The 72,089-nt window shown below is 44.3% G+C and overlaps 1 pseudogene; it reads left to right on the top strand.

The window, feature by feature from the left end:
• Window positions 1–24,934: 24,934 nt before the first annotated feature.
• Window positions 24,935–26,623, top strand: LOC127483129 (BOS complex subunit TMEM147 pseudogene; annotated as a pseudogene).
• The last annotated feature ends 45,466 nt before the right edge of the window (window positions 26,624–72,089 follow it).

A 72,089-nucleotide genomic window follows, 5' to 3' on the forward strand; every position in this document is an offset into this window, starting at 1 on the left:
CAACCATGCTAGCTAACTTTTGTGTGTGTGGTCTGCGTTCTCTGGTGTTGGGAGGAGGAGCAGGTAGCATGCATGAACATCCAACTGTATCAGCACCACTTGTGGAAAAGATTATCCTTTTGTGGAATGGCCTATGTGTGGGGACTGCTCCTGAGGTCTCTCCAAGTCTGCTGATCCATATGCCTGCTCTTTTCCCAATATCACAGATGCCTCTTCAAGTACAGATGGAAAATAAACACATGGAAGGTACACCAACAATAGGCATTAGGGAATCAGAAATTAAACCTATAAGAGGCCACTGCACTTCCATATTTTAAATATTGAAAATTAATAGTGCCTCCGTTTTCAAAACAAGTTTGAAATCTGACACATGGGAGAGGGGCTTGGGATGTCCACATCCCATGTCAGAGGGCCTGGATTCAAATCCCACCTCCACTTCCAGTACAGCTTCCTGCTAATGTGAACCTGGAAGGCAGCAGGTGATCACTCAAGTAGTTGGTTTACTACCACCCATGTGAGAGACCCAGATTAAGTTACAGGATTCTGGCTTCAGTCTGACACAGCCTCAGCTATTGGGATTCCCTCTCTCTTTTCCTCTCTCCATCTCTCTCTCTCTCTCTCTCTCTCTGTGTGTGTGTGTGTGTGTATGTGTGTGTGTGTGTCTTTCCTTCTCTTTCTCTCCTTCCCTTTCAAAAAAATGAATACAAGTTAAATAAAAATTAAACATAGACTTACCCATATGAACCAGTAGGTCCTCCAGAGAAGTGAACATGTGTCCGCACAAAAATCTGTATACGGATTTTCAGAGAAATTTCCATCACAATCAATAGACCCTGGAAAGAACCAGAGTGTTCATGGTAGGGGAGGATGTGGAATGTAGATGGTGTTGAGTAGGAAAAGCACACACAAAGGGCCACAGCCTGCATGACTTCACATGTGGGACATGAAGGAAAAGGCAAATCCATGATGACAAGGATCAGAGGCTGCCAGGGGCTGAGGTGGAAGTAGGGACGGACTCAAGGGACAGCAGATTCGTGAGACCTGGACCGACTATAAACCCATATGTGCCTGCAGCGCCGGCACACCAGGTTCTAGTCCCAGTTGGGGTGCCAGATTCTGTCCCGGTTGCTCCTCTTCCAGTCCAGCTCTCTGCTGTGACCCGGGAAGGTAGTGGAGGATGGCCCAAGTGCTTGGGCCCTGCACCCACATGGGAGACCAGGAGGAAGCACCTGGCTCCTGGCTTCGGATCAGGACAGTGTGCCAGCCGTAGCAGCCATTGGAGGGTGAACCAATGGAAGGAAGACCTTTTTCTCTGTCTCTTTCACTGTCTAACTCTGCCTGTCAAAAAAATAAATAAATAAACCCCATATGGGCAATAGAACAGTCTCAGTCCTTATTGTGATGCCTGCGCAACTACATATGTTTGTCATAGAACCATGATCCTTAACAGTAAACTTTTACCACATGTAAATTATATCTTGAGGAACACAGCTTGAGAGAAAACACACACTAGCTGGCAGGCACTCACAATATCAGCAACATGGTGGGGTAGCCAAAGGGGAAATGCTACTACCTCTGGCTGGTGCTAGTCACTGAATTAATGTTTTATGTTCATTAAATTAATATAAATCTAAACAAACCCATAACAAGGAAAGAAACTGAATCAGTAATAAAGACACTCCCAAAAAAGGAAAGCCCAGGACTGGATGGCTTCACTGCTGAATTCTACCAGACATCTAAAGAAAAACTAAATCCAATTCTTCTCAAGTAATTCAAAACAACTGAAAAAGAGGGAATCCTCCCAAAGTCTTTCTATGAAGCCAGCATCACCTTAATTCCTAAACCTGAATAAAGATGCAACTGAGAAAGAGAACTATAGACCAATTTCCCTGGTGAACATAGGTGCAAACATCTACAACAAAATTCTAGCCAATCAAATCCAACAATACATCAGAAGAATCATTTACCCAGATCAAATGGGATTCATCCCTGGTATGCAGGGATGGTTCAATATTCATAAATCAATCAATGTGATATGGCACATTAATAAACTGAAGAACAAAAACCATATTATTATCTCAACAGATGCAGAGAAAGCATTTGATAAAATACAACACTCTTTCATGATGAAAACTCTAAGCAAATTGGATATAGAAGGAACATTCCTTAACACAATCAAGGCAATCCATGACAAACACTTGGCCAGCATCCTATTGAATGGGGAAAAGTTGGAAGCATTCCCACTGAGATCTGGTACCAGACAGGGATGCCTACTCTCACCATTGCTATTCAACATAGTCTTGGAAGTTTTGGCCAGAGCCATTAGGCAAGACAAAGATATCAAAGGGATACAAATTGGGAGGGAAAAAATCAAACTATCTCTATTTGCATATGACATGATTCTATATATAGGGGAACCAAAAGACTCCACTAAGAGACTATTGGAACTCTTAGAATAGTTTGGTAAAGTCGAAGAATGTAAAATCAATACACAAAAATCAATAGCCTTTGTTTACACAGACAATGTCATGACTGAAAAAGAACTTCTAAAATCAATCCTATTCACAATAGCTACAAAAAAATCAAATATTTTGGAATACATTTAACCAAGGATGTCAAAGATCTCTACAATGAGAATTATAAAACATTAAAGAAAGAAATAGAAGAAAATACAAAAAAAAATGGAAAAATCTTCCATGTTCATGGATTGGAAAAATCAATATCATCAAAATGTCCATTCTTCCAAAAGCAATTTATAGACTCAATGCAATACCATTCAAAGTACCAAGGACATCCTTCTCAGATATAGAAAAAATGATGTTGAAATTCATATAGAAACACAGGAGACCTTGAATAGCTAAAGCAAACTTATACAACAAAAACAAAGCTGGAGGCATCATAATACCAGATCTCAAGATGTACTACAGGGAGGTTATAATAAAAACAGCCTGTTACTGGTACAAAAACAGATGGCTAGACTAATGGAACAGAAGAGAAATGCCAGAAAAAAATCCAAACATCTACAACCAACTTATATTTGACCAAGGAGCTGAAATCAATCCCTGGAGCAAGGACAGTGTCTTCAACAAATGGTGCTGGGAAAAATGGATTTCCACATGCAAAAGTATGAAGCAAGACCCCTACTTTATAGCTTACATAAAAATCCACTCAAAATGGATTAAAGATCTAAATCTATGAACTGATACCATCAAATTATTAGAGGACATTGGGGAAACCTTGCAAGACATTGGCATAGGCAAAGACTTCTTGGAAAAGACCCCAGAGGCATACACAATCAAAGCCAAAATTCACAAATGGGATTACATCAAATTAAGAAGCTTCTGTACTGCAAAATAAAAACTCAGGAAAACGAAGAGACAACCAACAGAATGCAAGAGATTATTTGCAAACTATTCAATTGATAAAGGATTAATAACCAGAATATATAAAGAGATCAAGAAACTCAACAACAAACACCCAGTGAAGAAATGGGCAAAGAACTTAAACGGACATTTTTCAAAAAAGGAAAGCCAAATGGCCAACAGACACATGAAAACATACTCAGCATCACTAGCCATCAGGGAAATGCAAATCAAAACCACAGTGAGTTTCCACCTCAGCCAAGTTAGAATGGCTTTCATACAGAAATCAACAAATGACAAATGCTGGGGAGGATGTGGGGGAAAAGGTACACTAATGTACTATTGGTGGAAATGGAAACTGGTAAAACCATTATGGAAGACAGTGTAGAGATACCTCAGAAATCTGAATATAGACCTACCATATGACCCACCCATCACAATCCTGAGAATTTACTCAAGGGAAATGAAATCAGCACATGAAAGAGTTATCTGCACCCCCACATTTATTGCAGCTCAATTCACAATAGCGAAGACATGGAATCAACCAAAATGCCCATCATCTGAAGACTGGATAAAGAAATTATGGGATATGTACTCTATGGAATACTACACAACGGTAAAAAAAAATTAAATCCAGTCGATTGCAACAAAATGGATGAATCTGTAAAACATCATACTTAGTGAAATAAGCCAGTCCCAAAGGCACAAATGCCACATGTTCTCCCTGACCTGTGATAAATAATAGAGCACCTAAAAGGTAATCTGTAGAAGTGTAATCGACACTTTGAGAAGCAATGACTTTAACAGTCCTTGTCTTGACTTGTTGAGAAACAGTTTTTTATATACTATTTGCTGAACTCTTTAATTAACAGAGTTAAACATATGTGTATAAAGCCAATTGAAAATATGTATCAGTAAAAAAAATTAGTGGAAATAAAAGAGGGAGGAAGAAGAGGGGTTGGGAGTATGGGTGGGAGGGTGGGCACAGTGGGAAGAATCACCATGCTCCTAAAGTTGTAATTATGAAGTGTTTGAAATTTGTAAGTGTAAAGATGTTCTGCATGCATTCCTACAGACTTACTTCTAAGGGTACATTTTAAAAACTTACCATGGGACCCTAAAGCCCCTTAAGCTGGGTGGTAAAAATACCATCTTAAGTGTTAAAGTGATCATATGGATAGTATTAAGGGTCTGGTAATAATACCAGAATTAAAAAGGAGAGGATGCTCCAACATGGGAAGGAGCCTACACATCAGACGCATAGAATGACAATCGCTTTAAATAGCACTCTTACCTCAGAATCAGCCCTTAAGGCATTCTGGTTTGGCTGAAAAGCCTACAAGAGCATTTCAGGCATTGAAAGCCAAGACACTGAGGCAAAAAAATGTCCTACATTAAGGATCTCTGTGGGTGACTCCCCAGTGTAAAGAAGTGGTCATCAAAGAAGAAACTTTTCTCTGAAGGCAGGAGAGAACTTCCACTTTGCTTATGGCCTTGTCTAAATACTGACAGAGTCTGTGTATTCAAAAGGCTTCTATAATCTAGGCAGCTCAAGAGCCTTGGATGGTTACTGACGTCATACATAAGACTGTTAACTGTTAAATTAACAACAGGAGTCACTGTGCACTAACTTCCCATACAGGATCTTTGCCCTCAGAGGGTTGTATTATAACTATGTCTAAGTGCTCCAAAAAGATGTATCATTCTTGGGTGCTTCATTAAAGTTAATTAAGTTTCTAAAAAAAAAAAAAAAGAAAGAAAGAAGTGAAATTAACTTCAAGTTGCAATGACTTTGAAAAACCTTGTCTAGACTATTGAGAAACAGGGTGTTTTTGTTTTGTTTTCTTTTGTTTTGTTTGTTTTTTTTTTTTTTACTGTACAAATTGTTGAACTCTTCACTTAGTATAGAGTTGGTCTTCTGTGTATAAAGTTAATTGAAAATGGATCTTAGTGGAGAGTGGGACTGGGAATGGGAGAGGGAGGAGGAAGACTGTTGGGAGAGTGGGTGGGTGGGAAAGTGGGTATGGCGGGAAGAATCTCTATATTCCTAAAGTTGAACTTATGAAATGCATGAAGTCTGTATTCCTTAAATAAAAGGTTTCCTTGGGAGAAAAATAAATAAATTTTTAAATGTACTAATATAACTTTATGATGAGAGTATCTGTCTTCTGACTCTGATCTTCCCAGGAGTGATGGGAGTGGGGGAATATGCCAACCTGGCAACATTGAAGGAAACTACCACAGGAATTCGTGTCAAACTTAAATTTATATCATGTATACACAAACAACAAATGAAAAAGACCAGCCTGTGGAGAGATCCTGCAATATGCCCACAAGAGTTGTTGCTTTGCTGAAACCTCATGCACAAGGTAGGTTGTGGTTATTTTGAGTTCTGCTGTGCATTGAAAAACTCCACAGCGACTGCATTTCTCCTGTACCTTCTCTCCGGTTTCTTTTGATCTCTGGCCAGCAGCCGCTGTCCATGGTTCTTAAGCGTTGACTCCACATGTCTCCTTGGCAGAATTGATGACATCTGAAAGAGCGAGTCAGTTTGATCCAACGGAACCCAGCAAAACTATCTCACATTAGCACAGACCTGAGAACCCCACCGCTCCACAGCAGGGCCCAGTGAAAGAATCCAGAGCTCCGAGTCTACATCTTGCCCTAAGTCAGAGCAAAACCAGCATTTTCTGAGTTGAGAGAAAGTCAGACCAGGTGGGCTGTGCTGGTCTTCTTTACACCTTCCAGGACAAAGGTGCCTTTAAATCAGTCCTCGGCTCCAATCCTGTTTCCCAACACTGCCCCTAACTAGCCCTTGTCAAGCTGTCCCCAAACCCAGCCCACATGCACGCTCCAGCAGCATCAGTCTACAGGCACACCTATATAAACCCACTGGGTAGCAACTCATTCCCATGCCCTCGTCCACATTTCTTCAGATTTTCCCATGAAAAATCTCCACCTATAGAGGTCAAAGGCTTCCTTCAAAGCCCAACTCAAAGGCAACCTAACCTCTCTGAGGAAGCCCTCCTGATGCCCCCTAGTCAGGATTTTTCTCATTATCTTTCACCCAGCCCTCTACCACCCAGGCCCCTCTAAACCTCAACATCTCTCAAGTGCTCCACACAGAATGAGGGCACTGTCAACATCACTTAAGTGGGCCGTCACTTTCCACAAAGCATTGCTTTCCAGAATATTCCCTCACATATTTGCAAATAAAACTTCTTCTAAATGACTCAAGTTGGTAATGGCAATGTGGCACAGCAGGTTAAGCCACAGCCTGCCTCACTGGCCTCCTATGGATGTCGGAGCTCAGATTAGTGTCTCAGCTGCTCTGCTTCTGATCTAGGCTCCTGCTAGGGTGCATGGGAAAGTAATGGAGGATGACACAACTGCCTGGGCCCCTGCCACCCACATGGGAAACCTGGATGGAGTTCTTTGCTTTGGCCTGACTCAGCCCCAGTTATTGCAACCATTTTGGGAATGAACCAGCAGGTAAAAGATCTTTCTCTCTGTCACTCTTTCCTTCCCTCTGCCCTTCAAATAAATAAAAAATATACCTTTTTTAAAATGACTCAATTTATACTTCTGGTAATAAAATGTTCACTTTCAAATTAAGACTGTGAACATAAACTTCCAACTAAGAGCAAAGTAAACTCAATCACTCCAAACACTAAATCTTATTGAGCAACACAATAATTGCCTTGCTGCTTTTTAAAATAAACTATAGGGCCCGGCACCGTGGCTCACTTGGCTAACCCTCCACCTGCGGTGCCAGCACCCCATATGGGCACCGGGTTCTAGTCCCGGTTGCTCCTCTTCCAGTCCAGCTCTCTGCTGTGGCCCGGGAGGGCAGTGGAGGATGGCCCAAGTGCTTGGGCCCCTGCACTCGCATGGGAGACCAGGAGGAAGCGCCTGGCTCCTGGCTTTGGATAGGCACAGCGCTGGCCATGGCGGCCATTTTGGGGGTGAACAAATGGAAGGAAGACCTTTCTCTCTCTCTCTCTCTCACTGTCTGTAACTCTACCTGTCAAATAAATAAATAATCTAAAAATAAAAGATAAAAATATACAGAAGATCAGTATATCTAAGCTGATCTTCTGTATATTAAGAGAATTGAAAATGAATCTTGATGTGAATGGAAGGGGAGAGGGAGTGGGAAAGGGGAGGGTTGTGGGTGGGAGGGACGGTATGGGGGGGAAGCCATTGTAATCCATAAGTCGTACTTTGGAAATTTATATTCATTAAATAAAAGTTAAAAAAATAAAAAAAAATAAATAAGTCTTTAAAAATAAAAAAAGATAAAAATAAACTATATCCAGTCATGTTGATCTCTGTGTATGCCCAATACATATTCCAGGGCATGTTTTGTCATCCTTAATCCATCACAGCAATTTTGAGATTATTTCTTACAATTTTTACATGTCCTAGAAAACCAATAGGATATGAAAATGTTAAGAGACAGTTTTTTAAAAAAGAAAATGCAGTGCCTTTATTTTGTCTATAATCTTGTCTTCCTTGGAACTCCTAGCTGCTGGTTAAGAGAAAAATAAATTAACTAAATGTCTAACCTCGTTTAAATTTAGTTTGATCCAATAACTTAAACAGCGGCTGTAGGGAAAACCCAGTCTCTCCTGAGTAAGCTTGCTCCCTCTTTAAAACAGCCTTTCCCTCAACCTACTTCTCTGCCTCTGATGGCAGGGAGTCCAGAGGGGAGTGGGGCACATGGGTAAAGTGGCCCTGGCAACTGCAGCAGCCATGTGACCCAGCATCCTCTTTAACAGGAAACCTGAGTTTCTCAGAGTTGCAACAAGATCCCCTTCTCTAGCCAACTTCCTCCTTTATTTTGGAAAAGCCCAGTATAGAAGACTCAGCTGCCTAAGACAGAAGGGGCCAACAGACCAAAGAGAGAAGTGGACAGTTCACAAGAGAAGCAGGGCTTGAGGATCCTGGAACCAGTACCTTGAGGTGGCAGGAAAAGGGTCTAAATGGGAAGCTAGACAAAGGTGGCTCCTCATGGCTACCCAGAACACACTGACTTTTGGAGGGAACACTAACATTCCAAGGGCCAGTTAAGAGCCAGCCTGGGCACCAGTGCCCAGCACAAAATGATCAGCAGATGATCTTGATGAGGTTGTTTATCCCACAGCATTTGGGATGACTGCCAGGTCACCTGCCAGAGGACAACCTGGTGCTTACAGCCAAGATGAACTCATGTCCAGCTGGTCCCTACACTCCTTCCTCAACCAGCTGGAGTCCCCTCATGCTGGTAACTGTCAACCCCTCCCAGAATCTCAGAACAAAGCCAATTATCCTTCCTGGGGGCCTGGTATACCTGCCCACTCCCAGAGAAAAGCAAAAGAGGGGAAACACAGCACTGTCCACTTCACCTCTCTCTCTCTCGCTCTCGCTCTCTCTGTCTCTCTCTCTCTCTCTCTCTACTTTGCCCTAGCTCCTCTCACTTGACCTTGGCACAGGCAGCTCAGCTTAATGGTGATGCTAGCATCCCTTCCCCAGCTGCCACACCTCTGCTAGTTCAATTCCTCCTCCTATGCTTATATCCACTGTGTTGTGGCCCTGTGGAAATCCAGGTCTTCAAGACCCCTAGGAGCCTGTGGCCCACGTTTGATTCTTGGATGAAAAGCAGCTCTTTGAAAACGCATACTCCTGCTGTGTTTCATCCATCATTGATTGAGGCTTATGGTGGGCAAATATCTGAGTCGTGTCTACTGAATATGAATGCTCCAAGCCACAGGACAATTCCAGTAGCTAGTGACAAACTCAGTTTTCCTGTGAGAGGCATCAGGGTTGCACAGACACTTTGGGAAAATGCATTTGAGCCAAATGCATATCTAACCTTTGGTCTCCTCTCTAACACAAATTCTACTGCAACCACCCCTTGTCTGGGCTATGCGCCCAGCTGACATGACCCTTCTCTGCCTTCAGTTCTACCATCCGTACTGTAGCACTGACAGCCCTAGCTTTAAAAATCTCATTTCCTATATTAATTTTTATCCAAATGGAAAAAAAGAAATTCTCTTATACTACTTTTTGAAGAGAGAGAGAGAGAGAGATTTGTTTGATTTATTTGAAAGACAGAGTTACAGAGAGAGACAGAGGGAGAGACAGACATCTTCTATCCACTGGTTCCCTCCCCAAGGGATAACGACAGCTGAGGTTGGGCCAGGCCAAAGCCAGGAACCAGGAACTCCATCCTGGTCACCCATGTGGGTGGTAGGGGCCCAAGTACTTGGGACATCTGCTGCTGTTTCCCCAGGTACATTAGCAGGGAGCTGGATCAGAAGTGGATCAGCTACAACTTGACCCAGAGCCCATTTGGATGTCAGTGTCACAGGTGGTGGCTTATCTGTCTACACCACAAGCCACCTCTTATACTATCTTGAGGCTGTCTCCAACAACAGCGTGAGTTCTAAACTCGGAAGGCCGTTTCCTCCTTCCCTGTCTTCCTCTGTCTCTCCTTCTCAGATGAGCCAGGAAGAGCCCACTCACCCTCCTGGAACCTGGAAGGCCCATTCCAACAGCACTTTGCAAAAGCTTGTGAAATTAAACTCTGCGACCCAGAAAGGGTCCGCAGCTTCCATAGATTCCAGAATGAGTCCTCGGTCTACTGCAACATCTACTGAAATGCAGTTCTTGATGGAGTCATACTTTTCTTTCCAATGTTCAAAATTCCACCTTGCTTATTCATCTGTGACACAACACAGGGATTGATCCCTGGCTTGAAGGTCAGAAAATGTGGAATCACGTCTGCCCCTAGCACCAATGTACCACATGACCTTGACCCATCTCACCCTTCCGAGTCTTGGCAGACTCAGATGCAAATTCAGAGGAGGTGTAGGAAGTGATCACCAAGGGTTACTCCTCCTCTGCTGGATGAACTGTTTCCATAAATTTCTATCCTTTTTAAACATGATTCTTTACATTCCATTGAGGCAAATAATAATGAGAACTTTCTTTTCCTCTTTGCACACCTGCCTTCACCTTCAAATTAGGATGAATAAAAAGCAAAGCTTACAACAATATAGCTTGCTTGCTTTCCTTTCCAAATGTTAATTGACTCTTTAACAGGTGCGCTTTAACCTGCTCTCCACTCCAACATTTCAAAGAATAACATTTTTCAACACATTAGCCAAAGTCTGCCAGGATTTTTTAAAATAAAGCAATCAAAGTTAACAGAGATAAATGAATACAAGCAACCATTTTTATTCAGAGTGTTCAATTATATTAGGACAGTGTGCATATCTGTATTTTAGACAAGAAGACACTTTTTTTTATCTTGAATCTCTTTTACTTCCAACACCTGTTTACAAGATTCGACCCTGACCATTCTAGCACTAAGAATGTGCTTCCAATTTCTTAAATTTCCCATTAGATTCATTTTCTTCTGAAACATCATTCAGTCTTTGTGGGATTTTTGTTGGGTATTTGTTGTTCCTGTCACCATTGTTGCTGGTTTTCCTAATGTTTTTCTCTCTGACATGCCTACTCTGGATAATTTTATTCTGGTTGATTTCAGATCCCCTTGACTCTGAATTTTTCCCAAAAAAAAAAAATTAAATCAGTCTGTGAAAGAGGCGTTTGCACTCCCACATGCATTGTAGCAACGTGCACAATAGCCAAGCAGAGAAACCAACTTCAATGTCCATCAATAAATGGATGAATAATGGAAGCATGATACCAACACAGTGGAATACTAGTGAGTCCTAAATGACAATCTGGACAGAACCGGAGGTCATTACGTTAAGTGAAATAAACCAGGCACAGAAAGGCAAATACTGTGTGATCTCCTTGGCATGTGGAGTCTGATAAAGTGGATCTCATAGAGGTGGGGATTAGAATGGTGGTGTAGAAAATACACTGGGGAGGCGCAGGAACAGGAGGGCTGGATCCTAACTTATAATAATGGGAGGGAGAAGTTCTGATGTTCTAGTGCACAGTAGAGTAACTACTGATAATAATGCTCTGTATCTGTGTGTGTGTGTATACACACTGGGAGCTGGAAAAAAAAAAGATTGTTCAAGGAGATATAAATGCTTATCCTAACCTGACCATTACACAATGTGTGTGTGTGTGTGTGTGTGTGTGTGTCTGTGTGTACACACTGGGAGCTGGAAAAAAAAGATTGCTCAAGGAGATATAAATGCTTATCCTTACCTGACCATTACACAATGTGTGTGTGTGTGTGTGTGTGTATATATATATATATAGAGAGAGAGAGAGAAGCATCACATGGCATCCTATACATATGTATATTTTTATGGATCTGTTAAAATTTCTAATGAAATAAAGAGATCCTTTGCATCACTTGTCATTATTTTAAGAGAACTAGCTACACCCTCAGAAAATTCAATTGTTTACCCACCATAGCCAAAGAATGGAATAATTCTAATTGCCTTACCTAGGTATCACATGCTGAATCTTTGCTGATATGTATTTTTAGGGATGGTAGAAAGGTCTGTACAGTATAGAGATGTTTTATTCAATTATAAATAAATATAATTTTTTTAAAAATAAGAATGTTTTGAGGTGGGCGTTGTGGCACAAGTCACAGCTTGGTTTGCCTACATCCCATATCATGGCTCCACTTAAAGTTCCTGTTTCCCCACTGTCAATCCAGCTTCCTGCTAATGCACCTGGGAGTCAACAAATGATGTTCAGGTACTTGGGTTCCTGCCACCCACATGGGAGCCCCAGGTGGAGTGTCTGACTCCTGGCTTCAGCCTGGCCTGGCCCTGTGCGGCATTTGGGGAGTGAACCAGCAGATGGAAGAGCACTCTTGTCTCTCTCTCTCCCTCTCTCTTTCTCTCTGTTACTCTGCCTTTCCCATAAATGAACAGGTAAATCTTCTTAAGTAAAAGTTGGTTTTACAACACTCACAGAAGAAGTCAATCCGCACTCTGGGCATATCGAACAATTTGGTTAATTCAATGAAGTTGCCAAAAAAAATAGCAATCAATTCAGTGCAAAGAAAATCAATCACTAAAGTTGTTTGGTTGTTTTGTAGACAAAACAGTCAGTGGCATGATTGAATTTTTCACTTTTCAATGACTTGTTTTGGCCTTGTGTGGATGCAGCTATTAACTCATTAATCACCCAGAACTCCTCCGTGGCTGCAGGAGGGAAATCATTACTTTCCAAGTATAGATCGCATATTAACAACGTGCACGAGGCCTGCCAGTGTGAATGTGCTCAATGACCCCATTTGAGAAAAATGAGTTTCCTGAATATTTTATAGCATGAGAAGGTAAACTGTACCTGATTTGTCATTTTGCCTTCCGATTGTACAACTTATGTCCTTTTCCTGTTAAGTTGACAGAGAATCTCACACATAAGAAACGCATTCATTCTGCCCTTAAATTGGAGTGGATTTTAGTTTGTAGAGTCTTAAAATATCCTTGCAACAAACCTTGTTTCCCCACATTGATTTTGTGCAATTTCAAAATGCAGGAGTTCCACACATCCCAAGTGCCCGCCTGTGCAGCGCACATATATACCATTCTGATAAATATGTATATTTTCCCATATGGTATTGAATGTTAGTTTCTAATTTACCTCTTAATTTTTAATTAATTTTAAATTACATTCTAAACGAAGCCGACAGGAGTCTAATTTGCATGCTTATTTGCATATCTGTAAACATACTGCTTGCATGTTTATCTAGTCCCTGTCCCCATGACACACAGAGGTTTTTCTCACCCCGTGTGGCAAAGAAGGACTAGGACCTCCAAAGCATCAAGGTGACTCACAGAGCTGATTCCACTGGACCATGGATGCACTCACTCTCGTCTCTGCTGTGTCCATGGACGTGTCTGGAAGGCCAAGGTCAGTGAGAGGGGGCAAGCTCTCTGGGTCCTCAGAGGGACCAGTACCTGTGCTACATCTTCAAAAGGAAAACTGCATGCTTTTTTGCACACTGTGGACTTTTAAAACATACAGTGCCCTAAACTCCTGAATTATTAACACCGAATCAGAAAAAAAAGCCACAGCCTTTCTGTTCTCTGGATTGACGGGTTCTAAACCAGTCACAAGCTGGTAGCACAGAGCAAAGGCAGTTTCCTCTGCGACCAGCAACAGCTAATGATCTCCTTTGTCTGCGAGGGCTGTCCTCTGGCAGCACTGATGGCAGCTGCGGGCCGCCGGTGCTTTGTCTTTTGATCACAACCCGCCAGGCACACCACTGCCGCCCAACAGCGCACACGAGCCACGTCAAAGACCCTTCAGTTCGGATCCAGACAGATCTGCTGCCTCCTCCCTGTACACGGGCTGCACCGCCAGGTGGGACGACAGGCGTATTTCTTCTCCCGGGAAGTCCTGTGATGTCCCCCTTTCTTAGTGACTTCAATCGGGTACCGAGTGAATGACCTCGGCAAGCAATCAGAAAGGCAAGCGCCATAGTGCAGGCTAGCAGGAGGGTGGTGAGTGTGTCTGTGTCCCTGCCTTCCTGATTCCTGCTCCAGCTTCTCTGTGAATGTGAGAAGTTCTTTTGCCTCCCCAAGGCTTTACTGACTCCATGTTACGGGTCATCATATTGGAAATGATGACCTTTGAAGGTTGTGGTCAAGATTGATCAAGCAAGGTGGAAATCTCCTAGAATTTTTTTGCACATTTTCCTCTCTTCAGCGGAAATCGACAGCCCCACACTGGGCAGATGTTAAATGCGGTACTGCATGGCACAGAAAGGGAACAGACTAGACCGTTCTCTTGATCTTTACTCAGATACGGCCATCTGCTGTCTGGTTTCGAGAAACGTCCAGGCAGGGCTGCCCCATCGAAGGAGGGGACTTTCCCTTTCGGCTAAGGGTTTATCAAAATCAAGCTGGCCCTCAGGAGACCAAATGTAATACTAAGTGTGTCTAGGTGATGGTCTTTACAGACAGGCTATCACCATAGAATCGGTCAGCCAGCCACTGGAACTACACTCCTCCTACAAAGAGCAGAAAAACCACCTTCTTTCTCAAATAGCCAAGAAACACTGGCATTAAACCTTGACTGGTGCACAATTGGCTGCACCTGCCCCTCTGTACATTGAACAAGGATTACACGGGGGCCTGCTCAGTGCCCTTCTTAGGGGGTCTAACTCCTAAGTCATTCACTCTACCCCACTACCAAGGATTGCAATCAACCAGCATGAATAAATTTAAAATGCAAACAGATCAGAGAAACCACATCAAAGATACAAGAAAAGGAGGCTAGTGGAAAATCGGCCCACAAAGAGATGCACACAATTACAAAAATATAGGAGCCCCCATGCTCTTCTGAGTTTCTATGCATCCGAAACCAGAAGACCATTGAAGCTGACAGAGGAGAGCCCCTCTCCATAAAACAGCACCTGTCGCCCAAAGTAGCAATGTTTCCAGGCACTAAACTCTCAGAGACCAGTCTCCCACCAGTGCCTATAAAGGAAAAATCCATGAATCTAAAACTCTGTCCCTATACTTTATCCCCTTCTTTTGTGCTTTTTAGATAGATAAAAGGCTCAAAATTAATCTCTCCTCACTCTATGTTATTACAGAATTATTCACTCTCTGAATGGCACTTTCATGGATGGCCTTGTTCCAAGGAAAGAGCACATCTTAGAATACCCAGGGTTGCTGTGGACAGCTGTCCAAGTTGTGCACTACACTCACCTGGACTATGGTGAGCGGAGCTCTAAAGTTGAGTAATGCAGCCTTTCTTGTAGGTGCCTCTCCTCAATCAACATTTGTTTTGTTACCTGAATACACCAGAGCCAGAGAAGCAGCGCACGCAGAGGGGAAGCATACGGCTCTGCCTGGGTATGAATCCCGGCTCTGCCTGGGTATGAATCCCAGCTCTGCCACTTGCTGTGTGATCTTGGAAAATTTCCCCAGGCTTTTGGCATCTCCACTCCTATTTATAAAATGGAAACAGCAAAAGAACACACCTAACAGGATTAAACACTTTATGCATATTAAAGAAACCTCAGAACAGCCCCTGGCACAAGCATCCTGCATTCATATTATTATGGATTATTCCAGTGTGGATTTTGATTTCAATGTTCTTAACACAATATTCCACCGATTAATGTTCCTCCTACAAAGCACCTGCTAGAGAGGCAGCATGCTTGCTGGCGGTCTGTGTTTCCAGGAGAACACAGGAAGGCAGGGGGACAGAGGACCCTCCCAGAACCTGCTATAAGCCAGGGCAAAATCAGGAGCCAGGAACTCCATCCAGGTCTCCCACGTGGGTGGCAAGGGCCCAAGCACTTTGGGCCATCTTCTGCTGCTTTTCCAGGTGCATTAGCAGGGAACTGGACCAGCAGTGGAGCAGCTGGGACTTGAACCAGTGCTCATTTGGGATGCAGTGGGATAAGCCACTACACCAACACCTGCCAGCTCCAGCACCTGCTCTTAGAGCCTGCATCCTAGGTGTGAAGACATGGACAAGGTGTGAAGACATAGAGAAGTGAGTGTCAGATTGCATCCGCTGCTGTCACGGATGCTGGGAACAGAGGAGAGGGACTCCACACAGAGCTTTACGCAGAGGAGTAAAATTACCTGATTTCTGTGTCCAAGAGTTCATCCACAGTCTCGGGAGCATGGGCAAGGGGGTTGCAAGTGTGGCCGGGAGCGGTGGAAGTCTCTCTGGTCTGCTCCCGGCAGACCACAGTAGCCAGCCTTTGACTTCAAAACAGTCTGCAAAATGATAGATCCGCCATCTCTGCGTGTCAGAGGCGTGCTCAGCTTCTGCAGAGACAGAATCTCCACTGTGAGGATGGGTAAGTCGATGAAACAGTGTTCACCTCCAAGTTGGGTCATAAGCAAGACCACACAGCCGACTCCAAAGTCAAGGTCAGGGAAAAAAGAAGGCCACCCCAGGCTTGGAACGAAGAGATTTAGGAAGCTGCCGGCAGGTTCGGGGCACAGATTTGGGATAGCATAGGAGGAGGAGGGTGGTGCCAGCGAGGTCTTTCTGCAAGGCAAGAGACAAGATCAGCCCTCCCCAGAAAGCTGAGCCTGGCAGTTTGGTTTCCACATGTGCCATGTTAGTGTGCCTCCACCCTGGGAAGACGACACAGTCTGTGAAGACCCTCACGGTCTGTGAGTGGGGCTTTTGTGGGAGACGAGGCAGAGAGAAAAACCATGTTTATAAGTGTGAGTGCACGCACATACACTTAGATTGCTCTAAGTTCATTGTTTTAAGCTCATTCATTTTACAAAGTATTTGCCTACAACACAAATTTCTAGCAAAAAAAAAAAATGAATATTATGGCCCATTAGAAGAGTTAATAGATGAGAGTCTTTGTACAGTAAGTCTCCGCCCTCAATCATCAGTACTTTGAATAAAATTTAAATGAGCTGCTTTGTCAGGCTAATATTTCTGCACAATAATCTGCTAGGAGACCAGATTCTTTAACCAGATGTGTTTCAGTAAATCAGGGACGTCTCTAGGGGCTGACGGAATGAGGCTCTGATGAGAGAGCAGGGAAGAAACAAGCAAAAGCGGTGAGGATGAGACACCACCACTGGCCACCTGGGGAGCAGGCGCAGACAGAAGCTGATGGGGCTGGGGTTCCTGCAGACAAAATTCCCTCCTTGATACTTTGTGCCAAGCCCATGCCACCCACCCTCCATCTCCCAGTATTTGTTTGCTTGTCTGTCTGTCTGTCTCACTAAGGGCATCTCTCCAAGGAGGCAAGAGACAACATCTGCCTCAATGTCCTTTCTCCTGCCTTCCTTCCTCCCATACTGAACTGTGTCCTTGGAAGGTCAGATTTCAACTAGAATAGAAAAGCCAAGAAAAAATCAAAAGCCCAAGTGTTTGGAGTTTTTGTGTGGTTCCTAGCAAATCACAGGCAGAACCAACAGTGTGTGCTTGACGGAAGGCAGGGTGTGAGCTCTGTGCTCTCTGCAGGGAGACAGGAGGGGACTCTGGATGCTGACCAGAGCTCCCTCCTCCCTCAGCAGCTGGGCAGTGGGACGGCAGGAGCACTGTGCCATCTCGAGGGTGGACCCCCGGTCTCAGTACTCACCAGCAGAGGCTTACACACACACCCATGTGCACGCACAAACATATGTGCACACACACCCATGTGCACGCACAAACATACGTGCACACACACCTGCTGTTTTCAAGGAAGTCTTAAGAACATAACCCAAAGCTAAGCTGACAACTGCAAAACCACTAACCTTCAGGTTTGCTGGGTAAGTGGCAAAGGACTGAACTGTGACACCACTCTGACTCTCATTTCCCACTAAGATACAGGATAATAAATGAGAGTCACTGGATGGATAGTGTGTGCCAGGTAGACACGGATCTGCATGCTTTACCTGTATGCACATACAACATTCTCAAGTCAACTCTAGGGGACAACTCTAGGGTGTGAACTCTGTTCACACCCCACTGCTCAGGTAAGGAAGCAGGAAGAGTTCATCACTTGCCCAAAATCACACAGCTGCCAGTGGCACAGCAGGAACAGAACCATGGTCTTGAGCTCTTGGGTACCCTGCCAAGCCCCTTCTCTAAAGGCAGCTCAGAGGACTGGACGTCACTAAAGAGGAGGCTGGGGACATGAGACTTTCTTGTTGCTATAGCAGAAGACCCTGCTTCCCAGAGGCTCCCCCAAGCCCAGGCGTGGATCACCCAGAGCTGCCGATAAGGCAAGGCCTCTGCAGAAAGTACGTTTCTGAAAATCAGCTTTACAATGAGACACCCTTCTGAGAATCACACAAGTTGGAACCAAGGGCCAAGAGCCTTGCTGAAGACCATGACCATGATGGTTAACTTGGTAGCAACTGGACCAGGCCAGGAAGAGCCCAGATGAAACACCCTTCAGGGCATGTCTGGAAGGTGCTTCTGGCGAGAGCAACGTTGGAACTGGTGGACCAGCACGATGGGCTCCACCCCATCTGCTGAAACACTGAGTGGAACAAAAAGGCTGGCCCTCGCTTGAGGAAGCGGGAGCTCCCCCTGCCCAGCTGCCTCTCGGTGGACCTGTGTCTTCCCTCCATCAGACCTGAGCTGAAAGAGCAGCTTTCTCAGGTCTCCAGCCTGCCACCTGTCGACCTGAGGCCATTTCAGCCTTCATAACTTCACCAGCCAATTCCTTATAGTAAATACCGCTCTACATGCTCAGTCACACACAGGTATACACACTCACATACACAAAGGTATTCACAAAGTTCGTGGAAAGTGCAAGGTATCTTCTAGTTCCATGTTTCTATGAACTTCTCAAAGCACCCTTGTATAACCCATGCACACACACACACACACACACATACATACACAAAGGTATTCCTGTATAGAGAATATCTACACACTCTTCTATATCCTATTAGTTCAGCCTCCCTGGAAACGCCTAATATTCTGGTCATTATACCACCATCATGTCATCATCATCGGCACTGTCGTCAGTGTGGTCATCCTCAACACCATCATCTGCATTTCACTAGCTATTGAGGGTGCACCTCATGTCAGCACTGTGTGAGTAGCAGTCCCCGTTTCACAGATGAGTACACTGAGGCCCAGTGAGCTGGAGAGACTGGGTATAGCTGAGACTGTGGCCCTGCACAGCCCAGTGCATTTTCCCTGTGCCAATTCACATCTCACAATAGATGAACAGTCATCAGCAACTAACATTTGGAAGAATGATGGAATGTTTTCCATCTCCAGATATCTTATTAACTCTAATTTTCTCCAAAAGTGCTTTGTCACTGCTTTGAAAACCATTACTCCTTTCTTTTCCAGGATGACATGTTGTCATCTCAGCTCTGTTCCTTTTGATGCAATCAAAATCTGATTTTTAATCTGATTTTGCTAGGAACCAGTCATTCTTCTTACATCTGTTTGATCATTCAGCAACTAACAGGCATTTTCCACAACTGCTGATACAAAAGGGATGGGGAAAAGCACAGCTCACCTTAGATACCCTGACTTGCTGGGCTGGGCAGGCTTCACAAGGCTTGAGCTTGGAGAACATAAACCCCCAGACCTCTCCCCCTCTCTTTGTGGGAGAGGGGCTGCAGTCCCAGGTCCCAGGAAGCCACGCTCAGGCACAAGACTGTTGCAGCCTGAATAGGCGATGCAGGCAGACCCGGATGCAAACGACAAGGGTGCAGGGGAGATCAGCCCAGCACACACGCCTGAGATGACTTCCAAAGGGAACAGAGTGAACTCTCGGAAACCCAACTGCCCAGGGGCATTTGGTGCAGCACGTACGACACTGCTTGAGATGCTTCGATGTAGGAGCATGCGGGTTCAAGTCTCAACTCCACTTCCAACTCCAGCTTCCTGCTAATGCACATCCGGGGAGGCAGCAGGTGATGGCCAAGTACTCGGGTCACTGCCACCCATGTGGGAGACCCAGACGGAGCTGCGAACTCCTGACTTCAGCCTGCACCCACCTTAGTGACTGCTCCCAGCACTTGGGTACTGAATTAGTAGATAGAAGCCCTCTCTCTCTCTCTCTCTCTCTCTCTCTCTCTCTCTCTCTGCCTTTCAAATAAATAAAAGTAAAAAACTTCTTTTAATTTTGAAAAAAAGCCTTAAAACAAAGAAACCCAGCTCTCCTGTTAAAATATGTGAAATGACCATATAATTTGTGGCCCAGAAATCATGGTTTTCTTTGCACAGAAGTAAAAGACTCTTTATCCAGAAAGAAAATTAAAATCTACCAAGATGTATCCCAGGGTTCTGTGTACTTCTCACCCCTGAGTTCCAACAGCTTTGAGGTCCCAGCGTCAGGCCCACATGGTCCTTGGTGAGGTCACCTGGGGCACACTCCTTGGAGGAGATAAGCTACCTGGGAAGAGAAGCAAACGTGATGGAAATAGCCCAATAAACAGAAGTAGATTGAAGTCTGGATGCCAGGAAGCACACTTTTCCCCAGACATTTGCAGAGGAGCTGCCGAAGCAGGTTGCTCTGCCATTATGAGCCATTTTCTCTCCCGCGCCACGCCACCCCGGGCTCCTTTTTCATTCCAACTGCTGTGTTTCTGGAGAATCATACTGCCATTTTTCTCTTCCCTGCCTAACAACAATCCCATTTCTGGACTGTTGTCCCCACTGTTGATGGTGTTAATCTCCATGGGAACCGATGTGACTCAGAGGGTCAGTGTGTGCTTGGCAAGCCCCGCGACAATCCCTGCCAGCGTGCGTCCAGCGATGGCAGCATAATCCTCAGTGATCACATTTGTATTTTGTGAATTCTGCCGGTGAGTCTTGCAGCCCCAACGCAATAGCCTCAAAGGAAATCTCAGCTTAGCATGCTGGAGTAAATGCCATCACAGCCAGCTCCTCTGCAAGCTGTGTCCCAGCCTCCCCTGTTTCAGAATTGTGGAGTCTGCAGCTTGCTAAGGACAAGGTTTCTTTGGGCTTTTTCCTGCATCCACCTTCCTGATGCAGGGTCCCGCATTCTGTCCATCAACAGTAAGAGCATTAAAACGTTCTCCTTTTTCTGTTGTGGCGGGGATGGTGCGTGTGATGGTCTTCATTTAACAGCAGTGTTTCTGCTCCGTAGGGAGAAGGAAAGCTGTTGCATGGGCAGGACGATGTCTCGCCAGGTCTGAGCGGCCGCAGGCAAGCTGGAGATCACCTAGTCCAAACTCCCACAGGGTGCAGATCCCAAGGGATGTGCCCAGCGCCTTTGTGACCAATGCAAAACAGAGTCCCCCTCCTTGCCAAGAGCCCTATCTAACAGTGCATCCAAATATTAGGACATCATTCCTGACACTGAGCAAAAATCTGACCCTGTAACTTTTATCCATATATTACTGTTCTGCTCTCTGGGCAAACACGGAAGACTACTCTCCCCTGTACTGGTAGAATCTCTCTGCCAGGTTCATCTCATGCCCAGCCCTCCCTGCCTCAGCATTTGGAATCATCACAGTTTTTTGTGTGTCTGTCTTCACCTCCAAGCAGAGCTTCTTAAAGACAAAAATCACAACACACTCTTCTTTGTATTGGGACTGCCTGTGTTTGATAGCACACCTTCAGCCACTCCACACTGACTTTTCTCTCTCCTCTGGCCATGTTTTCTAGGCTAAACATTGCTGACTCCTCCAGCCATTCCTCAAATGAGCAAGCAGAAAGAGGCCTCCTCTTGCCTCCCACGTTCAATAGAAGCACTAATGGGGTGAGAGAAGGCAGATGGGAGCCTGTAATGTCTCTGTCACAAAAACTATACTTTCGCATATCATGCTGTGTGGTGAGGGTAATGAAGTAGTTCAGAAAGTCTATAAAGGAAGCTCTGGGTCCTTCAAACAGCCTTGAAATTCTACAATAAATGCGAATTTTACAACGGGAAGAGATCATGGACAGCACCTCGTTCAAACAGTGCCAAGGAGCACAGGATATTCAAGCGCCCCTGTGAGTTGTTCAAGGTCACAGAGCTTCTTCCTGGCAGAACTAAGACTGGGAACAGCACCTTCTTCTCTGGGCTGTGTTCCTCACAACACCCCACTAACAAAGAGAACAGTATGCCCGGCCACCTGATACCGCCGTGAGGAGTTAACTGGTGGTTTCAGAAACGGAAGGTGCATGCTTAAATCTTTTTTTTTTTTTTTTTTGACAGGCAGAGTTAGTGAGAGAGAGAGAGAGAGAGAAAGGTCTTCCTTCCATTGGTTCACCCCCAAAATGGCCGCTACGGCCAGCGCGCTGCACCGATCCAAAGCCAGGAGCCAGGTGCTTCCTCCTGGTCTCCCATGCGGGTGCAGGGCCCAAGCACTTGGGCCATCCTCCACTGCCTTCCTGGGCCACAGCAGAGAGCTGGACTGGAAGAAGGGCAACCGGAACAGAATCCGGCGCCCCAACCAGGACTAGAACCCAGAGTGCTGGTGCCGCAGGCAGAGAATTAGCCTAGTGAGCCACTGCACTAGCCTACACGCTTAAATCTTGAGACCTAAACTTTAACACTGGCTTCACCAAGAGCATCTAAATGGTACTAAATATTCCAACAGATTTAAAAAATGAGAAATGGGAGGTGATTATGAGGACTCTTGGGACACTAGGAATGCTTTCTTCTTAATGTGGGTGTTGGTTCTGAGTGTAATCAGATGGCAAAAAAAAAAAAAAGCCCTCATTTATCTGTACACTTACACACATTTCTTGGTATGTATACTGTATTTTCATAAATGTTAAAAAATAAACAGATAAATGAATATTTCAACAGAGGTTTAAGACTTATAACTGTCATCCCTGGCCGTCTTGCTTTTGATCTCAGAACATAGAGATCCCAATATAAACTCTGCAAAATCTTAGGGAGTCTTCTTTGTTCACGTTATCACATGCCGGCATTTGGTGCTGCACCTGGTATATGATATTCTTTTAAATACTATTTTCTGACTGATTAATCATTTTGTAATTCTTCATTAATAGCCTATCCAGGAAAACACTTCAAACTCAGAATAAATTCTCCTACCAGTTGGCCCATTTCCTATTTCTAGGCCACATCCCCAATAATCTATTGACTTATATTTAGAGGACTTGAACAAATACTAACATTTATCCAAACAGTCTATAATTGGAAAGCCAAATATGCTAAAGCTAGATCTACAGACTGTTCCAGCCTGCAAATGGATGAGTTCTGAAAGATCATGTGTAAGCTAGGGATTAGAACTTGAGACATATAATCTCAAGAAGAAATAAGAGGAGGGAAAGATGATGAGAAGAATAAAAAAAGAAACACAGAGGAGGGCATGAAATTCCCTTGGACTTGGTGAGACACGTGGTAAAGAACATGGGAGACAGTAAATGAAGAACGTGTTTCTGGTTCTGGCTCTGCCTTGTGACCTTGAGTTACACAGATCCCCCGGCCGAGAAATCAGATACCACTTGTGACACGGTCCACATGGCAGCGTGGGTGCCACCTCGGAATGCAGAGCTCCAGGAACCCAAATCTCAGGTCTCAGAGCTAAGCAGTCACTTGCCAGGTGGGAAGGAAGTTGTCCACTCATGCTCACTGTCACAGCGAGAAAGCTCTCATCAGCCTTAGAGGAGCACTTGTTAACATCCTCATCCACATCATTTACTAATGCAGAACCTTCCTTATCCTGTGCAGTGAGAAAAACTAAGTGTGAAAGAAATCAGTTCAGGGAGATATTTTAAAAATATCTATCTACAATATTTTATTTAAATGTCAAAAATGCAAGCATACACTTACGTGACCATCTCTGATATATAATCAGGCAGCAATTGCCTGCATTCCCTCTAAGTTCCTTTTGTATAAAGCACTCAGAATGCCTCCTTTACAATTGGTGGTTTCAGTTTCTTCTACAGCAAACCACTAAGGCATTTGAAAAGCAATCTGACTGCATAAGCCTTCTTGATTTTTATAATTTTTTAATCACGCACCAGTCTTTCCCCAAGACTTTGCTGTTTTTCAAAGAAATAATTCTCCTTCCACACTTATAATTTATTAATTAAGTATTCATTATAATAATACTGTATGATTCTAAGTACCTCAGACAGAAACAGATTTGGGAAAAAACACAACAGATTTTTGGGAAGCATATGGCTCAACTCCTGAAAGTACAGGGCTTTGATGAACTTTAGAGCAACCCAATAACAACAAGTGTTCAGTCAATAGTGGGAACCCCTCCGTGTCCTATACAGAAGGCACAGGAAGCATCATTCCATCTGGCAAATCCATTTTAAAGCCCTTACTTTATTTATACCAACAGGGGCACCATGAGCTTCCCAGGACACTGTGACCGATGGCTGACCCCTCTCTCCAACCCTCCGCTGACTGCCCTGTGTAAGTGTCCAAGGACTTTTGTAACAAATCTCCACACACTGGGACTCCTGAGACAACAGAAGATTTCCCCTCACCATTCTAGAGGCTGGAATTCCAGAGTCAAGAGGTCACTGGGCTCTGCTCCCTCCACAGCTCTAGGACAGAATCCTTCCCTGCCTCTTCTTGTCCTGGATTCCATGCGGTCACATCTGCTAAGACCCTGCTCCTAGACACTCACACTCTTAAGTTACTGGTGGACATGAGATTTTGGCAAACATTAATTAACTGGCACACCGCACTTTGATAAGCCCTCACCTGTAGGCCTCTTCCAGCAGTCCCCTTCCCTCATTCTCTGACGTGGGGCATTGTCACATCCTTTAATACCCAGCTAAACTGTCATCTCCTCTTACTACCTTCATTGCCTCATTAACGTAATCCATTACCTGATTCCAACAGTGCCTGTTTTCCACATGGGTTTCTACCATCAAACCCATTGCAACAATGCTTTACTGAGGAGCTGTGAATACCCACACTGGGTCAGTGGCTGAGAACACAATTGTAGCTACAATGAAGGTCTCTGTCTACCAGGTCTACAGTAAGCACTCAACAAACACATTTTAATGGATTAAAGAGCACAAACATTTCAGACAGCAAAGCAAATAATGGGCAGGTTGAGGCAGATGGAGATCCAAAGATAGGGATTTTTACCTAGAAAAACATTTAAGTCCAGTGGGTGCCAGGCCCAAGATCCCAGGACAGCACCAACAAAGACAAAACCTGCACCTGGAGGCACAGCCTTGTGTGCAGCAGCTTTCTGGAAATGCATTCAGGCTGGGGTCACCCCCTCTTTGTGCAGCTATGCAAAATGCTGTTCTTGGACACTCTCTTTCCCACCTGAGAAGGCAGCATCTGTGACTTCACAGGGGCTCATGTAGGCCAGCCCAGGTGTAGACCTGATAGACCATAACCTTGTTGTGTCCATGTCCAGGAACGACAATCAGGGAAAATATAAGTGCCCTGGAGTGGGCCACTGCTGAGCTCATATGCCCGGCTGCATCCCTATCTGAACCCCAGGAATTGAGTTTGATCAGAAACACATCCACATGGGCCTTGACTGTGGCATCAGCCTGGTCTATTACATCACCACACCTGCCCAGATCTGGATGATAACATGTCTGACCTGTACAGTATCTTCTGGCCAACCTTCCTCCTATGCTCCTTAGTGTCTACAAGGCCTGTGTCATGTCCACCTCTGTCCACTGGGCAGCTGACAGCACTGCTGGCCTGAGCAGTGTTGACAGGGCTGCTGACCCTCCGTACCTTGTCCTTGTGTGTAATTATTGTCAGTGTGCACTCCCAGGCTTGGTGTCCTGGACTTTGAGATATCTTCTCCCTGTTTCCAGTCTTAGTGAAGTAAACAGTACTTGGGAGAGGAAGAGAAATAAATAGAACTACAATAAGGAGATGCATGGCCTGTTCCTAAAGTGATCAAGGAGAAGTCCATCACTGGAAAATCAGCCTACCTATTTTTTTAGCTCTTTTTAAAAATTTGGAGGCATTAAGAGAGATGGAGAGAGAGCTCCCACCCATTGTTTCAGTCTCAAACACACTCAGTGGCTGGGGTTGAAACTGAGGGCTGGGAACCCAAACCAGGTCTCCCATATGAGTGACTGTAACCCATTAACTTGAGCCATCACAGCCATCTCTCAAGGTCCACACTAGTAGAAAGCTTGATTCAGGAGCCACACACCAAACCCAGATATTCCAAGGTAGGATAGAAGTATCTTAATTGGATCCAATCACTAGGCTAAGTGCCCACCCCTACCTGGTTTCTAAGGTGTCTTGCAACTCTGAGATTTATTTCATGCTCTGATAAATTGAAGGATGAAGAGATGAGGTTTCTTAATTTTGACTTCTTTCTGACACAGATTTGAACAACCTTATTGAATACTTATGTAGGCATGCTGAACACTTCATCCCTGTCAAGAGCTAATTAAATCTCACAATAGTTGACACAAAGCAAGCAGAAGGGTGAAAGAAACTCCTGGCAATTCACCAAAGGATCTGGCTTCCCTTTTCCCTGGACATACAGAGAATTTACATGTCCCAGTGTCCCTCACAGCCACTGGAAGCGATGAGCATGCCCCCAGCCTGGCCCATGCAAACATTCGGGGTGGGCTCTTCCATTCTCCTTTCCCCTCCCGGCCTGCTGGAATGAAGGCAACCCCCAACACATGCATTGTCAAGTGGAGATTGTTGCTTGTGGAAGCCAAAAAAATATTAGCTATTGCTTCTAAAGCTCAACCCCACCTGATAAAATCTTATTTCTTAGTATTTAATGTCTCTTAAGGAGAAGTTAATTAAACTAATTAATCTAAATTAATTGCATTTGATTAATTTAATTTTTCCCCTTAGGGAGAAATATTGGAGAAGTACTGCTCTGAAGTCATCTGGAAAGCTACAGATTGAATACAGCAGGACCTCTGTCAGCCTGGATATCCAAATGACCAACTGGAGGAGAGATGTCATGGTCATCTCCAAGCTTCAAGAGTAGAAACCTGATTTCTGTTGAATCTGAGCCTTTATTTGGTTCAACTGATGTAACTGATACAGCACTTAGCCCACTCTAAGTATTATAACTGCTCTCTTATCTATTTTACACATGGGGAAAACTGAGCTCAACGAACATAAGCCCAAGGTCAAGACTGCTGGTAAACAGAGCAGAGATTTGAAACCTGTCTGACCCAATAACCTGAGCTGTTGATCCTTACACTCATGTGGCCCAGTGCTTCTCCAGCTGTCAGAAGCTATGTATTTCCAGTGTATGCGCTCACTGCCAATCCGACCTACTGGAGGATGTGGAATACAATCTCTACTTTGAGGACTAAAGTTATATACCGTTATACCATTTTTAGATACAGTGTTTTTATATAACCAAAGTTGCTAAATCCTTCTCATAAAACATAATTTTAATTGAGGCTTGCAAAGTTGAGCTACAGGAAACTCCATGTAATCAAATGTATACAGTAACAAGAAGTGAAAGGTACCATTTGGAAATAAGTTAATATTTCTTTTGATAGACACAAAAACAGGATGTATCAAATATGAAAGAAACCTATAAAAATTCAAGTACAGATGAACAATCATCAAAGGGCCATGGAATTTGGTTTCATGTGCACTAGAGAACACCAAAATTTTCCCAGTTGAAAATGCAAAGTCAGGCTGAGGATATTGTGAGAGATCTTATCAGAAAGTATTTCCAAGCTTTTGCTCTTCTATTTATTTTACCGTGTAAGAATCTACTCCACACAACGACAGGCTTTGTCCTAAAGTGGCAAATGTATGGTTTTCCCATAGAAATTGCATAGGATGTGGAAAAGAATTAACTTGCATTGCTCTCCCCCCTCCCCCCGAAAAAAGAAAGCATTACCAATTCACAAAGAAGCCTTAAGAAGCTTTTCATCGCTCTCAGGGAAGGTGCACACATCTTTAATGGAATGTAAGTCTTAGCAATGCTGTATAGAAAAAGATAGTAATAAAAAAATTGGCTAACAAAGTCTTCTGTAGGGATAGACAGAGGAGTGTTGTTGAAATTCTTCCTAATTCCCTCTATGAGTTTCATTGTTCCTCCTCTTCTGATGGTCTTTGGATACACAATTGAACAGTGCTCTCCCGAGAACTTTCTTCGTTTTTTGCTTCATTTTCTTCCATTGCCACTTAAATGAGTTAATTTGCTGCTCTAAAACTTAAATGCATAACATTCCAAGCTGAAGTACAGCAAGGGGGGGGGGGGCGGAGTAGGAACTATTGTATGCTAGATGGAGATTATGGGCTGTTTTAGATTAAGGCTGGAGGAGGAAGGAATACTCGTCTTTTATTCTTACATGGTTTAAAAGGTGTTACTGCTTGGAAGGCATTTCCAGGTGCAAAATTAACATCATAGAGAATCACCAGGTTCGCAGTAGATGCCAATGCTTCTGCATGCTGTGAGTAGCCCTACCTTTTAGCATTGAAGAGATAAAACTCCACGTTAAATTTTCCAATTATTACCTGTCTGGTACGCTGGCAACAGGACCATATCAAGTATTTGAGTCTGACTTGGGAAACATAATTACCGTTCGAAAAATAGTAGAGAACACATTCCTATCACATCCTTCGTGGCAGTTTATATGCTAAAAAGAAAAACGCTTAGGGCCTAATTCAGAAGAGCTTTACGCTTCATTTACATTTTTTCTGTGCAGTTTACTTGGAAAAGAACATAATGCATGTTTTTCAGGTAAAATATGCCATTTTGGGATTCATTCAGCTTGCTTTGCACCGCATTCATTGAGGGCCAGCCATTCTTCTCCACACTCCTAAAGGGCACTGGCAAGTGGGTTAGGTGGAAAGCCCTCAATATTAACTAGAAGAAATGCTAAAAAGCGTTGTACTGATTATTTAGAAAATGTACAGCATCTCAAGCAGTCAAGTCTTAGAAAGCGCCATTGTGCATTTACTATGCAGACTGCTTCCCAAGTCCTGTGTATAGGATATTGAACAAATTACAAGACCCCACAATGTTTCTGAGGCCTGCTCAGCATCCACAATGAGATGCTCACCATTTCCCCACCAATCCCTGTCCTTTCACCCGGTGCAGTGTTTCTCAAAACAAACTCTAGTAAACATCAGAATCGACTGGGACTCATGTTAGAAATACGAGTTCGTGGCCGGCGCAGCAGCTCACTAGGCTAATCCTCTGCCTGCAGTGCCGGCACACCAGGTTCTAGTCCCAGTCGGGGCACCGGATTCTTTCCCGGTCACTTCTCTTCCTGTCCAGCTCTCTGCTGTGGCCTGGGAGTGCAGTGGAGGATGGCCCAAGTGCTTGGGCCCTGCACCTGCATGGGAGACCAGGAGAAGCACCTGGCTCCTGGCTACGGATCAGCGCGGTACGCTGGCCGCAGCGCGCCAGCCACAGCGGTCATTGGGGGGGTGAACCATTGGAAAAAGGAAGACCTTTCTCTCTGTCTCTCTCTCTCACCATCCACTCTGCTGTCAAAAAAAAAGAAAGAAAGAAATACAAGCTCTTGGGGCCAGCGTCGTGGCACAGAGGGAGTTGAACTATTGCTTGAGTAGCCGGCATCCCATGCTGGAGGACCACTTCGAGTCCTAGCTGCTCAACCTCCAATCCAGCTCCTTGCTAATGTGCCTGAGAAAGCAGCAGAGGATGGCCCAAGTGCTTGGGCCCCTGCCACCCACACTAGAGACCAGGATGGAGTTCTAGCCTCCTGCCTCAGCCTGGCTCATCCCTAACCATTAAAACCATTTAGGGGGCAGTGCTGTGGCATAGAGGATAAAGCTGTCGCCTGCAGTGCCAGCATCCCATACGGGCACCAGTTAAAGTCCTGGCTGCTCTACTTCCGATCCAGCTCTCTGCTATGGCCTGGGAGAGCAGTAGAAGATGGCCCAAGTCCTTGGGCCCCTGCACCTATGTGAGAGACCTGGAAGAAGCTCCTGGCTCCTGGCTTTGGATTGGCTCAGCTTCAGCCATTTCGGCCAACTGGGAAGTGAACCAGTGGACAGAAGGTCTCTCTCTCTCTCTCTCTCTCTCTCTTTCTGCCTCTCCTTCACTCTGTGTAACTCTGACTTTCAAATAAATAAATCTTAAAAATGAAAAAAGAAACTAGACACACGTTGTTCACAAAAATTTTTTAAAAAATAAAAAAGAAACCATTTGAGGAGTAAACCAGTAGATGGAGGAGTTTTTCTCTCTCTCTAACTCTTTCTTATGCTCTACAACATGGACATGGAGAACCACAATTTGAATTTTCCAAGCTATTTGCATGATTCCTCACCTCTCTCAATAATGACACACATTGGAACTAAAACCCTCGATGGACTTTATACCTCAACCATCAAAAGGGATTTCACTTCCTGGTAGAGACTGTGTGTTTTTTGGTAACCAACACTTTTTAAGCTAAGCTTACCAGTTGGTAGAGGCTTACTGTAGGGGAAGCCAAAGTGACATCTGAAAGAAACAGCAATCTGGTCTCAGGCCCAGAGGCATAACCCACAACAGTACAATCTCTGACAGTCTTTCTGTTGTCTTCCTAATTCCTGGGACTACTTTCTAGGCACTTGGTAATTACACACAGAAAAAGCCATGAACAGAAAGCATTTCTCCTGGTGCTCACAGATGCACTGGAAAATGAACATTACAGACCATCGACTGGTTATTGACTCTACACAAAATCAAAACTGCCGGCTCAATTTCCCTCCTCCACTGAATCCACTGACCACATTGGGGCTTTGGCATTGTGTTGACATCACTGTAGGCTGACAATCAGAGAAAACGTGGGACCCAGCATAACTTCTAAAAAGGAGTCAATTCTACCATTACAGATGTTACGCATTTAGTGAAAGAATGGTATAGGTCATGACTGGTTCAGTTAAATCTACTCCAGGTTAAAGCCTAAAACATAATACTTTGTTGATTGACAAAAGAAAACACTCAGGTAGTAGAAATCCCTGTGGCACCCACATCTGGTTTTCCCAGCACATAGGGATGCTATACTTGTATGCCCAAGTAACCAGAAATGCCGATGTGCTCTGCCAGGGCCAGCATCCAGGCGCTGGCATGCACTTCTCAGCATGGCTCACCACACCAGGACCAAAGAGGCACATGTTTCTAATGGTAAACATTCTTCATCATGTACCATTGTCACCCAGAAGAGTCACCGGATTGGCCAACATCTTTATAAGCAGGAAACAAAGTTTTCTTCTGTTATGCCACTGAGATAGGCAAGGTGTCAATAGAGCGTAGCTATGCTATCCTGATTAACACAGCTCTGTGCTATACTGCACTTCAAACAATCTACACACCGTCAGTATCCTGTGTCTCTTAACAAAAGAACATCTTAGAGCAATGTCTGGCAAAAAAATGTCAGGATGACCCAACAGCTCCTTCCCAACGAACAGCTCATTCCATGCTCTGGAGCACCATTCTTCTCCCAGGTGGCAAGGAAACAGTTTTAAACCTTTTCTGATCCAGCAACAGCTTTGGGGATCCAGTTCCAAAGGGATGATTTCAAGAATCAAATGAGATCATATATATGCAAGAGTGCTCTGTTTGTCCCATAGAGCTCTAGACTTAGGAATCAGCCTTGCCTAACAGCCAAGTCAGTTGGCACTTCAGTTTACAAAGACTTTTACAGCAAGCACTCCACCTCCCTGCCTTCCCTGGGAGGATTTTTGTTTTGATATCTATAAGAGAATGAAATTTGTGAATAAAAGAAGACCCACATCTCAGGAAATCAGAGTCACTGTTTAGTCTCTATTGTCCACATCCACAGTCGCACCTTTTCTCCAAGAAGGATCTATTGAGCACCTCATGGAATTGCAATAGAAAGGGGTACGGGAGGTAGGAGAACAGAAAAAGGCTTCCTCATGGGCCCCCAAGTTCATCGTGTTCATGCAATGAGCAGCGGCTGATACCCCTGGTGCTTCCACACAGACATGCTAGGGACAAGCATACTATCATTCCTATCGAGTGTCTTCTTTGGACAGAGCTGTCAGTGACCATAGGGTTTGGTTGGCATCTTTATGATTCAATTCCTTCCTGGTAAAGGTCTTTGAATAAGCTTGTTTTTCTTTTGAGAAATGGTAGAGATTAATTAAGCAATGATGCCTGGGTAAGGAAAGGTTAACAGAAATATTAAGATCCTGAACTTGGAGAGAGAGACTTTGTTATGCTTCTGAGGGAGAAAGCATTGCACTGTTTTCTTCTATGTCAAATTGCCCGAAATGGATGCTGTTTCCCAAGTTTAATGAGGACCCTATTTCTTCTCAGCCCTTACAGTCTATTAATTACTGTGGTCAGTGCCTAGAGACGCCACAGCAACCGTTTGTAAGATGATAGGCGTCTGCGTGGTTGCGATGTAGGTTTTTGCCATCTAAAACTACCCACATGAAACAGCTGCCACAACCGTGAGTCCTAACAGAATGTTTTCTTTTCATTACCCAGCAGAAGGCTGCGCTCCTCACACTCCAGCCACCAGGGCAAGGGCTGCCTACAAATTCTCGCACTGGGACTGCCAGCAGTGTCACGTTCCACAGGACCAGTGGGTGTCCAGGGAGCTCTGCTGTGAGTCACTGACACCATACAAACACCCAGACACGCAGTTGCCCACCGGGCCCCAAGAAAGGGACCACCAGGGAGGCTCAGGACCCAGCCCCTCCCACCTGTTAGAGTCAATTAATTCCCTGGGGTGCCCACAGCTGCTAATTGAGGAATCGGAAAAAGCTGACCTTTGAAGCATGCAGGGAACACTACAGCCGGTTTTTGTACAGTGGGACTTCTGATGTTTACACTGAGTAGAACTCTAGAAAAAGACATTGACATGTCCTGATAAACTGTCAGTGCCATTTCCTTCCTGGCTTTTCCTCTTCCCCTGGCACCAAAACTTCACATTCCAGAAGGCACCCGCCCAATAAATACTGAAGACTAAATGTGTGCCAGGCCTTATTCTTGTTACCGAGGAAACAGCAATGCACAATATCAAGTCCCAGTTTTCATAGGGCTAACACTCCGATGACGGGCACACAACTAACTGCAAAAGACACAAATACAGAATCGTGGTGGGGATCTACCTGTGTAGAAGAGGGTAAGGTGAGGTAAAAGGAAAGAGGATAAAAATGGCTCTGATTTTCAATAAGATCGCTAGCAAAAGCCTCCCTGCAGAGGTGACTGGAAAGGGACAAGGAAGTAAATAAAGTGAGAGAGTCAGCCAGGGCTGGGTCTGGAAGGAGAGTCCCAGGTAGTGAGAGCAGCCAGTGCAGGGACCTCATGGCAGAATCAAGCCTGGGGAGCCTAAGGCATGGCAAGTAGACAAGCCGGCCGGAGCCAGAGGAGAAGGGGGAGGAGGGGGAGAGAGAGAAGGAGGGTCACAGAAGAGGAAGACATAACTTCACAAGGGCACTGCAAAAAGCTCATGGAAAATGGAATTAAAAGATAAGCTGGAGCACACATCTGACCTGGCAATTCAAATGCCTGCACTCAACAGCCGAGTACCTGGGTCTGATTCCGAGTTCTGGCTCCCAATTCCAGCTTCCTGCTAATGTAGACCCTAGGAAGCAACAGGTGATGGCTCAAGTAGCTGGTTCCTGCCACCCACATGTGGCCCAGATTGAGTTCCCTTCCCCTGGCTACAGCCTCAATCCAGCCATTGTGAGTATTTAGGGAAAAAAGCAATGGTAGAGTCATCCTCATTCATTCTTTCTCATTTTCTCTCTCCTCTCTCTCTCTCTCTCTCCCTCCCTCCCTCTCTTGAATAAATTATTATTGAATAAATAAATAATCAATGAAAATAACTTTTAAAAGATAAGCTGATTTTGGTGCAGAAAATACCTTGAGGGGCTGGCACTGTGGCGTAGTGGGCTAAGCCTCCACCTGCAGCACTGACACTCCATACAGGCACCAGTCCTAGTCCTGGCTGCTCCTCTTTCAATCCAGCTCTCTCTATGGCCTGGGAAAGCAGTAGACGATGGCTCAAGTCCTTGGGCCCCTGTACCCACCTGGGAGACAAATAAGAAGCTCCTGGCTCCTGGCTTCAGCTCTGGCTGTTGCAGCCATTTATGGAGTGAATCAGTGGGTGGAAGACCTTTCTCTGTCTTCCCTCTCTCTGTTAACTCTGCCTTTCAAATAAATAAATAAATAAAATTTTTAAAAGAAAATCCCTTTAAACCCTTGCACAATTTTTCATAATACTCATTTTCTATGAACTTTATGAAGACCCTAGTACGCATGGATCAACAACAGGAGTGGGAGGTGTGGCCTTCAATGGGGACCAAGGTTCAGGAAGGGAAACCGAGTCTTGCTTGGGGTGGTAGGGAGGAGAATGCCCTTTTTCTGACCTCTTCGCTTTCTCAGGAACCAGGAACAAGACCAAGAGCCGAGAGAGAGGAGGAGGCGGGGAGTAAAGAAAGTCTGGAAAGACAGGAGATGCTGTGACATGGTCACCAGGGCGAGCAGGAGAGGCAATCAGCTGACCAAGTGTGGTGGAATTGTGGGGTTCACTCTCCATGAACAAGGAACCATAAGAGGGCTTCTTGTTACGTCAAAAAAGTGTTACCAAATAACAAGATAACTGTAGTCTTACAGAATTTCAAATAGTGAACCCAAAAAACCACAGTCGCAAAAGATTTCAGACTAATCTCAGTTCACCCAAAACAGGACAGCTCCGGCTTGATTTCTCAGACCTGACACGTGCAAGTACCTCTGCCTCTCCCTGTGTCCCCCGATCCGACTGACAGGCACCCTGAAGATCCCATGCCCCTCCCAGGTCATGACACCAGAACGGGCCATCTGGCTGAATCAGTGGTGGCAAGGAGGGACAGCTGCCCCAAAGATATCTCCCGCTACACTGGGTCCACTCACATCCAAACTCACGGATGGATTCCAGCAAGGGCTGTCCTGGTATCCTTGACAGGAGTCATTAGCCACAAGTGTGGGAAGGATCAGCAAGGTTGAAGTAAGAATTCTGTACATGGAGTGGTGTGGAAGTGAGGCCCAAGCCTCAATATTTCTTTAAACTCAGCAGTGCCAACGTGCAGCCAGGACAGAGAAATACTGACCTGGAGAATGGGGAAGAGGAAACAAGTCATTCCAAGCAGGGAGGTGGATCAGATTTTTGTGATATTCTTGAGGTGGGTCTTAAAATAGGATTTCAGCAGAGGGAAGAGAGCCATGGGGATTCTAAGGCTGAAAGCATGAAGAGGAACAAAACCACATGAGTGGTGAGTTCACAAGGGTTGGACGTTCCTGGAGGCTTTGATGTCAAGCACAGGAGGGGGTACAGTCCCCCACAATGAGTGCACCAATGTTTTCTACGTACTGGGGAGCAGTGCAGGCATTTGGGCCTACCAATGACACATGATCTTCCACAAAGTCACAAAATTAAACACCAGCTGGAATTCTGATCCTATGATAGCACAAGAAGTCTTGTCTTGATTATTTTTCATCTAATAAAAACACACCTTGTCGTGCTGTTTTACTAATTCAGCACGTGAAGAGGTTTCTTAATAGCTCTTCACTTCGAATCATTTTTCTAAGATAATGAATTGAATTGGAGTAACACATTGGAAGTGAGTGAGGTCAATAATCCCATGTGTAAAGTGCCACTGGGTACAACAGATTTTACGAACTGTTGTAAGAATGTGAGCTTCTGGCTTAGCTATACCAATGCAATTTTTTTAAGAATTATTTATTTATTTTGGAAGTCAGCTTTACAGAGAAGGAGAGACAGAGAGAGAGGGATGTTCCCTCCACTGATTCACTCCTCAAGTAAACTCCCCAGAGCTGGGCCAGACCAAAGCCAGGATCCAGGAGCTTCATCCAGGTTTCTCACATGGGTGTCAGGGGACCAAGTATTTGGGCCATCTTCCAGTGCTTTTCCCAGGACATTAGCAGGGAGCTAGATCAGAAGTAGAACAGCCAGACTATCCCATATGGGCTGCTGGTATCCCAGACAATGGCTTTACCCGCTATGCCAAATTGTCCCCATGCCAATCCAATTTAGATCATTGAGAAAAGAAATGTGAAACATTCCCATGTATATTTCTGTGCCCACATACGCTGTTCAGTACACCAAAGAACAATCAGAGCCCAGATAATCCCAACTGTAGAAAATGTACAATCTACAGTGCATGTATCTTTTGGAATGATTTTAGTATTTTACAGAATTCACATTTTTTAAAGATTTATTTATTTGAAAGGCAGAGTGATAAGAAAGGGAAAGACACAGAAATAGAAACAGAGAGAAGGAGGGAGGGAGGAGGGAGGAAGAGAGAGAGAGGAGAGAGAGATCTTCCATCTGCTAGTTCACTCCCCAAATATTGTCAACTACAAGCCAAGAATGGATTAGGCTAAAGCTAAGAGCCAGAAACTTCATCTAGGTCTCCTACTCAAGCACTTGGGACCATCACCCACTGTTTCCCAGGCCATTAGCAAGGAGCTGGAAGAAAAACAGAGGAGCCAGGACTAAAAAGTGCACTCCAATAAAGGATGCCCAAGTGGTGGCTTAACCCACTGCACCATAATTTACAGCCCCAGAATTCCCATCTTTGCTTGTAATCTCCCTTGGGTTAGATAATGCCAAGGTCAGTTTCCATTTTCCTGGAATATATCTCACAGCCGTGGGAGAACAGCAACCAGCAGCACCCCATGGCAAATGGACAGCAGCCTTCGTTTTCCTGTTTGCTCTGGAGAATACTCCCACAAAGCATTTCATGGGTGGATAAACTGGGAGCCGCTCAGATGTGATGGACTCAGAGCCCCGTGTTCAAGCTCCGTGATCTAGAAGAAGAAAGACAACACCAGGCTGAGACTTCCTTGCAGAAGATATGCATTCAAGAAAACCAGTGGGGTTTTTTGCTCTGTGTTGTGTTTTCCAGGTTAAGGTAGATCAAGGCTCCTGGAGGTAGTGGGGGCACCTCGCAAATCCACATCCGGGCTCTAGGTGTAATGACATGGAGTCTCGTTGTGAGCTCAGTTATCCATGGATGTGATGAAATCGGAGCCTGGCTAAGGAAGCCAGCGTCTTGCTGATGTCCTGCTTGTGAACTGTGCCTGAGAGCCTTACATCACGGGACTGGAAGGGCAGCCCCAGCTTCCATGTTTTACTTTTATCAAACACAGGCTCGGGTTGACGCCACTGGACGTGACAGACAGCTTACTGCTGAGTGTGCTCTGTATCCTCTCCCTGGGTCAGGGTCCAGCCTGAGTAGCTGAGGCCAAGGCCTGCAGTCCAGGACCATGACACTCACCCAGGACAGCCCTGGGTACCAGGACGTGACGAAGCATCAGAATCTGCACAGAAAGGAAGCCCAGGAAGCCACTTAGAGAAACCCTTCTCTTCCTTCCTCTTTGCTCAGCTTCTCTACAACAGGACCAGTCACCCTGCAAGGCTCAGGGCAAGGTCTACTGTGTCCCGTCTCTGCCTCTACTCACAAAGTCGCTCTCATTTCCATATCGAGCTGTCTGTCTCTCTTATTTCTGCAACACAGGCAGATGAATGTGATAGGAATTTAGAGGCCCATGGAATGTTCCAGCAGCACACCGAGTGAGTCAGAGGCAAGGCAATATTGAAGCATACACGGCCAGAGATGTTGCATTGGGAAGAGAATGCATGTTTTCAGAACAAACACATTTACAAAACTATATACTGAATGACCCATCTTCCTCTTCTTCCACATGTGCAGAAAAGAGATGGATCAGCCTGAGAAGACATCAGATGCAAGGAGATGCTGTCAGACTTGGGAGGGAGCCAGAACTTAGCAACCAAACATTGTAATTTGAGCTTATTACTGCTCCTGAGGTTAGAATTGTTTTTCATATTCAGATGAAAAGACTACTCCATCTCATCTGAATCTCTTTTTTTATTAATTTGAGGGTATGTTTCAAAAGCAATGAATCTTCTAGATTTATCTTAGACATCCCCAGATCTTTCATGACCCCTGCCATGATGTGTCTATGTTAGCCCATCTACAATAGTTTGTTGGTTACTCTGGGCCCCAGGAACAAATGAGGGTGGAAGGTGGTGGGGACACTGGTAGAGCATGCATTAGGAGCTCTGGAGCAGCAACTCACAGTGCTTGGAAGACTGAAAAGAACACATTTGCCAGGCAGACGTCTCCCACAGAGTGGCTTACCTGCCCTGGGATCTACTGTAGAGGAGTCTACAGCTCACTGCCTCTCTACCTGCACTCCTGGGATCCAAGGGTTTGTTTTTGGTCATCTTCAGGTGTTATGCTTTTTAGTGTATGTTTTCTTTTCAAAACCAATGAAAACCAATCTCTCAAAACCAATAAAAGCACCCTTGGGCCACTGGGACCCCCTTACAACCAATGATTGCAGAGTAGGATATGACATGAAGGACCATGGTTAAGCCATGATAGCAAGCTTCTCAAACTAGGGGCCTGTGTATGCATATGGAAGATCTGAGTTCCCAGGTGTGAGCCCACTGCCGTGGTCCTAAACCAAACTGTCAAGGGATGGCAGTTCTCATCTTACTCAGCAATCCAGCAATCCTGTAAATTTGCCAACACTTTCCAAAATACTTTTTTGAGGCCAATGACAATATCTCTTGCATTCTATAGGCAAAAATCAAGGCAAATGTTCATGAATTCATTTGCCTCCATACTGCACATTGAACACAGACCAAGAGGCTCAGCACTGCATTCCTGGTTCTGCGTGGTAGCCTTGTTCAGGGGTGCCACCTCCAGTCTTGCCTAGACCCCAGCTTCTCAACTGGCATAGCCACATACGAGCATGCCTCAGGAGTCCTGAGAAATTCTTACTGGTGCCCAGACAAGACTCAGAAGAACCCGTGGCTGTCACATCCAATCCAAGGGCATATCCTGATACTATCCAGTCACTGGCATCCCAGTCATCAGTGACCAGAGACTATGGAATGAAATTCCAGGCACAGCAAACTCCTCCTGACTTCCAAATTTTCTGGAGCTCATTAGGATGAACCAAACCTGGGAGAGTGAGTGCAAATAAGCTTCCAATAGGTCCACCCCCATCAGAGAAAAGCACATGAGCCGGCTGAAAACAGGGAGCTGATTTCCCAGACGATCTCTCGGATTGATTTAGAAACAGTCATCCCAGAGCTCATACAGCTCTGATTAATATCCACTTTATCTCCCTCTGTTGCTCACCTTCATAGAGATGAATTAAATAATGCCTACCTGTGTCCCTCCCCCAAGTCCTGTAGGAGTACAACCTGATTGCTCAGAAGTAGTCTATTATGGCAAGCATGGAAAGCAATCACAATAAATTACCACCACTAACTCCAGCGCACACACCTCCCCACACGGCCCCCTCTTTCCCACGGCTGCCTCGCAGCAGCCCTCGTGCCTCAATAGGCCAATTAAATAACATGATATAAACATGCAGGTTGAAAATGAGTTATGGCTCTTTAGAGCTTCCTGCAGATCAAACCAAGCTTTATTTAATCTGGGCATTGGTTAATACCTGGCACCTTCCTGACCTTCACCACTGCAGGGAAAATCGCTCTTTCCTGACCCTCGCCATTGCCTTTCTCCTCTCTGCCAGCCTTTCTCATGTTGTTTGCTGCACATTGCCACTGGTCGCTCCTCTTCAACCGCGTCAGCTCTCTGAGGCATGTCTCCCTCACTGCTCTCTCTGTCTCTGTCTTCCGCCAGGCATGCAGGGACGCCTGCTTCCAAGAAAGGAAGAGAAAAGGAGACACTGCATTGTCTTCTAATCACCAGCTCAATCATGGATTTGACAGCCTGGAAATGTCATGCATAATATATGGCACAAGCACTTTTCCAAGTGGATTATGGGGATTTTTTTTTTCCTGATCTGAAACCAGGTGATTTTTCACTGCTGCAGCTGAATGAAGTAGTCTTTCTTTGCCCCTCCTCGGAAGCTATGTCCATCCTGTGGTGCTGTGTGTTGTTTCTCTTCTTCATGGGCCTCTTCCCCTCCATATTTACATACTGGATACATACCCTCAAAATGTTCCCTGGAACTGTGTTAGATGTGGTTCTGCCATTTTCGTGAATACGCTGAAAGGACATTTCTTTTCTTTCACGGGCCTCTCTTGTGGTGGACGAATAATGTTGCTATTAAAAATCACCCTGAGAAAAGAAGATGGGCCAAGCTTTAGCTTCAGGGAGAATAAAGTTTAACCGCATAGAAGAGCTGAGTGTTGTTATAGCTCGGAGCTAGTAGTAGATGGGATTAAAATCACTGTGTTGGGGATACAGACCTCAGATACCCTTGGTCCAACTTGCTCTCCTGCACGTACACCTGCTGAGTGGAGTCAGCTTTACAAAGGTCTCGTACTGAAAAGAACTGGCTCATGCACACAGTGAATCCATCAGCAAAGCCTCTCATTGCTGTAAATATCACCCCAGTATCACCCCAATCCAAGTCATCCTTACCACCTCCACCGCCACCTGTCCCAGTCCCTTTCCATCTCACCTGCACGCCATTATGGCTGCCTAATCATCTCTCTTCTCCCATCTTGCTCCCGAGTAGCAGGTCTCCACTTAGCCAAAGAGAGCCTTACCATGTGAGTCAGATCATGTTCATCTCTACTCACAGCTCTCCAGTGTCTTCCGTCACAAAATCCACAGCCTTTTCCATTAACCAAAAGACCCTACCTACGTCACCTGGCCAGCGGCCTCTCTGACGTCACCACCTTCCTCTCCCCACCTTGCTCACTTCCTCTGACCACACTGTTCCTTAAGCACAAGGGAATAACCCCGATTCACCGCCTTGACTCACACATCTCAAAGGTTCTTTCCACACTTGTTCCCACAGTTCACCTCCTTACTTCACTCAAATCTCGCCTCCAGCATCGCCTGATCTGCCATCTTTCTCCCTTCTCTTGGTTCCATTTTTGTCATAAAACAGACCTTCTGCCGTGTCTTTTTGTATCTGCTTACTCATGTCTCAACCCTCTCTCTCACTGCACAGCAAGAGAGCCCTGTCTTTGAGTCTCTCACTCACTTCTGTGTTATGGGAACAGCTGAATCAGCCTTCAGATCTGCAGCCCAGTTACAGCTCTCAGGGCACAGAGGTCAAGGCAAGATGAGCACAGAATGTCGGTTTTCCTTCCATGACTTATAAAACATCAGATTTGTATGGTTGGGGGTCTGGGATGAGAGTCTAGTGTTGACCACTTTGAAATATCAGAGGACAAAAGAAGGGTTTCTGGGAAGAAGGTCAAATATTCCAGCAGCAAATTCTCTCTCTTCATCAAATTCCCTTAGGGTGGTGACGTTGTTTCTGGGAAGAGGTCAGGTGCTGTACTTTTGAAAATTACAAAAGCCTGAGTGGGGCCACGGCTTGACTTCCACACTGAGTAGGTTACAGACACAATGGCTAAGGCCTTGGAGAGGTCATATGTGTGTTCTCAGGCCAAGGGCTTGCCCTCTGGGGCCAACCAGTCTGGACCCAAATTCTGGCACTGTCGCTTGCACTTGACAACACATGATGCTCACGTCATTGACCAGACTGTTTTCTGGGAGTTGGGGATGAGATCAACATTGGAATCAGTGCACAGAGTACAACAGGTTGCCCTCTTTAGGAGAATGGCCTCATCCATCGTTCAAGTTCTCAATGGAACAAAAGGGCTGGCTCTTCCTCCATGAAGACAGAACTCTTCCTGCCCAGTGGCTTCTGGTGGGGACAGCACTTTCTCTCCAGCCTCAGACTAGAACTGTGTCACCAGCTTACCCAGAGCACAGCTCGGGGCTCGCCAGCCTGCAGGACCACACGAGCCAGTTTCTTAGTTTCTTATAGAGCATTGTGAGACATGAACAGATAATACAGATCAGCTGTTTTATCCCTAGTAGGTAGAAAGCATTACTTTGATGTTAGCTGTTCCAATGATTCTGCTGGCCAGCAGATTCTTAAGGATGGTTTCTTTGCACGAGTAGTTTTCCCTAGGTGAAGGAAGCAGTATAGCAACTCATGCCTCAATACATTTCATTTACTTTATTCCAGTATCCTAGAAGACATGATGGGATATGGGATACTCACTAATAAAATCATCTCTGATGTTTTTACTTAAATGTCTGCAACAATCAAAATGTCACCCAGTGTTTTTATTTAAGCTGTGTAACTGAAGACATATATGTTGGGGTCAAAGATTTAAGAGTTATTTTCTTTTTATTGTTATTTATTTTCACTGTATTTTAAAGAGAGAGAGAGAGGAGACGGACCTCACATCTGTTGATTCCCTTGCCAAAGCTCACAACAGTCACAGCAGGTCCAGGCCAAACACAAGAGCCCAGAACCCAATCCCATTTTCCTGTGTGCATGGCAAGGATCCAAGCACCTGAGCCATCACCTGGTGCCTCCCAGGGTGCACATCAGCAGGAAGCTGGAGTCAAACCAGGTGCTCCGACATGGGACGCAAGCACCCCGTGTGATGGCTTAACTGCTGCACCAGGCACTCACCCCTAAAAAGTTATCTTCTAAGCGACAACAAGGTTGCTATTCAAAGTCCACTGTACAGATAAGGAAGTAAGAAGAAAGGACAGTGCCTCAACCAAGGTCATGTAAAAGTGAGGGCTGCTACCTGTCTGGCCACAGCATTTAATTCATCCAATTCATACAGCCAGCAACACGCCAAATCTCTCTTGTAACACACTTGGTCTGTGACACCTTGAGGCCACTATGCTCTCATGTTCATTCAGAACAGATTCATCTCACACTCCTCCAGCTTCCCCAGGCCAGCCTGCAACTTTACAGTTTAATTAAATCCTGTGGAGTTGCATTTTTGAAGAAGCTATCATCTGCAAGTGATTCTGGTTTATGAGTGTCTAGGAAAAGAGGGGTGGGGGGGAAGGAGAGGGAGGGCAAGAGGTGACAGAAATGAGGAAGGAAGCAAACAAATCAAGCATCTTTGATCCGAGTAGACTAGTCACGCATTTTGCCAGCAGTAATTGAAAGACATAAGGAGAATGTGAATTACCGTGGAAAGTTCTGGCATGCGGTAGATGCCCTCCCACCACCACCTGGGTCAGTGGTAGCACCACAGAGCTGATGCTGCGCCAGGTTTTCAAAGGGCAGTTTTGGACATCACACAGAAACAGTTCTTCACCCTCACAATTTACATTTAGATGCAGCAGAAATAAGTTATGGAAGCAAATCTAAGTTGAGTGTAGAGTTTCAATCAAAATTTCTCTCTTCTTGTGATGTTTGTTATTCATCACATAGAATGCCATTGCATGGTGCAGAGATCTAAAAGAATAATATTCCTGCATGGTGCCTTAGGTCTAGTTAAGACAGCGGTACAGCTCCCTTTGCAAAATGAAAATTAACTGTTTCCCAGCTTTCAGAGAGCAATTTTGGATGAACAGGTATTTGGGGGAGGGGAGGTTCAGGAGGTGGCCAAAGCTGGAGAGTGGTACTCTTCTCAGACCATTTCTATTTCTGCAGAACCGAAACAAGGAAATGGTGCCTCTCCATGCAAATAGAATGGCTCCAGGCTCTTCTTTGCAATATTTATGATCACATTATATTTTTAATGTCTTCGGAACTCTAGACACAATTGGAACTACATGATTAGCTGACAGTGCAATGTTTTTAGTACACATAATAAATCTTGGGGTAAGTTTTATTTCGATATTGTATCCTCTAAGGTTGTTAGCTGCTTGATCTTTAAATTTCCACTTTTGGTGCAGTCCAGTTCAACAAACGGGCCTCGCCTGCTGCAGATCAGGCACTGTGTTAGGCACCATGGGGACTGCAAGTCAGGAGGGCAAATACTCTGCACTTAGGGCTCGCCCTTTAGTGAGGAGATGGGGCTTGTTGGAGAGGCAGAATTCGGGGCATCAACCAGACAGAAGTGGAGAACAACCACATGTCAGTAGCACACACAAGGAGCTACTGGAGGCAGCAGCTTCCTCCCTCGGTCCCTGGAGTCGCACTCTCAGCTCACACTGGCTGAATGGCTGAAACAGAAGCAGAGCTGTGATGGAGTCTATGCCTACCAGGCTACTGCAAGCCCTCAATAAACAAAGGCTGAATGGAGTGATGAGCACAAACTTCCAGACCACAAGCAAATGATGGGTAAGGTGTGGCAGCTGGGGGTCTGAAGACAGGGATTTTTTTTACATAGACAAACACTGAAGCAGTGTGGATGCCAGGCCCAGGCCCTGGGACAGCACCGGCGAAGACAGAAGCCCACTTACGTAGGTACAGCCTCATACGCAGTGGCATCCTGGAAATGCTGCCGTCTTTACAAAGGACTGTGCCACACCCCTTGGCTCCACGTCCAGCACCCCATCCTCTGAGCTCATCTGCTGTCCTACTGGCTCACCTATCGAGTGCCCCAGCCCACTGCACCCGCTGATGTTTGCACTGCCCTCCCTGCCTTACCCCGACACTCAACCCACGGTCACTGCTCACTGCTTTGCAAATGCCCTAAGTTCCTTCTCCCCCAGTCCTGGGTAGTCACAAACCCAACTCTGCATCTGCCACCCCAAGTCACAGTTGCCCACACCACTGGACAGATGGACACAGAACCGTGCTGACTGCCCTCCCTTCAAATCACAGGCTCCAAATGCCAGTGGAGCCCTACTGCCCCCTGGCATGTGTGTTGCTGGAACCGGGCCCCTTCTCTCTCCTACTGCTTCCATGGCCTGACTCTGTCCTCCCACTGCCTCGCATCAGCAAATCCACCCTCTCCTACTGCATCATGTCTCAACACCATACAAAACTAGCGCCCTCCTGATCCACCTACTTTCTAGTCCCCTCTTCTGTTTTATTCAGACCTTTGGTCACCATCTCTGCCGCCACCGACAGACACACAAATACACCCTGGGGTGGGAGCTCCTTGAGTTAGGGCTTTGGCTTACTCGAGCTATCTCTGTGGCCCCTGGGAGACTGCCCGGCACAAGGCATATCCCAAATGTATGTGCGTGGAATGAAGAAGTTTCCCCACTGCAGAGCCCCAGGAGTCAATCTACAACACAGCTGTCCATGTGATTTCCAAACTTACCACACTGCAGTGACTCCTCCTTGTACTTCCAGGCACAATTCCAGCTCCCTAGCAGATTGCCAAGCCCCTCCATGACTGCCTCTGTCTGTGCCTCTGGTTCGCCTGGGACCACCCTCCGTACATTCTCAAGGAGCTTTTCTCGTCTAATAGATTTTGAGCCTGATTTTCCCCCGTGCCTGACATGAGACCCTTCCCTCTGCCTGGTTAATTTCAATTTGTTCTTGGGGATGCAGCCCATCCAATGCCTCCTGTTAAAGACAGAGGCTCTTCCTGTCTACAGGGCACAGGGCGACACAAGGCGACGACAGGGGACATTGAGACACCAGGTGACAACTAGGCCCTGGGCTAGACACAGCTGTAAACAGGGCCTAGCACTGAACTAGGGCAGAACTAGGTCTCCTACGTAACTTCCAACCCTAGCTTAGAACATTGCTTACTTAGAAGATTACCACTGGTGTTATTTTCCTCACTGCTCCTCCTGTAGCGACATTTCTCTTACCAGTGGTTTTCATTATTCAGAACCACCTGAAAACCCAGAAGTAAGCAAGCCAGGTCTCTGAGCAGCCAATTTGATGTTGCAATGCTGATATACTTTCCTTACGATCTGGCCCCCGGGACCCCCTCTTAGAACCTAGTTAGAGCACGGTGAGCTCTCATTTAAAACACGCTTCTAACAACCTCAGCAGCCCGGGTCCCTAGCCTGCAAGATCATAGAATCGGCCGGCCCACAACTATCTTATTAACTGCATAGCGCACAAACGACAATGTACAAAGTCATGGGAAATATAAGAAAATGTTTTAAATGCCCCCACTGCTGCCATCACCGCTGCTGCCTGCTTTCGAGTGTTTCCCAAATAAGGAGCCCGGATGCCACCAGAGGCAACCACATTGTCAAAGCAAGGAACTAAAACCGACTTCTGCCACCAGGGAGGATGCAGGAGAAAAACAGAAAATTGAGAATAACAGTTTAATCAACAGCAGTTTCGAGCTCCCTATTGAAACGATGACAAACCTTACACAAGCCGAAGAAACGCTGCTGTGTGGTGGAAAGCACGCACGGCTAGGAGCTGAGGGCTGAGTTTCCATGCAGGTTTCTGTCGGGCCGTGCGGGCTTGAGAAAGTCACACGCCAGCTCTCTGGGTCTCTTCCTGACTATCAGCAGGGGGTTGAGCCAGGAGGTCTCAACATCAAGGCCCGCCAATTTCAATACCCTACCATTCTGCTGAGTTCCTACCTGAGCCATCCAATAAAAATAAATTCATTGGAGCTTGACATAAGAGCTAGGCAGAGATGAGGGTCAGAAGCACTTGATAAATGCAACTTTTTTTTTTTAGTTTGCAGGTTAGCATGGTAAGTTTCTGTTTCCTGGACAATCCGTGTACACAAACACCTCTGTCGCCCTTAGCTCTACATAAGCGAGAATTGCCCCGTGTCATTTCAACAGCCTGGCATGGGCTAACCAAAATAGTACAAGGCCAGAGAGACAGACAGAGCCTGCTGGGGCGTTCTCTTCCCTCCCAGCTTCTGTTAAAAGGACAGGACACCAGGAGCAACCTGTGACCCCAGCTCGCACAGAGGTGATGCATCCACCACCCCGGGGACAAAGGCAAGGATTGCAGGGCTGCAGCAGCCGGCTCCCAAGGAAGAGAGCAGGTGCCATTGCCTCTGCTGTTGCGTCTCACCACCCTGCATTTCTCTCTGAGCAAGGTGCAGACTGCTCTGCCTCATACAGCCTCCCACCAAAACGTGCCTGCAGCCACATGGGCACCCTCCAAAGGGCTGTGGTTTTAATGTTTTCAAACAGAGATATTGGGGCCGGCGCTGTGGAGTAATAGGCTAAGTCTCCACCTGTGGCGCCAGCATCTCAAATGGGTGCCAGTTCGTGTCCTGGCTACTCCTCTTATAAGATGGCTCCCTGTTAATGTGCCTGGGAAAGCAGTGGAAGATGGTCCAAGTGCTTGGGCCCCTGCATCCGCATGGGAGACCCAGAGGAAGCTCCTGGCTCCTGACTCCGGATCAGCTCAGCTCCAGCTGTTGCAGCCCCTTGGGGAGTGAGCCAACAGAAAGAAGACCTTTCTATCTGTATCTCCCTTTCTTTGTGGGTAACTCTACCTCTCAAACAAATAAATAAAATCATAAAAAACACAGAAATGTATGTTTCCTTTTATGTGGAGACCACATAGGAGGACCACCTTGTGCCTCCAAAAATGACACATAATGGAGGTGTCAACTGTACTGGTTCCATCATCTGGAGAGAGGGAGACTGCCCTGCTGAGGGGCCACTCACGTCAGCACCCCCTGAGGCAGAGGACAACTGAACTTTGTCATTCATTCATCTCAAACACAGTTCAAGACTGCTTATGAGCAGAGTACTTAACCTAGTGGTTACTATGCCAGTGTTGTGCATTAGAGTGCCTGGGTTCAAATCCAGCTCCAGGTTTGGACTACAGCTTTCTGTGAATGCAGACCCTGAGACGCAGTGCTGATGGCCCATGTAGTCATCTGTCAGCTGGGTGTGGCCATGCCCAAACCTCTAGTCTCTTTCACCTGTCATCAGGGCTCCTTCAACAGGCGGGAGGGAGACTGTCAGGAATCATTAACAAACGGGGCCTCCCGATTACCCCTGAGCTTTAATGCTCATTTCTAGCAGTGGGTAGCACAGTGGTGGCTGTCACAGCGAGGCAGCCATGTCAACGGCGGTGGTGGCACTTGTCACAGCAGAGCGGCAGTGGCCATCCTGGTAGTCACAGTGCTAGTAGTAGCAGCAGCAGTGACTGGCAGCAATCGCAGTAGGAATGATAGTGGCAGCAGTAACAGTAATTGATAGTAACAGCCATGGTAGACACGGCAGGAATGGTAGTAGTAATAAGTGGTATTAGAGGCAGTGGTGGTGGTGGTGGTGGCAGCAGTAGCTGCAAAAGTAAAAGCAGGAGCAGTGGCAATAGCAATAGTGGTAGCAGTGGCAGCAGCAGTAGGTGGTGGTGGTACCAGAAGGAGCAACAGCATTAGGAATAGTAGGAACAGTGGTCAGAATAGGTAGTAGTTATTAGCTGGCTTGGATCTGAGCTCTACAAAGGTACTTCCAAACATTCACAGAGAAGGGAACAAAAAGGGAAGTTTATTTTGTTGCAAAATAGTTTGAAATATATGCACTGTTTTTCATCATATTCCTTTTCCGTGAAATGCATTTTCCATGAACTTTTTGAAGACACTTCAAACAAACTAAACTTTATGTAGCAAGTTATTTAAATTCCCTGCGTCTTTAGAATGAGTGCATGAAAGCATCTACCTCTTCAGACTATTGTGAGGGGTTGGTGCTGTGGCATAGTGGGTAAAGCCACTGCCTGCAGTGCCAGCATCCCATATGGGCACCGGTTCAAGTCCCAGCTGCTCCACTTAAGATCCAACTCTCTGCTATGGCCTTGGAAAGCCATGGAAGATGGCCCAAGACCATGGGCCCCTGTACCCACGTGGGAGATCTGGAAGACTCGCCTGGCTCCTATCTTTGGATAAGACCAGCTCTAGCCATTGTGGCCATCTGAGGAGTGAACCAGCAGATGGAAAACCTTTCTGTCTGCCTCTGCCTCTCTCTAACACCGCTTTTCAAATAAATAAATAAATCCTTTTTTTAAAAAAAAAAAAAGACTATTGTGAGAAATAAATGAAATATGTGTAAAGAGAAGTGGTGGCACAAAGTAAGCACTCTTTCATAGATATTTTTAAAACTATTATTGGGTGGACATTTAGCCTGACATTTCAAACACCAGTTAAGACACCAGCATCCCACATCGCCTGGATGCAATATCTGGCCTCAGCTCGTGACGCCAGCTGTCTATTAATGCAGACCATGGGGACAATGGTGATGGCTCCAGGGATTCAGTCCCTGCCACCTCTGGGGAGACCCCGATTGCAATCTTAGCTCCTGGCTTCAACCCTAGCCCAGGCCACCATTGAAGGCATATGAGAAGTAAACCAATGGACAAGACCTTTCTATTTATGTCTCTTTATTGCTCTTTCTCTCTCCCCATCTCTCAAATAAACATATAGATAGATAGATAGATAGATAGATAGATAGATATAGTTTTTAAGTATTGTCTTTATGGTTATTGCTGTTAGTATTATCACACATTTTGATATCCTACAAGAAGAGGTTAGCGTAAGGGAAAAGCAAGTCAAGGTAACTTTGGGGCTGACGGCCAGGAAGTAATAAATACTCTCCCTTCAATGTGAAACAAACGTATAGTCATCAAGAATTTTATTAAAGAATAAAAGATCCTACCTACGGGACTGTCATCAGAATTCCCTCTTAAAGTACTTTACAATCTGAGGTCTGGGAAGATGGCGGAATAGAGAGGGAGGGAGCACAGCGAAGCTCCACTAAGGGAAGGTTCAAAGAGGGATGAAAATCTGTAGTTTTTAAGCCCTTCCTCAAACTGGGGTGTTAGGGTGGACACGCGAGGAGGACGCGGACGCCTGAGACTCAGGACACCAGCAGGAGTGTGTACGCACCAGCGCTGGAAGCCGAGGTGAGACGGGGCACTCGCCCAGCACCGCGGCACAGCTGCCGCCGCCCCTCCCCCAACACATCCTGGGACGGACACTGGGACGTGCACGACTGAGTGGGGGAGGAAATAGAGAACGGGAACAGAGTGAGTGGCGCCGGCGGAGAGAGTGCACGATTCAGGGATACTAATTGAGAGACTGAGTAAGCCAGTATCTCTTGGCGCCTCCCCGGAGCTCCAGCGGGCGGGAAGCAGCCATTTTGTTTGTTTACATTCAGGCTTAAAGGAGAACTATCTTTGCCTCCACACTAACCTTCGGAGGCGGAGCCCAAAGGTGGAGCTGAGGGTGCTCGAGGGAGGGCAGCCCAAAGTCCTGAGACCCGACTACTCAAGTTACTGAATAGCGCCTCCTGGTGGGGAAAAAGCACAGGATCCAGAGCTGCAGTGGGCAGAGAGCAGCCATCCTGTCTGTTTACCTGCGGGCTGTGTAGAGCAGCCTGGTTACACAGGATATTGGTAGAGACTAACAGCAGCCTATAGTAGAGGGAAATCAACCTGAAAAATCACCCAGACGGAATGCCAAAAAACAAAACCAAAAACCAAAAAAACATAGAAGATAATATAAATTTGCCAATGGAGCAGGCTAAACCAACAGAGGCAGAAGAAGAAGAAGTTGAAAACATGCCAGAAAAAGAATTCAGAAAATTAATAATCAGAATACTTAGAAATAATGAGAAACAGTGTCAAGAGCTGAATGAAAAACAAGCCCAAGGATTATAGATCTTAAAGAGAAGCCAGAATGAGATACTAGAACTGAAAAACTCAATTGACCATATAAAAAACACCGTGGAATCCCTCGGAAATCGAACAGATGAAATAGAAGACGAATATCAGAATTCAAAGACAAACTTCCAGAAATAATACAGTCAGTTCAATCGCAGGAAGAAGAAATTAAAAAATTAAAAAACACGGTTGGAGACCTACAAGATTCAATCAAACGGTGTAATGTTCGGATAATAGGAGTCCCTGAGGGGGTGGAAAGAGAGAATGGATTAGACGGTGTCTTCAACGAAATAATATCAGAAAACTTTAAACAAAGGCAGCTGGATAACAACACACAAATACAACAGATAACCAGGACCCCGAACAGAGTAGACCAGAAGAGAAATTCACCACGACACATTGTGGCAACACTCAGTTCAGTGACACACAAAGAACAAATCCTAAAATGTGCCAGAGAAAAGCGACAAATCACATTCAGGGGTAAGTCAATCAGACTCACCCCAGACTTCTCATCGCAAACACTACAGGCAAGGAGACAATGGCATGATATATTCCAAGTTTTAAAAGACAAACAATGCCAACCTAGAATACTATAAAGCTATCATTTGTGAATGAAGGGGAAATAAAGATCTTCCACAACAAACAGAAACTGAAAGAATTTGTATCCACGTGTCCAACCCTACAACACTTGCTCAAAGACGTGCTGCACACAGAAATACAAAAACAAGAACTTCACTGCAAAAAAAAGCGAATGTAGAGTAACCCACAAAGTTCAAAATACATAAACAGCTCGTTTCAGGAAACATGAAGGGAAAAAGACAGTACTTAACAGTAATCACATTGAATGTGAATGGTCTTAATTCCATGACAAAGAGGCACAGACTAGCGGATTGGATAAAACAAGAGGATCCAACTATATGCTGCCTTCAGGAGACACACCTCATCAGCAAAGATGCACGCAGACTGAAAGTGAAAGGATGGAAAAAGATACTCCAAGCTAATGGAAATCAAAAAAGAGCTGGTGTGGCCATCCTAATATCAGACAAAATAGACTTTAACATAAAAACTATTAAAAGAGACAGAGAAGGGCACTATATAATGATTAAAGGATCTATCCAACAGGAAGACATTACTATTATAAATGTATACGCACCTAATTACAGGGCGCCTGGCTACCTGAAAGAATTACTAAAGGATTTAAAGGGAGATATAGACTCAAATACAATAGTAACAGGGGACTTCAACACCCCACTCTCACCAATAGACAGATCAACCAGACAGAAATTCAACAAGGAAACAACTGAGCTAATTGATGCCATAGACCAAATAGACCTAATAGATATCTTCAGAACCCTCCACCCCACAGACACAGAGTTCACGTATTTCTCCCCAGTACATGGAACATTCTCTAGGATTGACCATATACTAGGCCATAAAGGGAGCCTCAACAAGTTCAAAAAAATTGAAACTATACCATGCAGCTTCTCAGACCATAGTGCAGTGAAACTTGAAATCAACAACCCAAGAATCTCTACACCATATGCAAATATATGGAGAATGGACAACATGATCCTAAATGAACAGTGGGTCATCGAAGAAATTAAAAGAGAAATCAAAAGATTTCTAGAAACAAATGAAAATGATAACACAACCTATCAAAACCTGTGGGACACAGCAAAAGCAGTGCTAAGAGGAAAGTTTATAGCAATTAGTGCCTACATCAAGAAGCTGGAAAGGAACCAAACAAATGAACTCTCCATGCACCTCAAGGAACTAGAAAAACAGCAGCAAATCAAGCCAAAATCCAAAAGGAGGAAAGAAATACTAAAGATCAGAGAAGAAATAAACAGAATTGAAACCAAAAAAAAAATACAAAAGATCAACAAAACCAGGAGCTGGTTCTTTGAAAAAATAAACAAAATTGACACACCATTGGCCCAACTAACCAAAAAAAGGAGAGAGAAGACCCAAATCTGTAAAATCAAAGATAGTAATGGAAATGTAACAACTGACACAATAGAAATAAAAAGAATCATCAGAAACTACTACAAAGAGATGTATGCTAACAAATTGGGGAACCTGGAAGAAATGGATAGATTCCTGGACAAATGCAACCTTCCTAAACTGAGACGTGAAGATATAGAAAATCTAAACAGACCCATAACCATGGAAGAAATTGAATTAGTAATAAACGCACTACCGAAAAAGAAGAGCCCAGGACCGGATGGCTTCACTGCCAAATTTTACCAGGCATTTAGAGAACAACTAACCCCAGTTCTTCTCAAATTATTCCAAACAATTGAAAGAGAGGGAATCCTCCCAAATTCCTTCTACGAAGCCAATATCACCTTAATTCCTAAGCCCAGAAAAGACACAGCAGAGAAAGAAAACTACAGACCTATCTCCCTGATGAACATAGATGCAAAAATACTCAATAAAATTCTGGCAAACCGAATCCAACTACACATCAGAAAGATCATTCACCCGGACCAAGTGGGATTTATCCCTGGTATGCAGGGATGGTTCAATATTCGAAAGTCAATCAACGTAATCCAGCACATTAACAAATTGAGAAACAAAAATCATATGGTTATCTCAATAGATGCAGAGAAAGCATTTGACAAAATACAACACCCCTTCATGATGAAAACCCTAAGCAAATTGGGGTTAGAAGGAACATTCCTCAACACAATTAAGGCAATCTATGATAAACCAAAGGCCAGCATCATATTGAATGGGGAAAAGTTGGAGGCATTTCCATTGAGAACTGGCACCAGACAGGGATGCCCACTCTCACCATTGCTATTCAATATAGTCCTAGAAGTCTTAGCCAGAGCCATCAGGCAAGAAAAAGAAATTAAAGGGATACAAATGGGAAAGGAGGAAGTCAAACTATCCCTGTTTGCAGATGACGTGATACTATATATAGAGGACCCAATAAACTCCTATAAGAGGCTACTGAAACTCATAGAAGAGTTTGGTAAAGTAGCAGGATACAAAGTCAATGCTCAGAAATCAACAGCCTTTGTATACACAGACAATGCCAGGGCCGAGGAAGAACTACTAAGATCAATCCCATTCACAATAGCCACAAAAACAATAAAGCACCTTGGAATAAATTTAACCAAGGAGGTCAAAGACCTCTATGATGAAAATTACAAAACACTAAAGAAAGAAATAGAAGACGACACAAAAAAATGGAAAAACCTGCCATGCTCATGGATTGGAAGAATCAATATCATCAAAATGTCCATTCTCCCAAAAGCAATTTACAAGTTCAATGCAATACCAATCAAAATACCAAAGTCATTCTTCAAAGACCTAGAAAAAACGATGCTGAAATTCATATGGAGAAACAGGAGACCCAGAATAGCTAAAGCAATCCTTGACAATAAAAACAAGGCCGGAGGCATCACAATTCGACTTCAAAGCATACTACAGGGCAGTTATAATCAAAACAGCCTGGTACTGGTACAAAAACAGATGGATAGACCAATGGAACAGAATAGAAACACCGGAGATCAATCCAAACATCTATAACCAACTCATATTTGACAAAGGACCTAAAACCAACCCCTGGAACAAGGACAGCCTCTTCAACAAATGGTGCTGGGAAAACTGGATGTCCACATGCCGCAGTATGAAGCAAGACCGCTACCTTACACCTTATACAAAAATCCACTCAACATGGATCAAAGAACTAGAGTTGCGCCACGACACCATGAAACTAATTGAGAGCATAGGGGAAACCCTCCAAGATATCGGAATAGGCGAAGAATTCCTGGAGAAGACCCCACAGGCATGAGTAATCAAAGATAAAATAAACAAATGGGATTACCTCAAATTGAAGAGTTTCTTAACAGCAAAGGAAACAGTCAGGAAAGCGAAGAGGCAACCAACAGAATGGGAGACATTATTCGCAAACTACACAACAGATAAAGGATTAACAACTAGAATCTACACAATGATCAAAAAACACCACAGAATCAAAACAAACAACCCAATAAAAAAATGGGCCAAGGACCTTAACAGGCATTTTTCAAAAGAGGAAATCCAAATGGCCAACAGGCACATGAAAAAATGCTCAGGATCCCTAGCCATCAGGGAAATACAGATCAAAACCACAATGAGATACCACCTCACTCCAGTTAGATTGGCTTACATACAGAAATCAACCAACAACAGATGCTGGCGAGGATGTGGAGAAAAGGGGACACTAATCCACTGTTGGTGGGAATGCAAGCTGGTAAAGCCACTATGGAAGACAGTCTGGAGAGTCCTCAGAAACCTGAACATAGCACTACCACAGGACCCAGCCATCCGACTCCTTGGAATATACCCAAATGGAACTAAAGGGGTGAAAAAAGCCATTTGCACCTCAATATTTGTTGCAGCTCAATTCACAATAGCTAAGACATGGAATCAACCTAAATGTCCATCAATGGATGACTGGATAAAGAAACTATGGGATATGTACTCTATGGTACATAAAAAAAAAAAAAAACAGTAAAAAACAACGAAATCCGGGCATTCACAACAAAATGGAGGAAGCTGGAAAACATCATGCTGAGTGAAATAAGCCAGTCCAAAAGGGATAAATATCACATGTTCTCCCTGATTGATGGCAACTAAACGAGCACCTAAAATGATACCCATTGAAATGAAATGGACACTATGAGAGACAATGACATGAGCAGCCCTTGTCTAGACTGTTGAGGAAAAACTTACTATTTTGTTCCTTTAGTATTTTTGTTGTTGTTGTTGTTGCTCGGTATGCTCTACACAAGACCACTGGTTGAACTCTGCAATCAATGCACAACCATTCTTAAGCGTTTAAAAATTAATAGGAAATTGATCTCTGTGGAACATGGGAGTGGGAATAAGAGAGGGAGGAGATATATAGGACGGCACATACTCAATCAGACCTACCTCCAATGGTGGAACTGGAAATGTGCCAGGGGATTTCAACTCAACCTTACCAAGGAGGCAGGTACCAATGCCAGCACACTTGGTAAAGAGACAAATATAAATACACAGCTGATCCAAAAGATAGGGTAAGTGTCGAAGAGATTACACAAATAAGACCAGTGTAAGCAAATAATGAAAGATAGAATCAAAAGGGTTGAGAATGATCCTGCGGGGGAAGCAGGTCACACAGCAGACTCATAGAATGGCAAATGCCCAAAACAGCACTCCTGCCTCAGAATCAACCCTTGGGACATTCGGATCTGACTAAAAGGTCCATGAGAGTCTCGCAGGCATGGAAAGCCATGACACGGTGGCAAAAAACAATCTAAATGAAGGATCCTGGTGAACAACACTCCAGCAGAAGGATCAGGCCATCAAGGAGAGAGGCGCCTTTCTCTGAAGGGAGGAAGGAACCTCCACTGTGATATGGCCTTGACTAAACAAATTCAGAGTTGGTGAACTCAAGGGGCTTCCATAGCCTAGACAGCTCATAGCAAGAGTCTCGGGTGATTGCTGACGTCATAAATAAGAGTGCCAATTATTAAATCAACAACGGGAGTCACTGGGTTCATGCTCCCCTTGCAGGATCTCTGTCCTTAATATGTTTATCTATGAAACTCAAAAACAACACTACTAGTCGAACAATACCCTATACCTGGTTCGGTTGTGTGAGTGCAACCTGTTGAAATCCCTGCTTAGTATATACTAAATTGATCTTCGGTATATGAAGGTAACCGAAAATGAAACGTGATGAAGGGGGGAGAGGGGAGAGGAAGTGGGTGAGGGGAGGGCCACGGGAGGGAGGGAGGTCGGGGGGAAGCCACAACAATGCAAAAGATGCATTTTATATTCTACTTAAAACTATTGGTTGAGTTCTGTAATTAATACACAATTACTCTTAGGTGTTTAATTAATGCTATAACTAGTACTCAAATAGTATTTTACACTTTATGTTTCTGTGTGGGAGCAAAATGTGGTAATCTTTACTTAACATACGCTAAATTGATCTTCTGTATATAAAGATAATTGAAAATTAATTGCGATGTGAAGGGGAAGGGGAGAGGGAGTGGGAGAGGGGAGTGTTGTGGATGGGAGGGAAGACACGGGGTGGGGAGGGGAGGAGGCTATTGTGGTCCATAGCTGTACTTTGGAAATTTATGCTCATTAAATAAATTAAAAAAAAAAAAAGTACTTTACAATCTCCCTTTAGGTGCGCCCACGTTGTACGTTTTAAGAGGAAGAATTGTGTGAACCCGCACACTGGGAATGGGCATTGGCGTCTTCAAGGAGGTAGGCTGAGCAGGGTCTTCCTGTTTGCAGTTACTTACTTCTGACTTCTTTCACCCCTCGGGAGTAGATTACCAGGAAGGTAATTACTCCAGATCTATAGAGCCTAATCACTCCGCGAAAAGCAAAGCATCCCTCCTCATCTCATTCCCGCCACAGAATCCGGGTGCCAGGGGAAGCGTTACTGCAACGGTCCCTACCTGCAAAAGTCTTTTCCTCTTCAAAGACCAGTTAGAACCTTGTTCTGAAGACCCCAGCAGCTGAGCCCTTAATCTTAGCCAGGAGGAGCACAGTCCCTTGTTTTCAGACCTGGTAGGAAGTACTACAAAGACTTTGCCCTAAAGGCAAACTTAGCATTTAGTTGGGCTGCATGCAAATAATGTAATCCCCTCTTTGCTTTTTTCTTAGCTTCTCAAAGGCAGCCGCTTCTCTTTAGAGATTAGCCAGAATGTGATGACTTAATTCACATTTACTTACACGCCTGGCCTCACACCACTGTGAATGTGCTTTTGAACATTCTCCCTAAAAGCCACAGCTGTCACCACTGCTGAGGGAAGTGCCTGTGAGTCCATTCATTACAGCAGGCACCCAAAAGACTGAAAAATGTACAGGTGAGTGGCTGGGTTTGCTGGTTCAACCCTGCTCAGAGAGGCAGCAGCACGGGTCATCACTGGTGCCAGCTCTGAGGGACAACACAAGTCCCAGCTCAGTGGTTCGCTGGCATTTTTGTGATGGATGGTGATGAACTTTGCAGAGTCTGGGATCAGAAGAGGTTTAGCATTCAGCCGAATGGAGGTCACTGTGTCGGTGAGTTTGCAGGGAAGTTACTTCCAATGCTTTTTCGTTGTCATCCAGGCCTGCCCCCCTAAAAAACCTTGAATTCAGTAATTTGTCTTCCTGTCTTCCTTGTTCCTTAATTTCCTTCAGGTCCATTTATTGAGCACTTACTGAATGCCAATAGCTTTGCCTGCAATAGTATTGCTGCGAAGAAGTTTTTCTCGAACAATGTGTGATGTCTTTGTAAAACCAATGGTTAAGAATGTTAAACTAGTAGATGCAAAGAAAGCATTTGATAAAATACAGCACCCTTTCATGATGAAAATTCTAAGCAAATTGGGTATAGAAGGAACATTCCTCAACACAATCAAGGCAATTTATGACAAACCCACAGCTAGCATCATATTGAATGGGGAAAAGTTGGAAGCATTCCCACTGAGATCTGGTACCAGACAGGGATGCCCACTCTCACCACTGCCATTCAATATAGTCCTGGAAGTTTTAGCCAGAGCCATTAGGCAAGAAAAAGAAATCAAAGGGATACAAATTGGGAAGGAAAAATTCAAACTGTCCCTATTTGCAGATGATATGAGTCTATATAGAGAGGATTCAAAAATCTCCACTAAGAGACTATTGGAAATCATAGAAGAGTTTGGTAAAGTTGAATAATATAAATCAATACACAAACATTCAACTGCTTTTGTGTACACAGACATTGCCATGACTGAGAAAGAACTTCTAAGATTAATCCCATTCACAATAGCTACAAAAAAATCAAATACTTTGGTATAAATTTAACCAAAGATATCAAAGATCTCTATGATGAGAATTATAAAACATTAAAGAAAGAAATAGGATATACAAAAAATGGAAAAATCTTCCATGTTCATGGATTGGAAGAATCAATATCATGAAAATGTCCATTCATCCAAAAGCAATTTACAGATTCAATGTGATACCAATCAAAATACCAAAGTCATTCTTATCAGATCTGGAAAAAATGATGCTGAAATTCATATGGAGGCACAGGAGACCTCGAATAGCTAAAGCAATCTTGTACAACAAAAACAAAGCTGGAGGCATCACAATACCAGATTTCAGGACATACTACAGAGCAATTATAATCAAAATAGCCTAGTACTGCTACAAAAATAGATGGATAGACCAATGCAACAGAATAGAAACACCAGAAATCAATCCAAACATCTTCAAGTAACTTATATTTGACCAAGGAGCTAAAACCAATCTCCTTGTTGAAGGACAGTGTCTTCAGCAAATGGTGCTGGGAAAACTGGATTTCCACATGAAGAAGTATGAAGCAAGACCACTACCTTACACCTCACACAAAAATCTACTCAACATGGATTAAAGATCTAAATCTATGACCTGACACCATCAAATTATTAGAGAATATTGGAGAAACCCTGCAAGATATTGGCATGGTCAAAGACTTCTTGGAAAACACCCCAGAGGCACAGGAGGCCAAAGCCAAAATTAACAACTGGGATTACTTCAAATTGAGAAGTGTCTGTGTGGCAAAATAAACAGTCAGGAAACAGAAGAGGCAATCAACAGAATGGGAGAAACTATTCACAAACTATGCAACTGATAAAGGATTAATAACCAGAATATATGGAGACATCAAGAAACTCAACAACTACAAAACAAACATCCCAGTAAGGGATGGGCTAAGCTCTTAAACAGACATTTTTCAAAAGATAAGTGTTAAAGTAAACATACAGATAAAAACATATAGATAGGTTTAAGTGTTAAAGAGATCATATAAATAGGATCAAGTGCCTGGTAATAATAATAGATAGCATTAAAAAGGAGAGGAGAACTCAACATGGATTAAAGACCTAAGTCTACGACCCGACACCATCAAATTATTAGAGAACATTGGAGAAACCCTGCAAGATATTGGCACCGGCAAAGACTACCTGGAAAAGACCCTGGAGGCTCAGGCAATCAAAGCCAAAATCAACTATTGGGATTGCATCAAATTGAAAAGTTTCTGTACTGCAAAAGAAACAGTCAGGAGAGTGAAGAGGCAACTGACAGAATGGGAAAATATATTTGCAAACTATGCTACAGATAAAGGATTAATAACCAGAATCTACAAAGAGATCAAGAAACTCCACAACAACACAACAAACAACCCACTTAAGAGATGAGTCAAGGACCTTAATAGACATTTTTCAAAAGAGGAAATCCAAATGGCCAACAGGCACATGAAAAAATGTTCAAGATCACTAGCAATCAGGGAAATGCAAATCAAAACTACAATGAGGTTTCACCTCATCCCGGTTAGAGTGGTTCACATTCAGAAATCTACCAACAACAGATGCTGGAGAGGATGTGCGGAAAAAGGGACACTAACCCACTATTGGTGGGAATGCAAACTGGTTAAGCCACTATGGAAGTCAGTCTGGAGATTCCTCAGAAACCTGAATATAACCCTACCATTCAACCCAGCCATCCCACTCCTTGGAATTTACCCAAAGGAAATTAAATTGGCAAACAAAAAAGCAGTCTGCACCTTAATGTTTATTGCAGCTCAATTCACAATACTAAGACCTGGAATCAACCTAAATGCCCATCAACAGAAGACCGGATAAAGAAATTATGGGATATGTACTCTATAGAATACTATACAGCAGTAAAAAAAAAAAAAACAATGAAATCTGGTCATTTGCAACAAAAAGGAGGAATCTGGAAAACATTCTACTGAGTGAAATAAGCCAGCCCCAAAGGGACAAATACCATATGTTCTCCCTGATCGGTGACAACTAACTGAGCACCAAAAGGGAAACCTGTTGAAGTGAAATGGACACTATGATAAACAGTGACTTGATCAGCCCTTGCCCTGATTGTTGATGAACAACTTAATACTTTATCCCTCTTAGTATTTTTTTGTTTGTTCTACTTAATACTATTGGTTGCATTCTGTAATTAATACACAGTTATTCTTAAGTGTTGAAACGTAACTGAAAAGTGATGAGTGATTCTTGTTAAATATAAGAGTGGGAATAAGAGAGGGAAGAGATGTACAATTTGGGACATGCTCAAGCTGACTTGCCCCAAATGGTAGAGTTAGAAACATACCAGGGGATTCCAATTCAATCCCATCAAGGTGGCATATACCAATGCCATCTCACTAATCCAAGTGATCAATTTCTGTTCACAATTCATCATAATGATAGGACTAAGAGTCAAAGGGATCACATAAACAAGACTAGTGTCTGAAAATACTATCCGATAGAAAAAAAAGGGAGAGAAGGATCCAACACGGGAAGCGGGATACACAGCAGACTCATAGAATGCCAGATGTCCAAAACAGCACTCTGGCCTCAGAATCAGCCCTTAAGGCATACAGATCTGGCTGAAGAGACCTTGAGAGTATTTCAGGCATGGAAAGTCAAGACACTCTGGCAAAAAAAAAAGGACCTAAATGAAAGATCTCTGCAAGTGAGATCTCAGTGGAAAGAACAGGTCATCAAAGAAGGAGGTAGCTTTCTCTGAAGGGAGGAGAGAACTTCCACTTTGCCTATGACCCTGTCTAAATATGATCAGAGTCGGTGAACTCAAAAGGCTTCCATAGCCTTGGCAACTCATGACTAGAGCCTAGGGAGATTACTGATGCCATAAACAAGAGTGTCAGTTTGTTAAGTCAACAACAGGAGTCACTGTGCACTTACCCCTCATGTAGGATCTCTGTCCTTAATGTGTTGTTCAATGTGAATTAATGCTATAACTAGTACTCAAACAGTATTTTTCACTTTGTGTTTCTGTGTGGGTACAAACTGTTGAAATCTTTACTTAATATATACTAAACCAATCTTCTGTGTATAAAGAGCATTGAAAATGAACCTTGATGTGAATGGAATGGGAGAGGGAGTGGGAGATGGGAGGGTTGCAGGTGGGAGGGAAGTTATGGGGGGAAGTCATTGTAATCCATAAGCTGTATTTTGCAAATTTATATTCATTAAATAAAAGTTAAAAAAAAAAGGAGAGAAGAGACTGTCCAACATGGGAAGCAGTCCACACAGCAGACTCATAGAATGACAATTTCTAAAGTAACACTCTGACCTTAGAGTCAGCCCTTAAGGCTTCCTGGTCTGGCTGAAAAGCCAGTGAGAACATTTCAGGCATAGAAAGCCAAAGACTCTGTGGCAAAAAAAGTCCTATATGAAGGATCTCTGTGAGTGAGACCCCAGTGGAAAAAAGTGGCCATCAAAGAAGGATGTACTTTTCTCTAAAGGGAGGAGAGAACTTCCACTTTGCTTATGGCCTTGTCCAATACTCATGCAGTTTGTGGACTCAAAATGCTTCCACAGCCTAGTAGCTCATTTCAAGAGTCTTGGGTGGTCACTGACATCATACATAAGAGTGTGTTAATTGTTAAAATAAAAAACAGGAGTCACTGTGTACAAATTCCCCATGCAGGACCTCTGTCCTCAGTGACTTTTATTGAGAGTTAATTGTAAAATCAATTCTCAAACAGTTTTTTGTGTGTGTGCGCAAATTGTTGAAATCTTTACTTAGTATAGAGTTGTCTTCTGTGTACAGTTAATTGAAAATGAATCATGGCCGGCACCGTGGCTCACTTGGTTAATCCTCCACCTGCGGTGCCGGCATCCCATATGGGCCCCAGGTTCTAGTCCCATTTGCTCCTCTTCCAGTCCAGCTCTCTGCTGTGGCCCGGGAGGGCAGTGGAGAATGGCCCAAGTGCTTGGGCCCCTGCACCTGCATGGGAGACCAGGAAGAAGCACCTGGCTCCTGGCTCCTGGCTCCTGGCTCCTGGCTCCTGGCTCCGGATTGGCGCAGTGCTGGCCATGGTGGCCATTTGGGGGGAGGGTGAACCAATGGAAGGAAGACCTTTCTCTCTGTCTCTCTCTCTTTCACTGTCTATAACTCTACCTGTCAAATAAAAAAATGAATCGTAATGACGAATGGCAATGGCAAAGGGAGAGGGAGGAGGAGGAGTGGGAGCATGGGTGGGAGGGCAGGTATGGTGGGAAGAATAACTATATTCCAAAAATTGTACTTATGAAATGTGTATTCCTTAAAAAATCAATTTAAAAATAAAATAAAATAAAAAGAATGATATATTGCTACAGTTCTAACGATCTGTGATTATTCTACTAGATTATTCTGGAAGGTAATAAGAACTTTTAGTCATTAATTATACTCATGTTTTTCATTTTAACTATAATTTTAATGGACTATTTAACAAACTTCTCTTTTGACTGTTTGTTCTGCAATTATTGCTGCTATCAAATTATCCAGTTCTACTCACAGCAATCTCAACATAATTTATGTCATCAGGCTGGCATCTCCTTCTTATCTGCTGGTTCGTCTTTGAATGTATTACGATCACCTTTGTCTATCCTCAGGATCTTAGTGTGGGACCATCCTAGCACTGTGAGCCTGGGGGGATTGGTTTGCTCTTCGATTACATAGTTAATGCCTCTGCGACATTTCTTGTCCTGGCAAGTTTCAAATGCATCGTTTCTTAGAACCTGTGTGTGCCAGTGTACACTCTTCTCCTTGGAAGCTCACCTATACTTTACTATTTTTGAATTCCATGAGACTATAGATATGACTCAATTGGGATTTTCCTACTGTAGTTCTAGACACTGGTGTTTCTCCTTTACGACTCCTCTGTTAAGTGCCTTGATCTTTTCTTCATTGAAGACCCTGTCATTTTTTATATTACTTGTAAATATCATTTTGTTGTACAATGTTTTTACTAAATTCCCTTATAGATACTGGGCACTCTGTTAATGCTCCTATAAATTACTCGTTCTGCTTACATTAATGACAATGTAAAAAAGAAATTCATTTTATTTAAAAATAATCATGTTCAACATTCATTGAATGTGACTAGGTATCAGACACTATTCTTTTTTTTAACTTTTATTTAATGAATATAAATTTCCAAAGTACAGCTTATGGATTAAAATGGCTTCCCCCCCCCCATAACATCCCTCCCATCTGCAACCCTTCCATCTCCTGCTCCCTCTCCCATTCCATTCACATCAAGGCTCATTTTCAATGCTCTTTATATACAGAAGATCGGTTTAGTATATATTAAGTAAAGATTTCAACAGTTTGTACCCACACAGAAACACAAAGTGAAAAATACTGTTAGAGTACTAGTTATAGCATTAATTCACATTGAACAACACATTAAGGACAGAGATCCTACATGAGGGGTAAGTGCACAGTGACTCCTGTTGTTGACTTAACAAACTGACACTCTTGTTTATGGCATCAGTAATCTCCCTAGGCTCTAGTCATGAGTTGCCAAGGCTATGGAAGTCTTTTGAGGTCGCCAACTCTGATCATATTTAGACAGGGTCATAGTCAAAGTGGAAGTTCTCTCCTCCCTTCAGAGAAAGCTACCTCCTTCTTTGATGACCTGTTCTTTCCACTGGGATCTCACTCACAGAGATCTTTCATTTAGGTTTTGTTTTGTTTTGTTTTGTTTTGTTTTGTTTTGTTTTGTTTTTACCAGAGTGTCTTGACTTTCCATGCCTGAAATACTTTCATGGGCTCTTCAGCCAGATCTGTATGCCTTAAGGGCTGATTCTGAGGCCCGAGTGCTGTTTTGGACATCTGCCATTCTATGATTCTGCTGAGACACTATTCTTTTTTAAGAATTATTTTATTTATTTGAAAGTCAGAGTTGTACAGAGAGAGAAGGAGAGGCAGAGAGAGAGAGGTCTTCCATTCTGCTGGTTCACTCCCCAAATGACTGCAATGACCAGAGCTGAGCTGATCCAAAGCCAGGAGCCAGGCGCTTCTTCCAGGTCTCCCACGTGGATACAGGGGCCCAAGGATGTTAACCATCTTCTACTGCTTTTCCAGGACATAGCAGAGAGCTATATTGGAAGAGGAGCAGCCAGGACTGGAATAGGCGCCCATATGGGATGCCAGTGCTGCAGGCTGGGGCTTTAACCCGCTGTGCCACAGTGTTGGTCCCCAGACACTATTCTAAATGGCTTAAATTGAAAAACTCATTTCATGCTCACAATAGCTCCATGCAATAGGGCTAATTTTTATCTTCATCCACAGATGGAACTGGGCCCAGAGGGTTGAGAAGCTTGTACAAGGTCACACAGCTAAGAAGCGCAATCTGCACCATCCTTGAGATACTGAGACCCATAAGACTTATTTGGAAATTGGTTGCAAGACCTGGACAGTCTCTTCTGTCTCTCTTAAATTCTCCAAAGCCTTACAGTGGAAAGTGAATGCTTTATAAGCCTCATCTAAAAGTTAGCAGTAGAATAAGAGCTCTCAGAGCTATCATTTTCCAGGGTCAGGGGAAGTGCTACCTGTGGATCAATGAGTCTGCCAGTGAGGCTGAACCTGAAGTCTTATCTTACAGGTGTGGATAGAGACATCTAAGTTTGGGCCAGCGCCGTGGCTCATTAGGCTAATCCTCCACCTTGCAGCGCTGGCACACCAGGTTCTAGTCCTGGTCAGGGCGCCGGATTCTGTCCCGGTTGCCCCTCTCCCAGGCCAGCTCTCTGCTGTGGCCCAGGAATGCAGTGGAGGATGGCCCAAGTGCTTGGGCCCTGCACCCGCATGGGAGACCAGGAGAAGAACCTGGCTCCTGCCATTGGATCAGCGTGGTGTGCCGGCCGCAGCACACAGGCCACGGCGGCCTTTGGAGGGTGAACCAACGGCAAAGGAAGACCTTTCTCTCTGTCTCTCTCTCTCTCACTGTCCACTCTGCCTGTCAAAAAAAAAAAAAAAAAAAAGACATCTAAGTTTGGATGCAGAGGACCTGAACTCTACATCAGATTAGGTAACCTTGGACAAATCAGAGTTTGTAAATCTCCATTGTCTGCTGCGGTAGTGCCACACCTGTCTCGTGGCATTGCAGCCAAGGAGCCAAGGTCGGGGAGAGAAGCACAGGAGGATCTTCTATAAATGAAGAATGTCATGCAGTGTGTTATCACTTGTGCTGCAGAGAAGTGTGCATTTTTGCTGGTAATGTTTTCTACACAAATACAGGACTGACTGTTGACATTTCCTAAGAGAAAGGCACATTAGTTCTGCTTGCATGTTTCGCTTATTACTAAGACACCGTAACTTGATTTCAGTGTGAGTTATTCACTCTGTCCTTGACCCAAAACTTCTAGCAATTTTCATTTCTGGTATTCCAAAGGAATCTTTCATCTGACCACCTGAACCTGTGCAGCATCAGGATGATTTTTAAGGGGCCCACCCATCCCAGAAAGTCAATTAGTCTCCTGGGGACAACACAGAAAAATCCAGGGAAGAAAGAAGAAAGCTTTTTCTTCTATATTTCACATGGTTCCAAAGATATAAGCCATAGGCATTCAAAACATAAAATGTGGTTTAAAATTTAGATAAGACAGGTGGGTCCGTAAAGCAAGGGAGCACCCAGAGCACATTTTCCAGAAGGCTATGCAATCAGAATGTGCCCTTGGGCTCATTAGGAAGCAAAATAACATGAGAGGTCAAACCATGGGTTTGCCTCCGATCACAGAGATTCAGCAGCTACAGACACAGAGCACCAAGCCAAAAGTGAAGCGCTTTCAAAATCCAGGAGAATCAACAGAAAAGTAGATTAAGATGCCACCACTTGCTAAAATCTTCTTGGTTTTATTTTTCTAGAATCTCACCTGCATCCCTTCCTCAACCAAGTGATCAGGGGGCTGTGTGATGTCCTGGGAGGAGCTGGCTTCCCAAGCCAGCATGCAGGGGTAAAGCCAATTAGCAAGCCTTCTCCACCTGAGGAAGGTGCATTTCCTCACCTATGGACTGGGGAGAAGACATCTTCCTCAAAGTTTCCTTGAGGGGCCGACGCTGTGGCGTAGTGGGTAAAGTCAACGCCTGCAGGGCCAGCATCACATATGGGTGCCAGTTCAAGTACCAGCTGCTCCTCTTCTGATCCAGCTCTCTGCTATGGCCTGGGAAAGCAGCAGAAGATGGCCCAAGTGCTTGGGCCCCTGCACCCACATGGGAGACTGGGAAGCTGCTCCTGGCTCCTGGTTTTAGATCGGCACAGCTCCGGCTGTTGCAGTCATCTGGAGAGTGAACCAGCAGATAGAAGACTTCTCTCTCTCTCTCTGCCTCTGCCTCTCTGTAACTCTGCCTTTCAAATAAATAAATAAATCCTTTTTAAAAGTTTCCTTGAAGAAATGGAATGAGAAGGTATAAGCAAAAGCACCTGTCCTGGAGTCTTTAATGAGTGCTGTCCTCTATACTGCTCTCCCTATAACAAGTCCCATCCAACCTCTTCCTACGCTTTAGGAAGGTCTTTTGGTCCTTATGGCCTGGCATCCCATGGGCACTTGGCGTTCATCATCAAAAGCAGAATTAAACTCTTCCTTTTTTTCAAGATTTATTTTATTTATTTGAAAGACAGAGTTACAGAGAGAGGTAGAGACAGAGAGAGAGGTCTTCCATCTGCTGGTTCACTCCCCAGATGGCCGCAACAGCTGGAGCTGCGCCGATCCGAAGCCAGGAGCCAGGAGCTTCTTCTGGGTCTCCCATGTGGGTGCAGGGGCCCAAGCACTTGGGTCATCTTCCACTGCTTTCCCAGGCCATGGCAGAGAGCTGGATCAGAACTGTAGCATCCAGGACTAGAATCAACACCCATATGGGATGTCGATGCCTCAGGCCAGGGCTTTAACCCACTGCGCCACAGCACCGGCCCCTTAAACCCTTCCTTAAAGCAGAGTCTGGCTACTCATAACCCTCCCAAGATCATATAACAAAGTCACCATTAACTTCAGGATGAGGCAGGAAGTACAGTCTCTGCTGTGGGAAGATGTCGGAGAACCGAAGGAGACAGGAACGGCCTCAAAGATGTTGCTCAACTTGTCTCAGTCATCATGAACAGACCTCACGCTTCAGTCCAACCCTTTGGAAAATGAGTACCATAAGTGCAGAAATCGCTAGAACAATAGCAGTATTAACAAATGCAATCAAGCTAGGCTACGTTCACTCAATATTCAAAATGTAGAGGACATAATTATCTAACTTTTATTACACACTTAATTCTTTTTATTTGTATTGGTTTGTTGCCATTGTTAACTTATATTTTCTTTCTACATTTTAAAAGATTTATTTAGTTAGCTGAAAGGCAGAGCGACAGAGAGTCAGAGAGAGAGAAAGAGAGGGAGAGAGAGGGAGAGAGAGAGAGATATTTGGTTCATTCTCCAAATAACCACAACATCCCAGGCTGAACCAGGCTGAAACCAGTAGTCAAGAACTCCATCTGGGTCTCCTACCTGAGTTATGGGGACACCCACTGCTTCCCAAGCATGTTAGCAGGGAGTTGGATAGGAAGAAAGGTTGGATTGCAAGAGAGCAGCTGGGACACAAGCCAGCAGTCCTGTGGGAAGCAGATATCCCAAGTGGCAACCTCACCCATCGCACCACAGCACACACAGCTGCTCACGTATATTTCCTGTACGTTACCATCAAGAGCCACAGATCACAAAATTGATTCTAATATTCACACATTGGGACAAATGAGCAAGAATGGCCAAAAAGCAAATTGATAAAGAAGAATGGGAGCAGCTAACACACCAGATTTCTAAGAAGTCAGAAGGCAGAGAAAACTGTGACCTCACATAACCTCCTGGTACTACAGAAATGTGAGCCCAACAGACATCTATTCACACAGCTTTATTAAAGTGTAACTGACAGATTTAAAATGTACATGAGTGTAATGTACAATACAACATTTTGATATACACAGACATTTCAAGCTCACTATTGTTTTTGTGGTGGGAACATGGAAGACCTACTCTCCTAACAGTTTGCAGGTGTACAATACATTATCACCAACTATAGGGACCCTGCAGTACCAGAGATCCCCACAACTATTCCTCCTAACTGACCTTCATAGGCTTTGACCAACATCCCCCACTGCCCCTCCAGCCGTTCCCCTGGTAACCACCATTCTCTCTCTGCTTCCACGAGTTCACTTTTTCTGAGTCCACACATAAACAAGATTACGCAGCGTTTGTATCTCCGTGCCTGGCTTATTTCACTCTTAGTTCACTTATCATAATGTCCTCCTGTTGTCACAAATGACAGGATTTCCTTCTTTTTGAAGACTGTATATTATGTATATCATGTAATAGAGTATTACATAAATACACGATTTCCTTTATCCATTTGTTCATTGATAGATACTTAGGTTGACTCCACATCTTGGCTGAAGTGAATAATACTGTGATGAGCACAGAGTAAAGACATCTTGAGGATACTGATTTCATTTCTTCTGGATGTGTGCCCTCCAAGAGAAACCCAAGTCAGTCACATAGACCCTCTGCTTAAGAGGGTACTTCACTTTAGATTAAATGCTACTGCTCTCCATGCCATCACAGAGACAAAGCAACAAAGCAGACATGAAAACGTCTTCTTAAAATCGGTCCATGAAGAGGGGAAGCTTTACTGATTAATATGAAATGTCACGCTCCACACCAGCAGCCCACATACGGAGGTGGATGTGGCAACAGTGAACATAAAGCCATTTGGCCTCCTTATTACACGTTCTTCTTGGTGAATCTCATCCCACAGAATCAAGGCCATCTGGATACTCCAGCACAAGAAGATTAATTCTTGGAGAAGTCTGGAAGGCTGATTGCCACACAGGTAACACTGGCAAATGGCAAATTTACACTTCCTGCTGGAGTAAGGTGCCATGACTCGCTCTGGGTTAGGGGAAAGAATGTACAGTTGGCATTTGGTAAGCAACAGTGCCCAAGAGTGGTGGACACTGTGTCATGCTGAGGGGCTGCTGTGTGGCTCTCGTGAGCACAGGTTCTATGCCCCTCCATGGTGGAGCTGACCCTATTCTCCTCTGAACCCTCAGTTTTGATCTCCCCTATTAGACAATAAGCTCTCAGAGGGCTAGGGCCAGAGCTAATTCACTGTTAGATTCTACATCCATCTAGCACCCATGGACAGCAGAGCCTCAACACTTTTTGCTGAAAAACTACATGAAATTACAATAGATTCTAGCCCTATAAAGCAATAAGATATAATTTTTGCCTGTTCTACAACACACATGCCTAGTTCTTACTAAACTACTACTTCTATGTAAGATAATGTTGAACCTGTCTTTCTGTGTAAATCAAGTCTTTTCACCTTGAACCAAAATATGGGTTTTCTAGTATGACAGCAACAAAGGGGAAGAGACAAATCTCTTTATCATGTAGATGAGGAGACTTCACATATTAGGGCACATAAACTCTCTATGATGGAGATTATTTTCCAGTGCTAGTGAAAAATCTAAACAGCCCAACTCCTTGTGATGACCAAAATGATAATAATAACAAATAATGGCCTGGGTGAAAACAATTATCTCGTAAGTCTATTCACTCATTTTTCTCTAGTGGCTATTTTTATTTTGACCAATGGAGTCTCTTTATGCTGTGAAATGACAGTTCTGAATTGGAACACATTTCATTCCCCAGCCTACTTGTGTTCACTGTTTTATAATATGAGTAGATCTAGCAGCTCCTCCGGATGAAACCTCTCCTAACAGTCGGATCTGCTGAATGCATGCCTTGTAACTGTGGCTGAGCTTTAGACCAACATCTTTAATTAAAATACTCTTTCCAAGTAATTTGTTGACAGATTTGACTAGTTGTCTCACTCCTTCACCATAGGATTTCTGTTATAGCAAGCACAGAAGCAAGAGTATTGCATTTATTTACCCAAACATTGTGTAACAATTCCAGCAGCCAACATTTAGAAACAAAATCTCCTGAAAGATTCTTGTCCTTGTATTGCTTGTATCATCACAAACTTTCCATGACTATTTTATTATATTAAATTCATAAAAATTATTTGATAAACAAGGTAAAACTACCTTGCAAGTCTATATGATCCCTCAAGTTTCTCTTACATTTTTCCTGGAAAATAAGTGGCTGAGAAAAACATCCAGGCTCAAATTCCCTTTTTTGTGCCTGTCTCCAGGAGCTAAGAAATGTGAATCCACAAGTCCACATCTTTTCTCTTCCACTGAGGAAGTAGAAATCTATTTATTTTTTTAATAACAATTTCTATTTTGACTTGAACACATAAAGAGTATCCAGAAACTTTTCTCCTCCCCACATTCTGAAATTTTAAATGGTATGTTCCCGCGGATCTACCTAGTAATGATTATTTGGACAATGAGGCAGAGAGTCGTCTTCCTCAAAGGGATGAGCTTCATCTAAGCCAAGAACAGATTTGGGTCCAGATGTTACTGTTGTTCCTTCTCGCCATTAATCAGCAAACATTGCAGTAGGGCCCAACATGGATATTACTCAAACAGGGACTCAATTAAGCTCAGAGGCAGTCCAGTTCATCTTCATCAGCTCAGACAATGGCAACTTCATTTTTCTCAACCAAATGCTGAGACGGAGAGGAGAACCCACAGAGCTTTTCCACAACATCCCATATTGTTACAGAGTAACCGGCTTTGCAATCTGACTTTGGACAAAGCACAGCCGCACTGCTCTGCTACAAAGCAAGGCACCCACCGCACAGTGGAAAGCACAAGTCGTAGCATTCGCTTCCTTAAATGCCGTGGTAATTCCAAAGAGAAGGAAGAATCGGTTCAGACTCTGCAGGATGCAGATGGATGAGGGGCAGGGAAAGGAGGCAGAGACCTGCAAGGGGAGGCGGGCAGGGGAGCACCCCTGCCTCCGACATTATTCACGTCCCCTACACCAAGGGGAGCTGGCTCCTCAGAGGTGCCCTGCTGGAGAGCAGCCTGTGGGCATGATAAATGAGGTCTCTGGGATTCGGCACAGCACCAGGCTGCTGGAGAACTTTCTCCCTGCAGCCATGACATTGGCATTTCTTAAAGGTGAGTGGAGGCAGAGGGAGGACTAACCAGATGTCCTTGACCATTTGTTTGGGTCATGACTGCTTACTCCAAGGATCTAGACTGGGATGATTTTTAATATAAATTTATCTATTTATATAAAAAGAGCAGATTTCGTGTGAATCAAATATACAGTTTTAAGACCATAACATAAGGATGTGGCAGATAAAGCCACTGCCTGCAACACCAGGCATCCCATATAGACACCAGTCTATGTTCTAGCTGCCCCACTTCTAATCCAGCTCCCTGCTAATGGCCTGGGAAAAGCAGCAGAAGATGGCCCCAGTACATGGGCCCCTGCTGCCCACATGGGAGACCCAGATGAAGGTCCTGGCTCCTGGCTTCGGGTGCTAACTGGGGAGTGAACCAGCAGATGGAAGGTTCCCTCTCTTTCTCTGTTTATGTGTGTCTCCCTCTCTATAACAATGACTTTCTCAATGGAATAAATCTTTTTAAAAAATAGCAATACCTCCTGCCCTCATCCCTCCTCCTTTTACCTCCTTCCTTCTTCCTTTCTTATATTCCTTTTAATTTTTTCAATAACATGCTTCCAATTACTTTATAATCACAAGCTTAATCTTCCACTAAATAAAGAATTCAATAGGAAGACCACTGTTCCTCAGGAGTATAGACAAGGACTCTTAATAATCGAATCTTAAAATGTCAATTTCACTCATATGTTACAATTTTTATACTGTATATATTAGCTATCACATATCAGAGGAAACATGATATTTGTCTTTTTGGGACTGGCTTAGTTCACCAAGCCTAATGGTCTCCAGTTGCATCCATTTTGTTGCAAAAGACAAGATTTCATTCTTCTTTATGGCTGATTACCGTTCCATTTTGCATATACACCACAATTTCTTTATCCAGTCATCAGCTGACATTCTGTATCTTAGTTACTGAGAGGAGCTTGTATAAACATGGGGTACAGATAACTCTTGCATATGCTGATTTCATTTCCTCTGGGTAAATTCCCAGGAGTGAGATGGGTACATCAATGGTAGATAGATTTCTGTGGAATTTCCATACTTAGACTGGGAACATAAAACCTTGCTTGAGAGCCTTTTCCTCATTGTCTATATTAGTCAGGGTTCTCCCGAGAAATAAACATGGAGGGAGACAGAAAGGGAACAGGTACTTCAAAAAATGCTTTTTTACCAAAACAAACTCATAACTCCATTTTCCAACAAATTTGTTGAAGCATCTTTGTACATAGCACCTCCCATGTGCCAGGCACTGTTTTAAATTAGTTTTATGAACACTGTCAATTCTCATACTGATCCCTTGAGTTGGATGGAGAAA

The sequence above is a fragment of the Oryctolagus cuniculus genome, chromosome 8 (genome assembly GCF_964237555.1).
Source record: "Oryctolagus cuniculus chromosome 8, mOryCun1.1, whole genome shotgun sequence".
Classification (NCBI taxonomy): domain Eukaryota; kingdom Metazoa; phylum Chordata; class Mammalia; order Lagomorpha; family Leporidae; genus Oryctolagus; species Oryctolagus cuniculus.